The sequence below is a fragment of the Cuculus canorus genome, chromosome 8 (assembly GCF_017976375.1).
Source record: "Cuculus canorus isolate bCucCan1 chromosome 8, bCucCan1.pri, whole genome shotgun sequence".
Taxonomy (NCBI): domain Eukaryota; kingdom Metazoa; phylum Chordata; class Aves; order Cuculiformes; family Cuculidae; genus Cuculus; species Cuculus canorus.
Window position 1 is genome coordinate 6,629,774 of NC_071408.1, and position 52,752 is coordinate 6,682,525.

Below are 52,752 nucleotides of genomic sequence, written 5' to 3' on the forward strand. Positions count from 1 at the left end.
GACCCCCACATTCTGCCTGCACCCCTTCTCGCCCTCAAATCGGGGTCTCCGTCCCCCAAAACGACCCGATGAGCCGGGGGGGGGAGGCAGGTCGCGGGTGGGAGCGCGGGGCGAGCGCTGCGGAGCCGCCCCCGCTGTTTGAAGTGCGGGGAGAGGGGAGGAGCGGAGGGAGGCAGGGAAAGAGGGAGGCAGGGAAAGAGGGAAGGAGGGAAGGAGGGAAGGAGGGAGGGCAGCGGAGGCGGAGGGACGGGGCACACCCGCCCCAGCGGCCCCACAGCCACCCCGCGCCTCCCGGCCGGCGGCAGCTCCCGGCGCCCCGAGCCGGCCGCTTCTCCCCTCCGGCATGTTTTAAGCCCGTTCCCGCTTCGGGCATCCCGTCCCGCCGCCGTCGGGTCCCGTTTAACACCCCCCGCCCCGTTTCCCGGTCCTTGCGCATCCCCCCCTCGAAGCGGCTGGGGGGGAGCGGGGCCGGTGGGGGGCGAGGGCACGAAAGCCCCCGCTCGCCACCATGGCATCCGGCTATGCCCACGCCATGGAGAGGCAGGCGCTGCTGCCCGCCCGCCTCGACGGCCCCGCCGGGCTGGACAATTTACAAGCCAAGAAGAACTTCTCGGTGAGCCACCTGCTGGACCTGGAGGAGGCGGGCGACATGGTGGCGGCGCAGGCGGAGGAGGGCGGCGGGGAGCCCGGCCGCAGCTTGTTGGAGTCGCCCGGGCTGACCAGCGGCAGCGACACCCCTCAACAGGACAGTAAGTGCGGGGGGACCCCGGCCCGAGCGGCCCCGGGGCGAGGATGGGCCGCGCTCCCGGCACGGAGCGGCTCCCGGGACGCGCGTTCTCCCGACGGGACAAAGCGCTGGTTCTGCCCCCTCTGGCTTCGTGGAAAAGGGGGAGCGGCGAGGTGCCGAGTCCCTGCGGGAGAACCGGGAGAGAACAGCCCTGCGAGCCGGGGCGGGTGGGATCGGGCTGAGCCGCCGCTGCCGTCGCTGCCGGGACCGCGGCTGAGCCGCCCTCTGTCCGTCCGTCCATCCAGCCAGCCACCCATCCATCCATTTAATGATCTTGGAGGTCCTTCCCAACCCTGACGATGCTATGCGATGGTTCTATGATCTGCCCGTCCCTCTCTCCATCAGTCCATCTCTCCATCCATCTGATGATCTTGATGAACTTGGAGGTCATTCCCAACCCTGACGATGCTATGCTATGATCCTATGATCTGCCCACCCCTCTCTGCGTCCGTCCGTTTTTCCATCCATCTGATCACGATGATCTTAGAGATCTTTTCCAAACCTGACGATGCTATGCTATGATTCTATGACCTTTCTGCCTCTCCATCCGTCCGTCCATCTCTCCATCTATCTGATCTTGATGGTCTTAGAGGTCTTTCTAACCCTGACAGTGCTATGCTATGATTCTATGATCTGCCTGTCCCTCTCTCCTTCCATCCATCTCTCCATCCATCCATCCATCCATCCATCCATCCATCCAGTGATCTTGATGATCTTGGAAGTCTTTCCCAACCCTGACAATGCTATCCTTTGGTTGTATGATCTGCCCGCCCCTCTCTCCGTCTGTCCATCTCTCCATCCACCCATCCATCTGACGATCTTGACGATCTTAGAGGTCTTTTCCAAACCTAACGATGCTCTGCTGTGACTCTGGGAGCGGCGCCGCTGTTTGCGGGACACCGGGAGCTGCAGCCCAAAGACTCGCCCGCAGCATCGCTCCGAGCCCGAGGCAAAGCGGAGCCGCCGATCCCTGAGTCTGGTTTTTTCCCGGGGATCCAGGCTCGATGGGGAGGGCAGGGTGCAGACCTGCCTCCGAAATGCTTGTCCTAACGGTTTCTGACTGGGAAAAAGCAAACAGCCGTGAAACTACAGCGGGTGCGGGGGGGGGGAGGCATTTTCCAAGCGCCGTTGGCCGCTTTCGGGAAGGGCTTTTGGGGCAGCGCCGTCTGGAAGGGGGAGGTGGGTGTGCAGGGCCAGCAAACCCCTCCGGACCCTCTCTCTGCTTTCTGTTATAATTATATATATTTGCATCCCCCGCTGTGATTTTCGTGGTGTGCTCTGAGCATTCCATCCCGCTGCCCGGTGGTAAGCGGGAAGAAAAAGCGAAAAGCGAACGAAAAATTGCAATTTTCGTTCGCTTTTCGCTTTTTCTTCCCACTTGTCGCCGGTAGCCGCCTCCGAACCCTTTCCCCTGCGGATTCGAAGTGGCTTTCTCGGTATCCCGAAGGAAACCGGGCTGGGGAAGGGAATAGCCTTCCAAAAAGCAGCTTCTCCTTCCACCGCCGCCCGTGGCATCCCCGAGCCTTGCCCCGGTGAGGCATTTTCTCCGGGCGGGGAAGGGAGCGAGCAGTGCTTTAAAAATATCCCTTCCCAGGACCCGCAAAAATGCAATTTCTGACCCTAAGGGTGTGTATTTTAGCGGGGAAGGCAATCATCCACCCTATCCACCCCCTCCGTGTTCTGCTCCCTGCAATAATAACCAACAAATTACATAGACAACTCTTTATTTCCCGTCTATTTCTCCCCGGTTTCGTTTATCCAATTTAATTTGGACCCGATTTATTCCTGTTGCTGCCCCTTGCCAGCTGTTGAGCTCTCCGGAGCCTCCTCCGTCAGCCTGGAAAAGAGGGGCTGCATTTCCCTGGTGCCCACCCTGCTCTTGGAGCATGAGACACACCAAAAATCCCACTCCGAGGTTGTATTTCTCAGCCAGTATTGCCCAGTAAGGACCAGACTACAGCTTCATATAATTTAGAAGTTCTCTGAGTGCTGTAAATTTTTTAAAGCCGTTGCGGTGAGTTAGAAAGTTTTAGAAGTATGTGAAAGCAAGCAAAAAAATAAATACTAGAGGGACATTCTGCCCGGTTTATTGAGCAGAGCTGTCACCTGGGCTTTCTGGCTCTTCAAGCTTTCTGGCTCTTCTTTCTGGCTTTTAGTAGATCCCATAAAGTCTCCGTGCCTCAGTTTCCCCACCTACTGCATGTAGTTTGTGAAGCATTTTGCTATCCGTGCAGGGAAAGGACTGTGCTGGAGCCGGGCAGGGCAACAGAGGTAGGAGCGTTGTTCAGTGAAAAATGAGAGCTGTTTCAGTGAAAAAGCTGACATAGGGCTCGGTTATTCTCCATGTTACTAAGGGAAAGAAGATAAAAGCTGTTTGGAGAAATTATGAAATGTCTTAAGAATAGTAAAAATGTTCTTCCAACCTGGGGAAATTCAGCTCGGCTGTCACTGAGTTGTGGCCCAAACTGAAGTGAAAAGCCCTGTTATCGGGGCTCTTAGTGTAATACAAAATTAAGGGGAAAAGTTTCCCATAGAAATGACAAAAGGTTATATTTGGACATTTGAGATTGAAGGAGCTATTTCACTACTAGTTCATTTGAAAGGGGTTCATGAGAAAATGTTTCTCCTACTAAAAAGACAAAACCCGGCATCCCTGGGAGTAACTGTGATTGCAATATTTACAGGAAGAACTGTCAGTGTATTAAGAAGCTGATTTTTCAGTGGTGCTACAAAGCTGTCACTGTCATTCCCTTTGGTTCAACTTATAGCTCTGAAAACCGTACCCTAAAAGCTGACGGCATTCACAGCAAACCTCTCTGCCTCTGCCGCTCAGCCAGGGAGAGTTTGCAGTCTGAGTTCCTCTCCATTGCAAAACCACCTGTTAAGATAAAGCCAACTCTTGCTTTGGTACCAGGGCTTTTGCTAATTCCAGCTGAAACTGGGATGAAAATGTGGGTCCCAGCTCAGCAGAGGGGACCCCCTGAGCTTCCCAGCAAAGGCAAGCGGCTTCTATTGCTCCCGTGGCTGTTGGAGAAAGCCTAGTGGTGGCCTATGGGTTCCTGGAGCTTGTGGTGCTGAGCAAGGTTAGTTCTCCAAATCCAGAGCTGGTAAGCTGTTAGTTTGAGGGGTTTGGTGTTTCTTTTAGCATGCATTTTTTGATCTCTGCCTTTTTTTTGGTTGGTTTGTTTGAGTCTCGCTGTTGATGGCTTGTAAAATGATGCAGGGAAAGAATAAGCAGCAAAAGAAAAATTGTTATGCTCATATTTCTTTTGTGAGGAATGAATAAACCCTGCTTTCATCCAGTGCACGCACGAGTGCTGCTTATTGGAGTTATTACTGTCCTTTAATTACTCTTCTGTATAAAAGCGATGGCAGTTTTAGGGCTGCGCTTCTCCCCGGGCTGGCAGGTTACACCGGGCTGTCAGGGCTGGTTCGTGATTAAACTGGGGGCAGCTCCCCACCACTTCTTCTGTCTCGGTGGGCACTGTGACCCCTTGGCACCACTGCTCCTTCCCATGGAAGCAGAAATCCCGCCGGGGAGGCCGGGAGGAGGTGAGTTTCTTTGCTCAGGCAGAGCATCCGTACTGGCTTCAGCTCCCCTTTCAGCTGAGAGCACAAGGAAGGGCTTTTTCAGCTCGTGCGGTTTTGGGTGATGGATCTTGTTGCGGCAGCATTTTACAGAGGTCAGGAATAGAAAACACTTCAAGAAAGGACAAGACAAATTCCAGGAGGATTGAGGATGGTTCTTCACTGCAGCAGGGTTTGAAGGCAGAGTCTGAAAGGGTGAGCTGGGGCAGAGACTGCTCCTTTGCTGCCTCTGCCTCTGCTCTTATGGGCAGTCTGAGACGGGATCCTGAGCAGAAGGACCTTTGGTCTGCTCTGGCATGGCTTTTCTTTATGCTCTAATTGCCTCTTTTCAATCAGAACAAGTGAAGTTGCTGCAGGAGTCAAAGGGTTTGTGTAAATATTGAATCGTTTTTCTTTTTTCTTTTTTTTTTTCCCCTGGTCCTGTGGTTCTCTGCGGTCCCCACCCGTCACAAAATAAAGAAAAAAACATATGCCTTCATAAAAAGAGATGGGAAAGCTCTGCCGCTGCTTTGAAATGTGAAAAGTGTTTCTGGGCTGCTGAGGCGCGTGAAGAGGAAGCGCCAGGGACAACTGCAGGGTTTACTTTGCAAACCTCTTCTTTATCTTGAGGTACCAAGTGGCACTTTTGTTAGTAAAACACAGCCCTTGCGCCCAGAAGATGCTGAGACTGTCGACCAGGGATATATAAAAAACTAGACAGGAGGGGGTGAGCGGGAATGCAGGGCACATTGATTAAATCTAGCAGCTATTTTCTTCCTCTCCTGTCCCACAAAGGTGCTGGGAAAGCGGGGAGTCTGCAGGAAGCAGGGGCTGCTGATGCCCCCAGTGAGACAATATGAGCGAGGGGACCGTCCGGTGCCTTCAGCTGCGCTGAGCATACTTGCATGGTGCTGCCAAGAAAGACTTTCCAGAACTGATCCTCCTCTTCCTGGTGTGGAAAAATAGCAGATCGGATCAATATTATTTTTAAGGCACTTGGTGTTTATGTTATCTGTGTGAAAAATAAAACTGCTTGCTTTTTCTTGTGGGAGTAATCTTCACACGTGCCAGTCGTACTGTGCGTATCCTAGAGGCTTCTTGCAGAATCCTTCTTGCGTATCCTTCTGGGTTCTTGTTCATCAGAGTAAAGGCCGAATAACAAAATCAAAGCAGTTGTTGGAAGGTTAACTTCTTTCTACTTGTGTTCTTTGGGCGTATCTATTTAATTTCACTCTCAGACCAGCTAGTGTGCGGGTATTCTGTCAAGTGTCTCACAGCGCTGGCTCTTTTTCTTACACCCCTGAATTCTACGGTTTGGAGTAGAAAAACATTTTGTGTTTTTCGAATAAATTTCTAGAGCTTTTGGGTGCAGACAAAAGATGGGAATGTAATTGCATCATAAACCTGAAGGCTTAAAAAAATACAAATAAAAGCATCGAAAACCAAACAAAAATGGACAGCATACTGTCATTAACAACGGAAAAAGAGCAATACGAATTTGAAGGGGGGAGTTGATTCAGTTGCGAGCGCTGGCCACGCCACCCGCCTTTTGATGGGCGAAGCCAGACTTTTATTTGTTTGTGAATTTCACTTTTTTTGATCATAATCAGTTTTGCTTCCTGGTTCTCATGGTCTCATAATTTGCCGATTGTGTTTGTGTTTTCAATCTATCCACACAAGCTTCCAACTTTTTAATTTGAAAAAGATTTTGCTGAAGGTTTTCACTTCTTTTTCTTTTTTCCCTTCTCTCTTAATGTAGTGAAAATGTTTCCATGAAAATTAGATTTTGAAATATCTAGTAAAAAATTGAAGGTTTGATCTAAACTGCTAGAACCCTTCTAATGAACATCAGCTTTCTGCCATCTGCACCAAGTTTCCACTACTGTCCAGTCTATTTTCCATCTTTTTGATGATGTAGAAAGCAGTGATTGCATGGGAAAATATTATCTCAGGGTTAATTTGTGCAATCCTTACTCGCACGAGTCATTGCATGCAATTCAATGGACTGCTTATATGTATGCCAGTCAATGAGTATTAGTGTTTAAAGACTTGACCAGCAGCCTTGAGTCATGCAAAAAACCGATTTTTTTCCAGCCGTTGGAATATTTCAGCGCAGGCATGGAACAGTTGTGCTGTCAGCATTCAGGGACACAATCCTTTTGCCTTTCTGCAGAGGTGCAACCTACGTTAAAATGTGTGACATTAGAAAGGCTGAGAAGAGGAACAAGAGCAATAAGCAGCAGGGGCTGGGAGAGTCAAGCACTTGACAAGGCAGACACAGAATAGCAGAGTCCTAATTCCTTTGAGGTTGTATTCTTTTTTTTTTCCCCTGGTAAATGAATTTGCTCCTATGTGTTTTGACGTCACCAGAATGGCTTGATGGGATTATAGGTGTTTATTCCTGGTTGCAAGTTGTTTATGATATATTTAATCATTTTTGAAACCCATATTAAGTAGCCCTAAGGGAGCTGTGCTCCTGCTGGGCCTCCGTTGCATAATGAAGTACATCACGAGTATTTACCCAGTGTCACAATATTCCAGACTTGAGCCTCTGTTTCTGGGGAGGATGAATCACTGCATTGCTGGTTCCCCACCCTACTCGCCTTTCCTAAAGGAGGCTTGGATTTCGGGGTGGGTTACAGAAATGTGAAGTGAGACTCATCACAGCCTTGGCTGGAAGAGCTGTTGCCCAAGGCTCTGATCTGTCTTTCCATCTGAACTGTCCTCGCAGCTTTACGCACAGGGCACAGAAATATTTCAACTTGTGCATGAGTGGCGGAGGGCAGAGCATAGGTTTTTAGTCCGGTTCCCACAAGAAAAAAACAGTTGTATGCTCGTGCGTGGGAAATATCTTCTGAACCTGCTCTGGTGGGAGAGCAGACAGCTCGAAGCAGTGTGAAATCCCAAAGGCAAGTCCCTGGCAGTCCCATGGGGTGTGGAGAAGGATGCTAGCAGTGCCTCTCCCCGAGGCGGAGATGCAGCATAAATTCAGCCTCTTACTGGCCACTGGAGAGTCTCTATGGGGACTCTGCTTTATAGACTGTGCCAGCGGAAGCTCAGACATGCATAGATGTGGGTGCCACCAGCCCTACGGCACGGGTCTGTAGGGATTTGTTCTTTGTCACCCTCTGTTGGGATTGCAGTGCTCTTACAGCCAGGGACCCAAGGGGCCCTGCTCACGTTTATCATTCCCACATTGATTTGTAAACATGTGGTATGTACCAAACTTGCCCTTCCTTTTTCCTCTCCTGCACTCTTTCCGCTGGACCCGGCTGGTCTCTATCATGCAGCCCTAGAAGATGCTGTGAGGATGGGGATGGGACCTCAGCAGATGGTGACATAGTTTTGAGAGAATTTTCTTTCAAATGAGAACATCTGGAGGGTGCTGGTTGGGAAAGAGGAGTGGTGCCGGAGCTGTGGGCCTCCTCCTGCAATAGAAACACTGGTATCTGCAAGGATGAATCTTAAGAAGTCCAAAGCTGGAAAGAGAGGTTTGATGACCAAGCCAGTGAGCATCTATTTCAGTGCACATAGCTTTCTGGGCTCCTCTCTCACCTCCAGAGGCCGAGAAAAGGTTACACCAGTGTTTAAAGCACTGTCTCAGACAGTCTGGATTTGTTGTACCCATATGGAGTGAACTTTTTTTCTTGGAGTGGCAGTCCAGGACCTCCTAGTGCCTTGTGTTCCTGGAAGGGAAGGGTAGAAGAGAGGTGAGGGGGGCCAGCTGTGCTGTTAACGAGTCACTACATCCTATTGCAGCATCCAGTTCATATTCCACCCAATTTTTTCCCCCCATTTCTGGCTAGAGAAATTTTCCTACAGGAGTAACTCCAGCCAGTCAGCGAGACTGCTGGGCAGGGCAAACGTCCAAAGAGACGCTCAGTATCTGGCTAGGACCATCTCCACGTCTTGATGAGCTGCTCAGGCAGCAAAACTGCTTTTGCACCAAGAGCTGGTATTCATCAGGATCTTGGGGACGTTGCTTCCTGCTCTAAGCCCACTAGCAGATGTGGCCTCCTTGTCCAGAGTAAAACCAAAGTTATCTGTGGCCCTGTGCATCTGGGGACAAGAAAAAAATGCCACTGCCGGCAAAAGAGCTGCTGAGTGGGCAAAACTGGAGAAGGAAAATGGCATCCAGCTCTGAAGAGGATCAGCAGTCCAGCAGTCCCAGGAACACTGGGGAGAAAGCAGGGTACCTGAGGGTGATGGAGCAGGATGGGTCGCTACAGAAGGCAGCATCCAGATAGCTTCCAGCCTTCTCTTGTAGCCAACGTAGATGCTGGACCAGTCAAGGTTGGGTAGGTTTTGAACCCATGGGGACCTTTAGTAGACTGCTGTTTGCTATTGGGTTTGTGGTCTTTGTGGCTGCTGAATGAGTGGTGGGCGAGTCGGGCTGAGCTGCAGCCACTGAAGCCATGAAGACCTGCTCAGTGCTCTAGATATTGTCATCTGTTTTGGAAGTGTCACATATTTGGGAAAAAAATCATGCTAGCAGCTTTCAACAAGCCGTCATTTTTTTGTGTCAGCTCGGTGAAGTTGGGGCTCTGTGGGGGTGGATTGGACTTTATTTAATAGGGAAAAGTGCCTGAGCCGTAACAGTAAAAACAGAGTGTTAACGCTCTGGGCCTGGTGCTGCAGAAAGGGCTGCCCTTGCCGGTGGCTCTGCAGGCAGCTTCTGTTCCCATGAAGTCTGGGCTGGTTTCCTGTAAAGCTTTACTGCGTTTTCCCTACCCCGTGGCTGGAAGTGCCAGTAACACTTCATAGCTTTCTGCATCCCATGCAGCATTGCATTTTCCCCTGGGTGGAAGGTATGGAGTGGAGGTTCATGAACTGAGCACCAAGACCTTCCTTAGGATGGACGAGTCTGATGATGAGTCTGTGTCTCTTTCCTGAGCATGTTTGCTCCTATTTGACGCTGGGAAGGCTCTCTCTAGTCACTAGCTGGTGGCACAGCTTTGTTCGGTCTTGAGTACTGGAGGCTGTCAGACCAAATATGTTGTTGATTTTGCAGCTTTCGAGATGAATAGAGTATAGAGCCAATTTCTGCATCTTGTTGCCTTCACTCTGAATGTTGACAGGAGTCTGTACCTCTGTGTGGATCAGGGATGGAGAGCCAAGGTGGTGGTGGAAACATAGGTCTAGATTTTATGCGCACACACAAGACAGCCTGCTGGGGAGGGCATTTGCTCCCTGTTTCCCAGGCAGTGTGGGAGCACTCCGCTTGTGGGTGCTGCGGAACAGTGGTTTTGGGGCACGGCATTTGCCGGTGATGGGAGCAGCCTGCCCAGAAAAGGCCTGCATCCAAAATCTAAATTGAAACAATGGGTCTTTTTTCCCTCTGAACATCAGTCAAGATGGCCCAGTAGGATGACCCAGCCTGTCTTTTATTGTTCCAAAATCCTTCAGTGCCTTGGCCGCAGAGTCTTGAGGTCTTTTTTTCAGTATACTTGCTGCCATAACCCAGCCAAATTCACCTCACCATGCCTTAGTTTTACCACCCATATAACTCAGTACAGTCCTGGCCCTTAATTAGAGGCTTTGGAATCTACTGGATGTGTTTTATGTAACAACTTGGCTTTAAGAGCAATTTGGGAACATCCTCCTTCCTTTTCATTGCCCTCAGCAAATTGCTATTTCATCTGCCCCTGTCTCTGGATTCGACCACCTTCTGTGTTAATTAACTGATTATCATTGTGGAGATCCCCTTCCATGAACTGGAGCAACTTCCAGCAAGTTTGTTCCTGCAGGGAACCCACCTTCTGCTCAGGTGCACCTGAGTGCACCTCATGCCCTTGGGGCAAGTTGTATTTGCTGTGTGAATCCATCCATGGGGTGAAACAGTTTTCGGTGGCAGATTTTTGCCTACAGTCTTAGATCTCCTGAACTTCTTGAGATGCCTCAAGAAAGATGCCAAACCCAAAGGATGCGGAGAGCAGCACGTGCTGGTCAGCTGGAAGGTCCCTGGAGTGTTTGGAGGCAGGCACTGAAATTCCCAGCCGTTGGTTGGGACAGTCACGCTCTTTTTCTTGGCTATTGCCTGGTCATGAAGGTTTGGCCAAAAAGATCTTTACTTACAGTTTGTTTCATTTGGACAACTGCTGATATGTCTCATGGAAACTAGGGGGACTGCTCAGGAATAAGTTCTCAAGGCGCATTGCTTGTTTGTGATTTGTTTTTCATTGCTTCTCCTTTAAAAAAAAAAATAAATCAGCTAATCAGTAAAAAGAAACAATCACCTGTGATTTAGGAGAGGGATCTCTCATTGTAAATAATAAATTAGTGTCAGGAGACCAGGCAGACAGAATGGTTGATGAATATCCTGCAGGCTGAAAGTTGTTTATCAAGCTTGTTTGAAGACTTATGACTAACAAGCTCATTTACAGAGTTTGGAGTCTGTTCATGAACCATTCTCCAGCTGGGAGGATGTGGGAATCATCAGAAAATGTATTCACGAGTTACTCGATCATTTAAAAACATGATCAAACAAACAAAGACTGGTTTTTGGAAGGGAGCTGTAAATTCTTTCTCCCCCTCCATTGGGTTTTCTAAGGCATTCCCCTTAGGAAAATGAGGAGCCTGAAGAAGAATGAAGAACCCCACATTGCTTGCTAATAACCTATTTTGGTGCTAACCCTTCCTCTGAATGCCGTGCCACCAGCCAAGCAATCCAGCTGTGTGAGAGCTAGTCCTCCACGGGGTGTGCTCTGCAAGGCCCTGTCATGAGCGCCCTATGGGATGGATCCATCTTTTCTGCACCAGAGGTTCCCAGTGGCGAAACTGGGCTTGCTCAGGGAAGTGGCTGCTCTCACTCCCCTGATGAGCTTGCAGAGCTGATCGCTCCCACATCACAGCCCAGTTCGTTTCTGCGTGGTGTCCTGTAAAGGACGATGGCATGGGACCCACTGGTGTCAACTTGCTATCTAAATGGCAATGAATTTGGTGTAAGGAGCCTGTGCTGGAGCACTGTGGCTCCATGCCCTTTGCAAATCTGCTCACCTGGCCTTGAATCAACTCTCCTGCTTGATGCAAATGCTACATCTTTATGAGGAGAGGCAGATGTTTTCCACCCCCAGCATCTCCTGTAGTTTTGCCTCGTTTGTGGAGCAACCTCTCATTGTGCCCAGCCAAGCAGAGGGCTCCAGGTGGGCTCTGCTTGAGCATGTTGCGTGTCAAGGAAAAGGTGAACCAGGTAAAAAAGTCCAGAGAAGACAAGCAGTAAGAAGAGCTCCAACATCCAGTTTAGGAGGAAAGAAGAGGTGCTTGAGCTTAAGAAGAGGAGTGTATAAACCATTCTCCCTGCTCACTGACTTCTGTTGCAACAAGAGAGATGTAATTCAGGCTGTAGGGAAGCCCTGGAAGAGGTGATGTGAGGATACTGTGGAGAATCCAAGCACAGATACGATGGAGACAGACGTGTAAAGGAATAAACAGTGTAGAGCTGGTAGTACCTTGGGAAGGAAGTAAGAGGGGTCTCATGTCCTTTACCCAGGTTTCAGTGACTGCGTGACTTTAGTGGGAATGAGCCAGTGTGCTTATCCCTGCGTTGCATCTGTCCTGGCCAGAACAATGATGCTATCTTCAATTTTCCCTGACTTTACAAGCAGGCTGCTGTGCTTTGCTCAACTAGGGTGCCCATGGGGCAAGAGGGACCCAGCCAGCTGAGGGAAAGCATGTAGATGGGGAAAGGACACGGTCACTGAGGGTGACCCGCTGCTGGGAAACCAGGCAACAGATTTCCTAGATGTGCCTTTTGGCTTGGACATTGTGGGCTGGAAGTAGCTGGTGTGATTGAAAAGACAAACTAGTCTGTGATTAGCAAGAAAACCACCCCACAAAGCTGTCCATCAATCTGGGCAGGCTCATGTCTGCCTTTGTGAATGCTGTGTGTTCCTCCAGTGTCTGCAGGAGGTTTCAGCACGCAGGTGAAGAAGGTTCTCAGAGGGTTGGAGCACTCTGCGCAGGAGCCGAGTCCTGATTTTCTCTTTAGTGGTGGTGCTGGGCTCCCCATTCTCTCAGCCCCTGTTGCTACATCCATGGTGCTGCTCTCCAGCCTTCCCCAGAAGGGCTTTGCTCTCTGCTGTGCTTCCCTGGTCTTTGCTCCGAGCGGGAGCTGTTTTGCTCAAGTGACGTATTGCTATCCCTCACGGGACATGCAAAACCGTGAGTCATTCCAGTCATTTCTGTTGATAGATTTGAGTCCCTGTTTCCGTGACTCTCTAGGAAGAGGTCTTATTTTTTTTCCTCCTTTTTAATCTATCAGGCAAAGGTAGAGCAGGAGCCAGTGGCTGAGAGCAGAAGCCAGATGTGGATTCAAAGGAGGTTGAAAATGCGTTATTTAACTGTGAAATGCTATGTAATCACGAGAAAAAACTCTGAAGGAGAGCATTGGCAGAGTTCTTCATCCATAGATGTCTGGAAGCCCATTTGGAAGAGCTGCTTTTGTCACTCATGAGTTATTGGTCTCGCTAGCTGAGATAACTGGGTGAAATGCAATGGCTGTGTCTCACACAGAAACCGGCAAACTGAAGAGCTGGGCTTTGGCCATGGGACGGATGGACGCGCTGCAGCATTCCTGTGCAATTTGATGTCAGGAATATTCCTGCCAGGAAATTGGATCACACGACCAGATGGAGAATGCAGATCTACTCGGTGCGAGTCTGTTTACAGGTTTTAACCAAAACATAGTGAGAAACAAAAAAGAAAAGCAATGTCCTCATCTCTGATCATAATTCAGGCCCTTATGTGAACCAGCTGCCACACTCATTTATAGGACAATCTCCTCTCCGAAATCCCACTGTTAAGAATAACAGGCATAGAAAAACCTCTGCAGAGCTACAAAGGGTGAACATCAGACAGAGAAATAGCCCAACTTGCTCTAGTATTTCAGGACCTCTTCTGAATTTACTGTGGCTCTGAAGAAAACAGGCTGTTGCACGATATTTCTGATATTTCTGGCCAGGTTGGAGGGTCTGTGTGAACGGAGTCTCTTGTAATCACAGTACTGTTGGCTTCGGGTAAGATGAGGAAAACAGGGAGAGCTGCAAATCTAATCAGTGGTGGGAGGGGGTTAAAGTGCTTAGCATCCTCATGGGACGGAAGGGCTCCAAATCGATAGGGTGGGCCATGATGGTCAAAGCCATCTTTTGCCTCCCACATCTGCAATCCATTTTGTGTTCACTTGGAGCCTGCTGAAACCAGGCATGGCCAAAGAGCCACATAAAGGTCGCTCCCCCAGGAGCATTCATAGCACAAAGCCCTCGTGGCTGGCTCTCTGCTCCACTGCTAAGCCTGTGGGGACAGGAGCCTTCCTCTACTTCCCCAGGCTAGGCATTGCCCAGCACCAGTGCTCGGTGCTCCGGGCCTTGTGCTTATGCACACGCTGTTGGTCAAGGAGGATGGAGACACAGAGGTTTCCAAGCATGCTCCATTCCTAGAAGGGCTGTTGAGTAGAAAAATGTGCTGAAAAATAGTTTGGCAAATGGTTTGATTTGGAGCAATTATGTTTTGCTTCAGTATGGCTAACAATGGGGTTGGAGGTGAAAGATCAAAATAGTCAAACTCCTCTTAATACTTCGCTGGGCTGAGCCATGTTCAAAACAGTCCAGGTGTGAAAAGTCAGAAGGTCCCTGAGTTTGTCCCAGATTGACTCCAGTGAGTGTTCAAGCTTCTGAAAAAAATCCTGGTGCTGCAGTGAGCGCATTGAACCTCCCTCAGGCAGAGATGTGGCCATGGCTCTGGGCCGTTTGGCATCACTGCACAGTGCTTGGGTACAACCCATCACACTTCGCAGACAAGCCGGCGACTCACAGAGTCCTGTCTGCACTGCAGAGAACGTCCCTGGAGACCAGCATCATCTTCACCCAGGTCCTTCTGAAAACTACTGCCATGAGCAGGAGGTAGAACAAGGCATGAGTGTGAGTAAGGTCATCCAAAACTGACTGCGATGTGGCTGGTTTTGCTGCAGCTAAGTCCTGGCTGTTAATTCTGCTTCAGGGCAATTTCTCTGTAGAGAGGAAATATCTTGCATGCCCGATGTGTAAGAGAGAAGCAGGTACCTCCAGGGGGAAATGTCCAGCCTGACCCAAGCTCATCCCATTGCTTGTTTTGAGAGAGTTAAGAGGATGCTCAGCCCACCAAGGTCAAGGATGTTGTCATTAGCTGGTAGCAGAAGCTGCTTGGCGGAAAAGTACTAGAATTTCCTTTAAGAATGTTGACAGTCACGATGGCCAAAGAGAAGGGCACCTTTCTACCTAAAAATGTAGCCAGGGTGAACTTGTAGTTCACTTCTTGAGTGAACTACATGCATTCTGTTCAACTACAGCAGGAAGGAAATTTCTGTTGGTTCCAGCTGGAGGGGGGGGGAAACCTCCTGCAAATTAAAGTAATTATAGAGAATGCAGATGCTCTGGGTAAATACGTTGATTCTGGTTTTCATTTTAAAGCAGCATCGATGTCGCGGGGGAAGAAAAGATTTAATAAGCAAAACGGAAAGTAACGGCCCTGACATTTTTGTTCTCCTCTCTCTCCTGAATTTGTTTGCTAAAACTTTTCCAAGTCCCGTTACAGGTCATCTCCAAACGGGCTTTTAAAGTAGAGAGCCAAAGGCATCGGCTGCCCCCAGCGTCCTGGGGCGATGTTGCCGGAGGCTGTGGGGAGGGGGTGCGGGAGATGCAGAGGGCAGAACCCGAGGGGCTCTGCTGTTATTCTGGTGCCATCTACTGGTCTGAGCCCACGGGAAGGGCTGTGGCCGCGGGAAACGGCAGAGACACCTGGTTTGGTAGCTAAAAAGGCTGGCAGAGCCATTCTGGTCCTGCCCAATCTGAGCACTGGGCTTTTCCAGCTCTGGCCTCGCCAGGGAAGGAGAAGGGTGTGATGTGAAGGAGGCAGCTGCTGGCAATGATGCTCCTGCTGCCGTCACCTCCAAGCTGGGATGTCCACGGAGCGATCAAGGCTGAGCTCTGAAGGGCTTCCCTTCACTTTGTCAGAGCAGTGGTGAGCTCTAGTCTGGCTTCTCGAGTGTCTTGTAGGAACTGGGGCTCGCTCGTCTGGTTGGTCTCTAGCTGCCGGCATTAATAATGCCTCTTTTCTCTTACTGAGACACTGGGATTTCAAGAAAATGGAAGCGGCTGAGTTATCTTTGCAGATCCTGTTCAAATTGTTAAATTGTGTTCAAAATCGGTCAATGACTTTAAAACTGCCAGGGGGTTCAGAGGCAAAGAGCGTGTCGCGTTGTAAGCAATTTCTCCAGAAACCCAGTTGAAACCAGCTGGGGAAGCTGGGCTGCCCTTTGGAAGGCACTTCCAAGAGATTCAGTGCCCAAAGGAGCTCATCTGTGGAAACAGTCTCCTCTGTGGGTGCCCAACTCCCGCAGGAGGCTGATGCAAGCTCTGGCCGGCAGCTTCTCCTCCGTCACTGCCTCTTCCTTGCCGTACGTTGGATGGTGGCTTTGCTGTCCTGGTGGCTGGGCCAGCCCTGCACAGGTCCCTGGGGAGAGGATGTCCTCTCTGTCCTGGTTACTTCAAAGGGCTCGTCTTCAGCTTGCTTTGCTCCAACGTGGCAAGCCACAGCTCTGAGACACAGCCTGCCTTGAGCTCAGCTGGCAAAGGGAGCACGGATGAGGGAAAGCAGGGAGAGGAGAAGAGATCTTTGATAGGGTTTTATGAAAACCTTTCCCACTTTTTTTATTTTACAGTTTTAAGGCAGGACTCACAGCAGGAGACCTGATAGCTCGGCGGGAGTATCTGTGCCATGCAACCGTACTCTCTGCTCTAGCAAGCACAGGAGCTGTTACCCCTTTGGTTACTATTGGTAGCCACTTTTTAAAGTGCTCGGGTTTACACCCTTGAACTTTCCCAGGCTCACTTTTTCTCTAATGAGAAGCTTGAGAGAAGTTTAAGGCCCTTCTGTGTATCTTTGGTGACAGGCTGTACCAGAGAGCTGGAAAAGCTGGCACTCAGGCACCGGGGACTGCCGGGGGGGAGAGGGTACACCAGAGCTGGTGAGGCAGTTACAGGGTCCAGCACTGTTTTGGAGCAGCCTGACCTGTTTCAGCCAGTGCTGGTGGAGCTAATGGTGGAGCTACAGGACAGACTTGTGGTTGGGGTGGATGTGGGTTTCTGTCTCTCTGGACATGACTCCAAGTAAGTGCAGCCGGAGGTCTCCCAAGGCACACAGTAAGGATGGAACTCTTGACCATAGGCTGGCAGTTGACCAGAGAAAGATATAGCCTGCACCCGGGGGTGAAGAGTATTTTATTGCCTCTGTGCTTGGGTGATGGATCCAATAAAACTAACAGAGCAACTGCAAAGCCAATGCTTGAGCAACAGAAGACATTTGTGGGTGAAACCTGCATGTTGTATCGCAGCCCAGGCTTACTAAGCAAGAGGACTTGAAGTCATCTGTGTGTAAATGATAATCACTGGAAGCACTTTTCTCTCCTCTGTTCATGTAAGGTAGATCAGAGTGCTGTTAGCCAGAATGAAATAATTCATTTAGGAACCCACCAGCATTGAGGGGTTGAATTCTACAGCTTAAAAGGAGCTTTTTGTCTCCAGCTCCTGCAAACCTTCTAACACTGGGAACAGATTTAGTTGAGATATTATTTGGGATTTAATTTAAGGCTTGGGGGTTTCTTCCTCTTTCTTTTGATTCAGGAAAGCATCTCTTCACCAGGGGCACTTAAAACTATCTGTGAAGTAAAAGCAGCATCTAAGCTGGCAGTGGTCCCTGAGTCCACTGTGAATTCAGCAGGCACTTGCTGAGGGATGAGCCCATGGCAGCAGATGACATGTGGTTTGATACGCTTCTTCACGTCAGACATTGGGAAATAAACATGATTCCAATATAATTGTTTGATGACGTCGACTTGGTCTCCCTGTGAGTCTTTCTGCAAGGAGAATAAATTTAAAAGGCCTCTTTTTCCCTGACAAAAAGCTAGGAGAGAACTCCAGGGTCTACCCTGTCAGAAATGCTGTCTGGCTTCTGGAGATGGAAATGGCCAAGATTTTCCAGTGCAGTTGCCTCAAGTTGAGCATTTCAGCCTATAGTTAAGCCCTAACTGCAAGTGGCTTAGCATCAAAGGGCTCTGGGGATGGATTTAGCTGTTACTCTTTAGCTTCTAAAACTGGGCCAACTGGCTAACGATGGACTATCACTACCAGGATGCCAGCTTTTGCTTGGCTTCCTAGCAGAGCGCCCGAAGTCTGTCACTTACTGCATGAATGTGCTGTGCCAGTACAGCGGGACCAAAGTCCGGTCTCAGCATTGCTGTGACTCCTTGAAGGGTCGTGGCTCTTGATTCTTTTAAACTTATAGATTCTTAAACTCTAGAATCTGGGGTCGACTGCAAACCTGGGGTAAAGAAAAGTACATCTCTGGCAGAGCGTATAAGTTGGAAGGACGAGACTTCACCAGCTTTGAAGGTAAAGAAAAGCAGAGGGTGCACCGAGAGAAGGCACAGTCTGTCTGGAGCCTTTCTCTATGCTGACCTCCTACGGAGGCAACTGCAGATTCTGGGAGGGTCCAACTTATGGTCCATGGACATTTAGGTTGATCCTGTTTTGACTGCTGCTGCTGTGTATGAACAATGCTGGGTGACGCAGCCAAAACAAAGCCATCCGCTCTCCCTCAGCCCAGTGAATACTCACAGACACACTTAATTTCAAGCCAAGTGACAATTCCTGGGCTTGCAGGAGCAGGGGTTAACTCAAAGGCTGCAGGCATCTGAGTTTTGCAAGTTCTGGAGCAGAGCATGCTGTCGGGGGCAGGCTGCTTGCTGCAGGCTGCAGCTATGTGCAGTCTCCTTTTCCTCCTTTCATTTTTGTTGTTGCTGCACAAGTCCTGTGAGTGGTTAAATATGTTGCAGGGTAAGGTAAGAGAAGGGGCTTTGCCCCATAAGCCTCGGTCTTTGCAGGTCTGCTGTAGCTGTGTGCCTCTGACTCAGACTGGGGAAGGAAACGGTAAAGTTCTTGCAGAGCATTTTACAGCTCGCTGAGTGGGCTCTGGGTTTGTGGCAGGAAGACCTAGATCAGGCTGACATTTCTGGAGACCACTGTGAGAGCCGAGACAGAGATTGTTTCTGGACCAAGAATCTCTGTCTCTTTTTCAAGGTTAAAACACAGTGCTGGCGCAGGCACTGGATGAGGATCTTTTCCTTCCCCACACATACACTCTTTCTGCAGTACACCCTTGCACGGACATGGTGCTCATCCTGAGCAAACATTGCTCTGAGGTTTCCTTTCCTGGAGCACTCAGCAAGGCAGGGAGGAAAAAAGTTTGAAGGCCTGGGGAGTTTGCTGGCCGAGCTCTTTCCTCTTCTCAGGGAAGTAGGAATGATCCTGTGGGACAGGGGCAGCACAGCTGTCCCCCACCCTGGGATGTAGCCGAGATGATCAAGAGGGGATGGAGCTCCCAAGTCACCGCTTTGGGCACAGAGCCAGGTAACCTACCCGTCTGTCCATACCTTCCTGACCCATCCACGCTGTTGACTTCAGTCTGTTCCAGCTGGACGTCCAGCCCAGAGGAACGAGGCACTTCCCTCTCACTCCTCCTTAGCCCTGATGAGCTGTGGGGCTAACAGGCTTAGGGTATTTTGCTCCAAATGGAACAAGCTGCTGCCGTGGGGCTCGGAGGTTCTTTGCAGCCTACCTAAAGGCAGCACAAGCCATGCCCTGCCGGCTGCCCTTGACTCTGCAAAGCCCTTGCAGAAATCAGCTTGCCGTGTCTTGAGCCCTGTGGCTGAGCTTGGCAGGAACATGAGCTGGAGGGCTGGGGACAACGGTGTCACAGGTCCTAAAGCAGGCAGCAGCCTCCTGAGAAGGGGCAGGAAGCACAGAGTCTCCAATCTCCCCTGCTGAACCGGCAGCTCGTGCCGAGCATTGTAGCTGAGTGTGTTTGCAGCATTTTATGGGCATAATCTGTTGTCATCGAAGCCGATGGCAAATTCCGTACTTTCTGCAGCTGATGCTAAATAGGTCTTTTGAAGGCTGTAATTTCTCGTTTAACCGATGCCAGTTGCAAATACTTTGTGCTGAGGAATAACCCCTTAGCGCCAAATAAAATACAGTGGAAGTCTGTGGCATGTTTTTCAGCGTATTGTTAGTTACAGCCCCCCTGACAGAGCAATTCTATGCTGAAGACAAATGCTTGGGAACTTCTTGCCAATTTATGTCCGAAAGGGCTTTTCTTGGATGTCCTCTTCTCTGTGGAAAGTGCTTTTCTGTTTTTCCAGCAAACATTTAATGAGCTGTGCTTAAAAGAAAAGGAGGATCTATTTCAGGATCAGACCATCCTGCTTTAGTTCTCTCTGAGATGGTTTGGAGCTCTTTGCGTGCTCTGATCTTTGTTAGGTTGCACGGCAATGGTCTTTGCATAACAATTTGCATGTTCCAGGACCTGCCTGGGGGATGTTTCGGTCAATGCAGCACCAGTCTGTAGTGTCCCTTGTGCTTGGGATTGAAGGGTATTCCCAGTTGATCCAACTCAGAAAATCCAGGCTCCACCCAGGCTGCAGGTATAGTTGTTGGCATATGAGAATGCTCGATTTCTGCACTGGGATCTCAATCTTTCCATAAAACTAAATTTCTTTAACCAAGGGGGAACTTGAAGAGCTGACGTGAGCGGGCTGGGATGCAGGGACAGTTGGAGGATGTGGCTGCAGGTTTGCGGGCTAGCAGCAGCCCATGGCCAGGAGCTGTGTGTTGGCTGCTCACGGCTGCTCACTGGTCCCAGCTCAGCGTTTCTTCCACTGTGTGACTAGGACCTGGAGCTGGCAGGAGAGGGTGTTCAGCCTGAGCCATGGTGTTCACCCCTGGTCCCCCCTTCTGGGAGGTGTATGGAGAGATGAGTGAGGAGGAGGAGAGAGGAAGCCACCTCTGACAGGGAGTCGGGAGTCACCTGCACACTCTCTCTGTGACCAGAGAGGTTGGTGGAGATTTCCTAAGTGAAGTGGAAGGCTCTCAAGGTTCCTCTGAGCAGTCAGAGGCAGCTGAGTTTTCTTGCTTAGGGATGAGGTGATTTCAGAAGTCCCCTCAAAGGATGCTGTTCATGGAGCAGAGCGGGAAGTCCATCCCGTGGCCACTTCTGTCTAAATCGACTTTAACATCCATGCCCCAGGATAATGGTTCGGTAGGGTGATGAGGCTGAGAGAGCCGCTCCACTGCAGCAGTGGAGTGATCCGGGGCCCCGGGTGGGCAATGCTCTGTGCTCACCCACCATCACACAGCAATGACTGTGCTGACCCAGACAGGACTGAGCTTGAATCTCACAGGGACATGGTGGTGCCCATCAACTGTTGGGATGCTGTTAAGCCTTCCTGTGGAGCCCTGCTAACCTGAAATATGTCCTCTGCCATCATTTATGAATCAAAACCGACAGTTTTTCTGCAAAGGGATGAAAGCAGAGCCAGTATTGATGTGGAGGCTCACTGTTAGCACTGGTGATGGCTAGGAAATACGGTCTGCAATACTCACAAATGCACCATTTCATTTATTCAATGCATTCATTTATATAGGAAACTGAAATGAAATACGTGCTGTGTACCTTTACACCATAGACTGAAAATGTTTTAATTACTCGCTGTTTATTTATTATCTGTGCTGTAAAACTGAATGGCATGAATTGCAACATGAATGCAACCCACTTCTAGTTCACTTTGGAATTATTTCCTTTTTGTCTGCATCCTGTAAGTACAGGACTACTAGGTGTGTTATGAACAAAGAGAGTAGCGCAACACGTCCTCCAAGAGTGGGATGTCTAAACAAATGGGCAAAATGAAGCAAGGAGGGAAACGAAGCCACAAAGGCGCAGACTGGCTGGAGCCGGGGAGCTTCCCTCACTGCCAGATCCCACCCTGCTCTTCTCTCTGGTGTACCAAGCTTTGCTTTGGTGCAGGTTTTGTTGCCATCTCTGAGAGCTCTTCCTCCAAATACAACTTCACCAAGAGCTGAAGGCATGGGAGTCTGGCAGAGCACTGATGAACTGGTGTCAACAGTTCACCTTTCCCCCAGGGCAAGATCGAATTAGCACATGCTGTTGAACCTATGCCCATCCCCGCGCGTTCCTCTAGCTCATTTTAAGGTCCTCTGATGATGGAGAATAATAATAATGATGGAGAATAATAATAATGATGGAGACTAGTGTAATATTCACTAATGACCCCCATGAATTTGGATTTGGTGGAAGATCATTTATTGATTTCAGGAGGGCTTTGATCTGGAGCAAAAGCCCTTGCTCTGTGGTTTATCGGGAGAGGGACTCAAAAGCGATACTTTTAAACCTACACTTACTGTGCTGAATGTGGCCCTGAGATTCTAAATATCCTCAAACACCGTTATTTTTCTAATGATAAACATCACCTGGCTCCCATAGGTTTTGTTTAATAGTTTTTTATTATTTGAACAAAAGTTTTTTTTCACAGGTTTTGCATTGCAATTCATATTCAAATATTAGTGTTTTCTTGGTTTAAAAATACTTTGTCCTCAACTTATTTTATTTTTACTTTACTTATTAGTGAAAATGGATATAATGAAATAACTAGCAAATGATTTTGCCAGAGGCTTGATGAAAAAAAATCATAAGTTATTTTCCCTGGGAAATAAAAAAAAAGTTGTTTAAATATTTCGCATTTAACAGAATTGGCATTTCTGGAGATGACTGACATTAGGAAGTTTAAAAAAAAATGCCCGTGCTAACAGGCCAGGGGACAGGAATTTGCTGTGTTTGACAGGCTGTATACAAGAAGGATGCAGCACGGCAAACTCGGCAGCATGGCTTTGCCAATGTGTCTAGACAGCCCATCTCCACGGGGGAGAGAGAGGCTTATTTCTTGGACCTGCTCCATCTGTGGCTGCTCCGATGAGACCAGACCACTTAATGGTCTCCTTTATCGATGGCGACTTTGCAGCCAAGCCCTGGGGTTGTGCTGAGCTTGCTCAGCCCTTGTTGCGTGGTGACCAGTCGTCTGCATGAACTGATTTGGGTTCCAGCAGCTGATGGGAAGCAGCAGTTGGAGCAGGGGGACAGGATGCAGCACGGGCGAGTAGTTGTGTTTCTCCAACTGTGCTACCTTGGGTGAGCCATCAAATCTTCTGCTGGTTTGAGATATTCCTCTGTGGGGTAAGGATGTGCCTAGCCTGGTAGTGGATGTGATTCATTAGCGAGGGCCTTTAATGAGGTTTAAATTCTGTTAAGCTGTGCTAGTATGGCAGCGTTCATCAGCTAGCACTGCAGAAGACCAAAAGCAGTGCTTTGTGGCTGAGATATCCTGTGTCTTCCTAAGTTGTCTGATCCTCTAGGTTCGAGTATCTGACATTTCAGCCAGATTAAGAGCAGCAATAAGCAGATGTCGTATAATATATTCATCACCTGGAGGCAAAGATTATTACTCCATTTTAGGGATTGTCGTTTCCAACATATCCCTCATTTGCCCCAATTCACAGGAGCTCTAACAATAATTATTCTGCCTCCTCTGCTGGGAGTTGTGCTTTTCAAGCTGCAGTGAACTTTGTGGAAATACGGAGGTTTCTATTTTTCAGCCTTTTGATTTAAAATCTCTAGATGATTGTTCAAGTCTGGCAGGGAACCATTCAAAATACATTCCAAAATATTCATCATTCCAGCAGGCTAAGAAACATAAGATGTAGCAATTTATTAGCTAATGTGAAATGCATTCGCCATCCAGAAGAAGCTAAGGATGGAGGTGGGTCTGAGCCTTCACATCCTACAGAGCTGAGGCACAAAGTCTGGAGCCTGTGATCTATCCCATCCACTCTCCTGTTTTGCTGAATGCCCCTGTGTCCAGCAAAATGCCCCACAGCACAGCAGCAGCTTTGTCCTTCCTCCCTGTCCTGCAGCATTAGAAGAGCAGGTTTTCACCGGAAAGGAGAAAGAGTTGTTTTGAAATGGCCCTACATGTTTTAAACCCTTTGCCTCCTGTAGTGATGCAGGATGTGAAGATCCTTTATCCCCCACTCGAGGAACGTGTTCTCGGTCGGGATGCTTAACCCTTGGAGGAGGCAGGTGGGCTGGATGCTGACAGCGAGGCTCAGGTTCTGTTATTTCTGGATCTTGTATGCCATCATTTTTCCAATCATCATCAGGAAGGACCCATAAAATGCATTAGTGGTTGAAGTGAAGCTCTGCAACAGCTCCCATCCAGCTTGCTTGGATGCAGGCGTGATGGCAGTGGTGGTCTGATTTGGTTGAAGTACATTTATTCTTGGATGCTAATGAAAGGGGAACAGAGCCTTTGGAGAGCTGGTTTTGATGTTCTCGCTGGTGTTTGCACTTCCCCTTTTACCGACCCGTGGCGCCCCGTAGTCCCGGCAGGGTCGTTCTGTGCCATGCAGTTCGCATTTCATCAACGATAAACAGATGAACTATCCACTGAGAACAGCATTTCTGCCTACCAGTGGGGCCAGCTGGCATGTGCATCCCACTGGTCATTGTCTGTCTGCTTATGCAGGTCCTGCGTACCAAAAAACACACATCCAAGTGAATTTCCAGATCCAGTCGGGATGGGGCTGTTTAATAACGGCATTTCTGAGCAGTGCAGTGGGCCTCCGCGGGAACCTGAACAAGTGGAGACATTCATGAGGTCGGTCAGCTTGAGTCAGTCTTTCCTGGTGAGGGTGGGTGATTTTTGGGTAACATTCGCAGACTCTTGCGGCTGCTGCAGCTTTTGGAAAGAAGCCATTTGAAAAGCCCGAAATGCCAAGTGGTTTGTCTGCAATGTATATACAGTCTGAAAAAAATCACCCCCAAAAGCAACCCTTTTCTGTCTTGGAAAAACAATTTTTTTCTTCCTTTTTTTTTTTTTTTTTGACGTTTATCTGATTCTTGCAAAAAGTATCTCTAATTTTCCCCATTAGAATCTGAAGTTCATGAGGATTTTTTGCCACTTTTCTTAAATACAAGAGATTGTCCAGAGTTCAGGTGGGTGTGCAGTGGGAGGGGTACTGCAGGATCCCCACTTTGTGGCTTCTGGGCGATGGATCCTTCTATGTGAGTACTAACAGAGAGGCTCAGCCTTCTGCATCTGTGGCCATCAGAAGAAGGTGGAAGTGTTTTCTGTCTATTTTGGACTCAGGACTACTCTGAGAGCTGGAGAGAACTTGAAAAGACTGGGACATACCATCCCAAAGGGCTGGAGCTACAGCGTTGTTGGCCGTGTTCTCCTGGCTCCAGTACACCCCATCAGCCCCTGGCCCAATCAGCAGCACTACATCAGTTTTGCTTTCTCCCAAGGACTCCTTCCTGTGGAAGGAATCAAAATCCACCCCACGCTTGGTCCCTACAATGAGGGAATCTCCCTCTTGCATTCAGTACTATGTTGTTAAAGTCTTGTCTCAGCAGCTTGGCATCAAATGGCAAGTTGGTCTCTGAGACCTAAAGTGTTGGTGACACCTGTTTGTGACTTATATCTAGCTGGAAGTCTGTGGGTCACTTCTGTTCATAAAAAGAAAGGAGACACCAGGTAAATCCAACAGGAAAGCAGGAGGAAATAATACTGCATTCTTTTTGTATAATATGTAACCCTATGGAGCTCACCACAGGGAAATATGAGTGTGGACAATAGATTAATAACCTGTCCTTGCCTAATTGTAATGAAAGTTACTTGCCACTGCCTTTAAGGAAGCTGGTGGATCCAGGTGGACGTGGATACTGGCCTTCCTGGTACACCAGTCAGCTGCTGCATGGGAAGTTCTCATTACAGGGTCAAACTAAGAGCACTGGTGACTCTTAAGAAGAACAGCGTTGTGCCCGTTTGGATATACACCACATGCATGTTAAGGTTAATAGGTTAGACAATTCAGCTTTTCAAGTCTTTGCAGAAAGGACAAGAAAGGGTGCTGGAGAGGAGAAGGATGTTATCTGGAATGAACTAGGACAGGGAGGGGGCCAAGAGCACAGAAAGGCGTCTTTGGAAATGAGAAAATACCAATGGAGCAGGGCGGAGGTTGGGAAGTTTGATCTTGGCTGCATGAATGCCGTTGCTAAGATGAAACATCAGGACATATGGCATGGGAAGGGGAGCTGATGGGAAGAGGATGTGGGTGTTGGAAGTCATACCCCTGACCTTGCAAATCCGTGACTTTACACGTGTTCTGTGCTGCCAAACACACTGAACCCAGGTCTTACCCAAGAACGAGGAAGGGGCTGTGAAGGCTGAGGAGGTGCTCCAGCTCTCCAGGGAAGCTCTGATGGCCATATTAGCACCAGCGGATGGACGTCATTGCGGAGGAGCGCTGCGCTGGGAAGCATAGACTTGGTTTTAGATACGATACCTTTGGGTATGGTGGTGGGGGCTGGTTGGCGGAGCTGTGCAATTGCGTCTCTGCTCCCCTGCCATGGGCCCGATGCTTTTGCGGCATCCGTCTACCCTGATGAGGGACTTGGGGGGACCACAGCCCCCTTAGATCCTGTCACCTCCAAAGCCTGGTAAATCCACCCCACTGGATCACCGCCACAGTCTAGTGGTTTGGTCTTTTTGTCAGTTACAAAATGCAGTCTCACAGAACACGATTTGCCGCTGGCAGGCTTTTAAAATATGTGTTTGCTTTTGATTATATTTTTTTAAAGTTAATTTTCCAAGGATCAATGTGGTAATGCATATAAAAATTACAATATGTAAAACAAAGTATAAAAGCATACAAGGAATTCCAAACACATAACATACTGTGCCTTGGAGCTTATGAGATCCATACAGTGCTTATTGTATTATGGGAACACTCTGACCCCAAGACCCGGTAGAAAGGCTTGTTAGAAGAGCAGGACTAAGCCATGTGCCTTATGAGCTATAGGATGCCCAGAAGGAAAACCCTAGCGAATATAAAAACAGAGCTGTTACAGCAGAACGCAGACTGGTCTGTGGGATCTATGGAGACTTTCAATGGCTGTGTACCAATTTTTGAGGAAGGATGTATACTTTCACCCCGGCAAATATTGTTCTCCCAGTAATTAACACCTTTCCAGGGAGACTCTCTCGATTTCCATTGGATCATGATTACTTTTATTTTTTTCGAACATCATATTTTCTGTCATCTCTAGCAAGCAGGAACATTGACATGCTCAGGGAGGACACACATCTTAGCTGCTCTCACTGCCCATATGCTCTGCAGATGAGTGGCACAGCACCAGAGGAGAAAACACACTGAAAAGGAGTTCTGTCTTACGTTTGTCATAGGACAGGGGTCGTAGCTGTTTGGGAAGAGCTCATGCTGCCCTGTCCGTGGGCAAGAAGGGTTACAGTGGGACCTGATCTCCAGCTCTGCAGACCCACAAAACTGCAGAGCAGGATACAAGGGATGCCTCTGCACTCAGTTCCCTGCAGCACCTGGTAAGTCTGGGTGAAAACTGCATGCTAGAGGCTAGTCTTTAGGAGCTCAGAGGTATCTACAAGCTCTCTGCCAGGAAGATGACAACCCTAAGACCTTGTTCCTGGTGGGTGAGAGTAATTACTGGGCGCTGTGCCATGAAACCCACCCAAAAATATCCCTTTTGGCTATGGCGCAGGCAGGAGGTCCCTCTGCTCGAGCACCTGCCCTGGTGGAGGTCGATGAGGGTTTCATCATCGGTGCTTTACGGGACCTCAGCGAGTTCCCCTAGTCTGGCAGGCAGAGCCGAGTGCAACAGGAGACCGTAGGCATGCTATCCATGCAAAAGCTATTCACAGCTCTGTAATGATATGTAATTGTTTGTATGCGGTCAGCTAAAAATTATCCTGATAGGTTCCACATTGCAGACACTTCGGAGAGGAACTGCTGTAGTCCTGCGGGTAATGCTGAAAATACATTTTTCCGTTTAATATTAAAACTAGGTTTTGTAGGAAAAACTCAGGATTTTCTTTCTGAAGCCCCACTCTCTGTGCACAAAATAACTTCTTCTTTTTGCATAGAAAAATTGAACCTTATTAGTTTATGAGATAGTGAAGGCTTCTAAACGAAACGGTACATCTGTTTCTTTGTTTTCTTCTTTTTTTTTTTTTTTTTCCCCGTGTTCTTGGTGATGTTAACAAGACTGGAACTTCAGATACTTGCATCTTCTGTATAATTGAAATAATTCGAGATCTTGTGCGCAGATGGTGCAGAAAAAAAACCAAATAAACAGCGAAAGTTAGAAAAAAAAACCTCAGCCAGTGTTGTGTAATGGGAGGAAAATGATTGTTCAAAAATCTTTGTAGTCTGACCTATAATCACAAATATAAACCTGCTGTTATCGCGATTGTGCATCCGGGCTTCATATTGCTGCTCATCAGTGTGTGAGTTAATAGATGTTTCCCACCTTAACATATTTAGTTCTCTTTTAAGTGTCGCCTTTATTCTATATCACCTACATTTGTGATGTCTGGTGTAGGGTAATTATAACTTTTCCGTGTAGCACTTGTGAACCCTGAAGTTAAACATTATTTTCACTTGAAAATACTTCTCATGCATGAAAATACTTCTCATGCATGAAAATACGTATAAGCAAGAGTTTATTCTCTCCTGGGAGCGTTTAGAGCTATACCTCAGGCAGCTCTGAGCACAAAATCTTATCTGCGTGGGCCTTGCACCTGTTCTGTCGCTGCTCATGGCTGACAAGGACGATGGATGCTCCTGGGCGGTGGGTCCTGCTGCCCGGAGGAGGAGGCTCTTTCCAGGCGATTCTTAGGAAAGGAAGCTGCAAAACTAGCGATGGACCTGGCCATCCAGCCTGGTCAAAGACATGGAAAATAAGCAGAGGGAAAAGAGATGGGAGGGTTTTTTTCCCCTGTTTTCTGCCAAAGTGATGTTTTGGGGCTGGAAAGTGCCTTTTTTGGGTTGTAGTCACCTCGTTTAGGGTGAACCCTGCTCTGGGGAGGTTCAGTGCTGAGTGCTGTTAGTGTCCGATGGTGGTTTCTTGATGGGGTGTGATCCAGTCTTTACAGAAGCGGTGGAGATGAGAGCCCCTGTCCACAGGCAGCCCCGCTCTGGGGCAGCCGTCATCTCCAGTGTCCCACATGGGTGGAAGATCACTTCTGTGTTCCATCTCAAACCAGCTGGGATAGGGCTTTGTCATCAGGTGGATTTTCTGTATTGCCATTCCTGCTTCCTGCTTCACTTCCTGGTGCCTTGTTTTAGCTTTAATTAAACCTTTCTGGGCTTGGGTTTTGTTTCCTTTTTTGGTTTTGGTGGGGTTTTTTTTAGGATATAAATAAAAAAATATTTTTTTGATGATACAAAGCTGCCCAGCACCCAAAGATTTGCAGTATTTTGGAGGGATATAATGAATCGAAAGCAAAGCAGAGCAGGAATAAAACTGGAACGTGAGCCTGCAAAGTGCTGTAGCTGCCTGGATGGCTGATGTTAGGGACAGGAGTCTGCAGGAGACCTGCAGAAACATAGAAACATTTCTACTCAAGCTTCTTAAAATTTAACTTTAAACCAAATGAAAAAAATTTCTTCTCCCTTCTATTCTCTCTTTTCCTTTCTTTCCCCCACCACTCCAAATAAAACTTTCTCTTTCTTTTGGCTTGCAGGGCTTTTTCTTTCATTTGAAAGTGGTTTTAGTTGCTAGTTGTCTAGTCTCTAGATTTCTTTTCCCTGTGAAATAATTGGTTCGTTTCTTCTTTAATTAGTGCTCAGACTTTAGCAGTAACTTCTTATTTCAAAGGCTGTGATTATAGTGCAGTTCCTTATTCTCTTCCTGGAATCCGTTTTCAGTTTGCAGTTTATATAACTGAAGTGACAAATCTTTCCTGCCTTACCATGCATGATATTGTGGTTAAATGTCTCTGTCCCTCACTTAATTAAATTCAGTTACTTACTTTCAATTTGGATACAATTAATGTAGTATAAGAGCTGGTTCTGGACTTAATAGAACTGGTCAAAACTTTTCAAAGCTGCCCACACAATGTAAATCACATCTGGAAATTAAGGTTTTTTTCTGACCTGGAATAAAAACAAGTATGTACAAGCGTTCCTGCAAACTGGAAATGCAAAATATGTTGTGGTTGCAAGAACTGGTGGAAAAAAATCTGATCTTGTAATTTATATGTAGGCACTTAGTTCTCGGCTGTGTTTTTACGCATTAATGTATTGTATTTTCAATGTGGCATCCCAACAGGAGCCATCTGATGGTACTGCAGTGGTAGTCACAGACAGTGGAACAGACACTGTGCGATAAGGAGAATACATCAGGGTGTCTTCAAGCTTCAAGGCATGGATCTGCTTCACATGATGAGCAACGGAAAAAAAAACCAGGGCATTTCATACTGTGTCATTTAGGACCAATAAAAAAATGCTCTGGTGCATCCTAGAAGTGTGGTTATGTATGACACCAGGATTTGCGTGTCGTGGGTGAATGCAGAAATAACAGGAAAACACAAACAGGAAACTAAATCCCTCAGCCCAAAATGAAAGGCTGGGATTTTGAAATGAAATTCCCAGATTTTCCAGCATCAGGTTCCTGAGGGGAGAACGTGAGTTTCTGTCTCTCGGGGGGGCTGCATTTGAAAGCAACTCAGCTTTTGGGAACGCGGCTTGTAATAAAATATTTCTGATTAAAAGAATGTTGATTAAAGACTTCTGAACCATCCAAAAAGCTTCAGAGCCGTTTTCCTCTTCTTTCCATTTCTGCTGACTCCAGTCGCTAGTGCTGTCAACACTGTTTAGGAATTCCATTTTTCAGTGTTCAGCATTGTTTCCTGATAAAGAAATAATGGCAGAAAAAAAATACCCTGTTGACACGTTGAAGGCAGCCGGTGAGCACTGTGAGCGAGGTACATTTGCAGATACATGGGGGTTAGGTGTCCGCAATCCCTCGTTAGCAGTTTTTAATCAACACATGGCATGTCTGCGTGGCAAAATGCAAGGAGAGATCAACCCTGCAGTGCTCTAGGCTAATATGGCTATTACCGTTGGGTTTTTTTCCTGCTACCCAAGTAACTCCTGCAGGCACTTGGATCTAGCTGTGTTGTGCTGTTCCAGGGGGGCACTGAAACGAGATCTCAGATTCCCAACCCCCGTCACGGGTTGTGCCACATCCATCCAGCGACATCCTGGAAAAAGAAGGTGACTCACGTCCCTGCTCCACGCCAGCCAGTGCTGGAGGTGCGTTAGCCAACGGTGACCCGACAGTGAGTCACTGCAACGCGGCCACTGCCTGCAACTTTCCGTTGCTTGGCCCTGCTATTTTTGGGTCCGGTAATTATGAGGTGAGCTGTGAATCACCAGTGTCTCACTTTACACCGGGAGGAAACCAGGCAAATTACGTTAACGTGTTTGGCAGGAGAGATTCTTGTTCTCCGGTGTTTTTAGGGCTTTGGCTCTTCTTCTTGCTTCCTAGAGTGATGTGCTCGCCCTTTCTCATGTGTAACTGTCACACAGGATCTGAGCAATGGCCAGACAGCCTTTGGCTTGTGCTCCCTCCAGCCGGCTGTGCTCTTCTGTGCAGGAACTGCTGCTTCAAAGACCTGGAGGGGACTCCCAAGGGGTCTCAACAGCTTTTATTGATTTGTTCATCCAGTCCACATAATTAGGGTTTAGATTAGAAAAACTGGGAAGCCAGGCACCCCTGTTGACACTGGTCTCTGCGGCCGCTGCGCATGCAGTGTTTCTGCCATTTAGAGGGACGATAGTGCCCTGAAGCTTGTTATTCCCTGTTTGCTTGTTGTGTGGGGCACAGCTATGTCAAAGCTCGCCAGCAGAGCCGGGGAAATCGCTCACCCTTTCTGTAAAGGCTTTGATGATGAGTCAAGAGAGGAACCTGCAGGATTTCTCTGCTTCTTCATAAGGGACAGACCTTATGACAGTGCCCAGGGAGGTGGTCGAGTCGCCTTCCCTGGAGGTGTTTAAGGAACGGGTGGATGAAGTGCTTAGGGACATGGTTTAGGGAGTGTTAGGAATGGTTGGACTCGATGATCCAATGGGTCCTTTCCAACCTTGTGATTCTGTGATTCTAACCCCCCAGCAGGTAGAAACACGTGCATGGTGTTCAGCCCAAGGAGCAGTTAAATCCTACTGCTTTGCTTCCCACCACCTGAGCAGAATATTCACCTGTAGCCTGGATTTAATGCCTCAGATTCCTACGTGCGTTTGTTTTTCTTGCACATTCCTACCTCTGCCAGTCCCTTCCTCGCTCAGCTTTACGATTCACCATGTGTGTTAAAAACTGCTCTCCAAATGCTTCCTCTCAGATACAGGGAAACCAAGGGCATATTTTTGCACCCAGGAAATTTCCAGGCTGCAAAGGAGTCTGCTGGGGATGGTCAGGCTGCTGGAGAGGGGTTGGGGGTGGAGAAGCTGTAAACCCGCAGGAATTTGAAAAACCTACTTTAATTTAAGAGGAATGTCCTTTTGTTCCCAAATGGATGGGCCTTGCTCCAAAAGCATTCAGGTGCAGTAACTGTTACCAGATGGGCTGTGAAAAGCAACACAAACAGGTGGCGAGGACAACAACTGTAGACTTTAATTTCCTTGTCAGCTTCTCCCGGTACCTCAGATACCCCCTAGAGAGCGGAGGATGAGGAGAGCTGTTGTATTTGCATGACATAGATAGCAAAAGGAATGGCTGTCCAGGCTGTATACAGCACGTCAAGCCCTGGGACTCTCAGTGGTGGGACTGTCACCTCAGCCGCAGTGTGCAGTGATTCACTTGAAACAGAATTCACCTGCACATGCAGTTTTATAGATACGATGATCAATGTATTTTGGGTCATGATGATATGTATATAGGCTCAGATCCTCCCAGGTGGAACTACTGTTTTCCACGTGAGACAGTGGGACCACGCTGACGTTGCCCACTCGAGGCTTTGCCTGGTGCTCTTGGGACCAATGAAGGCTGGAGCTGCAGGAGCGTGAGAAGCCTTGGTGGTTTTGGTAGGAGCCCACACATACCGGAGCACTTGAAGAGGGATGAGTGCAAGGTGAGGTCATACCATTCCTACAGCCTGAATGGGGCTGTTTTATGGTGGCAGCAGTGGCCTTCTGCTCCTGCAGGCTGGTGCCTTGCCCTCTCCACTTACTTGACTGAGGCTCCCCACAGTAACTGAAGTGTTTGCTGTGCTGTGACTGGTGTGAGGAGTGAACAGACTTTGGTAGAGGTAGGGCGGAAGCAGAACTAGTGTCATAGCCTCCTGCTTGTCCTGATAAAGACAAACCCCTGGAGCCATCACTCACTGCATGCCAGTACCTGCGAGTGCTGGTGCATTGCTAGCTCCATCCCTGCTGCTACGCCGGCACATGCAATAGCGCTGGGAAAGGAGAGACAGCGCAGAGCAGATATTTGCTGAGAAAAGCCATCTCAGCACTGGTGTTGCTCTGGTGACCGTAGGCACAGGCAGTAGTGATAAGTGTGACTCCGTGTGTACTGATGTACCAATTTGTTGCTGAAGTAAATACAATCCAGGCACAAAGCAATATGTGCTTTTACGGGAGACATGGTTTGTTGCTCCCCACCTTGGTGGCCTGGGCAAGGCAAGGAGGATGTTGGACAGTGCACAACTGTTCTTCAGTTGACAGTATCCAACGTGCTTATGCTCAGTGTCTCTCTTACTGGATTTTTGTTTCCCAATTGCAGTGCTATCCGTGTCTGTCTGACTGTATTTCCACATGTTCAGCTTGCAGGCATACAGGCAAAACTAGTTTTTGTTCTTCTCTCTTGTTCAGACCCATATCAGCCACACTTCATTGCCACTGTCTGGCACCTCTTTGTTCACAGCTCCCCATCTCTGCCCAGATTGATGCCTCTTGGTCGGGATATGGGGAGGATAATAGAGTGCTGTCCTCATTTAAGACAAACGGAGCTGCATACAGAAAGTGGCGTTACCTTGGCTACACTCAAGCCCAGAGTAATAGCCATTTCCTTGCACTTTCCTTACACCTTCTCACCATCAGTAAGTGTTGTTGCAGAACTCCTGCTCACCCCAGTGGGCTACGTTATGTCCCTGTACGGGCAGTCCTGGGAAACTGGAAGCTGAAGGAACAGGATTTCATGATTCTTTTTGATTAGAAAAGATTTCTAGGATTATGAGGAACAGGGAGACATATTTTGGACTTCTGTTTCTTTTTCGATATAAGGAAGCTGAGGCATGGAATGTCTTTAGAGAGCTGGTAGAAGCCTTGCAGAGTTGAACTGGGAAATAAATGCGTGGGGTCAATGCATTTTCCACCTCCTTTTTTACCTCGGGACTAACACAGCATGGTTAAGGTGCTGCATTGAAATTACACAAACCCCTTCCTAAGCCCTTTCCATCTTGAAACCGTTTAGGTTATTCACCTTGTTGCTGTGGGCTCTTAGCTTTCTAGCTTTTTACATCTCCAATTGTCTCTCCTAGATGATCAGCTGAACTCAGAAGAGAAGAAGAAAAGAAAGCAGAGGAGGAACAGGACTACCTTCAACAGCAGCCAGCTCCAGGCATTAGAGAGAGTCTTTGAGAGGACGCACTACCCTGATGCCTTCGTACGGGAAGACCTTGCACGCAGAGTCAACCTCACTGAAGCAAGAGTTCAGGTAATCACCACAGCTTGTACCCAGACACACCTCACCTCGCAGCGGTCATCAGGCCACTCCAGTATGGCAGGAGAAATTCTCTAGGGTCACCAAGCTTCTGGGTCATGCTGTACGGCAGTCCCAAGTGTGGCATGCCTTGAGAAGGACTGCAGGCCTGATCTGCCACCTGCCCAGTCAGATGTCTTCAATACAGTTCCTCCAAGGCCAAGATATTGGATGTTATGTGCTCATGGTGCTCACGTTATCTTAAGCTGTGCAGCTCTTAGCTTGCAAACCTGCACCTTCTGAAGGTCAAAACCAACCATGGAACATGGCACTCCCAGGCCTTGCTGCCTGCAGCACAGGACAGGTGTGATCCCACAGGGACCTCGTTGACCCAGTTTCTTGTATGAGTTCTTTATTGGGGCAGACATAAGGATTGTCTTGTCATGAGAGTTTCCAGTGACAGGCAGCCTGCTTTTACTGAGTCCTGTGTTGCTCACCGTGGCAGAGGTGGTGAAGCGAAAGGGTGGCTGTCACAGCAGAGCTGGTAGTGATGATTGGTGGGTCGGTGTGCTTCCTACCTCAGGTGTGGTTCCAGAACCGGAGAGCCAAGTTTCGCCGGAATGAGAGGGCCATGCTGGCCAGCAAGAACGCCTCCCTGCTCAAATCCTACTCAGGGGATGTGACCGCCGTGGAGCAGCCCATAGTACCTCGCCCAGCTCCGAGACCCACCGATTATCTCTCCTGGGGTACTGCCTCACCTTACAGGTGAGTAAGTAACTCCTCTCGGGTTGACGGGTTTCTGGCGTAATATAGAGCAGCCCAAGAGTGGCCCTTGGACTGCTCTTATGGGCTGTTTATATTTACACAGGACATCTGGAGGATACAGCACTTTGACCACCTCACTGGTTTTCCTTACCTGTTCTCATCCCATCCCATCTCACTGCCAGGCTTGCAAAGTGTGCTTGCTTCAGCATCATCATGGCTCTCTGGAAGTTGGGTCCATGAGAGGTTGCAGCTTTTTTGGTGGCCTCTCTCTGCAATTCAGGAAGTTTCAAGAGAGGATCAGGGTCTGAAAATAGAAGGGGTTGCACCTGCCACCCTAGTGCATCCAGTTTAAAGCAAGGAGGAAACCTTGTCATGGAATATAGATCCAGGGAAGGCGATAAAGTGCACTTGGATGGGCTCAGCCACCACATAGTGTCCAGCAGAGGGAGTTCTGTGGCTGTCTCACTGGTTGGGATGCAAGGAAGGACTGGGAACACGCTCCAGCATGTTGCTCCTAACCCTCCCCTCAGTTGTCAGCATTTAACTGGTGAGAGATTTCTTTCTAGTTGGTCGAGCACAAATGTGTGTGTGAACAAACTGTGCTGTTGTGCAGTGCTGTGGTTTGCCGGCAGTGAGGACCCACTCTGGGTGGGAGACTGGTGTCAATGTCCATCTCCTCTGGTCAGTGCTGCTTAAGCAGTGCAGATGTGGTAGCACCAGTCTGCTTAACGGAGCTGGGATGTCCTTTCCTGTCACTGTCCTCCGTATCCTCCTCCATGCCTTCCAAAGTCCAGCAAGGACTGGGTGTGGTCATAAGATCCACAGGATGTGTTGGTTTGTGGGGAAACAGCTGGCTTATAGGCAATTAAAAATGAGATTGCTGTGTATTTTTTAGCACAGTGGCTTCGTTGTTAGTTAGGAACTTGGAGACTTTGGCTCCAGGATTTCTTCCAGTTCATGTGGCTTGGTTGCAGCCAGCTTCCCACTGGCTTCTAGGAGTCACACCAGGCCCAGGACCTCTCTTCCTTGGTCACCTTGACACCCCAAACATTACTTGCATAGTTAGGTCTGTGGCTTCCCTGGTAGTTTGCTGCTTCAGCGCCATGAGGTCCTCCTCATCCAACCTGTAGCTCCAGAAGAACAAGTTACATGTTCACCCACTCCAGATGCTGAATAGGATGCTTTTGATGACCACCAGTTTGGAATTAGAGATGGCCCTTATCCTTTGGATTTTATCTGAGCTTAGGGATGAAAAGTACAAGTCCTTCCCCACCCCAGTGAAATTGCCCTGGTCACAGTACCAGACGCCTGCTTGAACTCCCATGGCTTAGTTCTCACACTTTTAAAAATAGATTGTCCCTCCCAAGACGTTGTTTCAATGAGGGGCTTCATAATGGCTTCTAGGAGAAGACCCTGCAAAGGTGACTTCCAGGGGAACAATGGGAAGGGCTTTTTGGGGCCACTCTGGGCAATGAGAAACCCAAGGCACCTGGGACATGCAAACAAGGAGAGCAAAGGAGATGGGAAAGCCTTAGGGATGGTTTTCTGCCCCGAGATACAGACCGGGCTGTGCCTTTCCATGGTGTGAAGATGCATCCTCACTGTCCTGATGTCTTGCCCTTGTTTTAAGCCAAGATATTTCAGCAAAGACTTTTGCAGCTTACAGCTGTCACTTTAACTGACACTTCGAACCAGAACAGGCTGTCACCTTCCCGGTGCCCTGCAGAGGGGTAGGAGGCACTGACAGAGGAGCAGAGCAGCTGGTTTACACTATGTGGAGTGGTCAAGACTCTCAAACAATTTATGCTCCCAAGACCTTCTAATCCTACTGGTTATGTCTTAGCAATCGCATCCGTCTTACTGGGCACTTGCATGAGGTTGTCACAATCTCATTAAGGCTTTGAACTGAGTAAGGTTATTGAAGTGTTGGACACCTGGTGAAAAGCAGCCATGCAGAGTGTTTGCGTGGTTCTTTGCCCCCTCCCCACGTCCCTGACATTGCTGTAGCAGCCCCTGATTAACGGCTAGTCCAGGAGAGGGCTGAGAGCAGGGCTCAGAGCTGCACAGCCAATGTGGTTTTTACTCTTAGATCTGGGGAAGTTTTTCAATCAATGTGTTTATTCTCCAAATACACTCAGCCACAGGTCAACCAAAGCTATTTGCAGATCTGTGTTGCATAGATAGCTGAGTAGGTGCTATTATTTTTTTGAAGTTGAAATGTTTTGCTTAGACATTTTTTAGCATAGGTTCCTAAGAAAACAAGACTAGCAGTCGTGCTGTCAGCCCACACTTCCCACTCTAACAGCCTTTGACTCCACGAGCCATTGAAAAACACATTTGTAAAGATTTTAGACCTCAGAAACATGATGTTCCTCTATGTTTTGTGAAAGCAGGCAGCTGAGTAGAGGAAGGAGACTTTTTCTGCCTGAATGGGGCAGAGGGAGGGGGCAACAGGGTGACTTCAACCCTTATTAGATTCTAGAGAGTCTCTGAATCAGCTCTTCAAGTCATACTGACATTTGGAGACAGCTGCCTTGGGTACTGATCCTTGTGGAATAACTTGCTAAAAGAGTGCATTTCTGTAGATTTTTGGTTTAGCAGAGACTTCACTGGGCAGCAGGAATTTTCCCCACACCTCTAGAGAGCAGAGAGCAGGAGCTCCCTGGAGTATTGGACCCAACTTGGGCAGCAGTTACAATTGAGTTTTGAGTGGGGACAATTTACACCCAAGTCCTAAAATTCCTATTTTAGCTAAGCTAGAGTATTCTTGAGGCTCTTTTTATTTTTTTTCGAGCACAAAAATCATGGGGGAGATGCACCTTGTGGAAATCGGTGGGAATGGGTGCTTTAGTGGCCATCAGCTATAGACCTTGCGAAACTTTGTGATGCCTCTGCAGTCAGCACCCGACTTCTCACTTTGCTGCTGACTTAAAGTGGCAAGGGTGAAGTGACCAACCCAATGTCAGCCACAGAGAGGGAGCTGAGGGGGTGCACGGCTGGCTGGGTGTAGCTCCAGGCACACTGATCCATCGTGTTCTTGACTCCATTGAAATGCAGCCCGTATACCCTGAGCTGGGCAGAATCAAACTGCTCCTGAGCCCCAGGAGTGCATGGGAAAGCTCCACAGCTCTCCCCACCAGCTCCTCCACTCAGGGCTGCCGCGGCCGTGGGAGGTCTTCTCTCTTTTGAAACGTGTAGGATTCTTCTGCTAAGAAAGAATAAGCCTGTATTTTTTAAGGTTATACCTGAATTTTTATGTGTGTATTTTAATGTCCACCTGCCATGTCCTTCCAGTAGCTATTAGAGACTCTCAAAGTGCCCTGAATGTGTGCTCTCCTGGGGAGAGTTTTCGATGCTTTTCCCTGGGTGAGTGTGAGCAGCTGTGGTGTGTAAACTGTTTTATTTCCACATTTTCCTGATGTAAAGGTGACAGTTCCTGCCTGAAGAAGTTCTTTTCCCTGATTTTAAAATGAGAAATAGGAGTCATTTGGTCTGGGATGGAACCTCCTGGTATTACCTGGTCTGGATCTCCTGGAAGTTGAGGATTCAGACAGCACTGGATTATTGCATTTAAACTCCTGAAGGTCAGCTCTGCTGAAGTGAAGTCAGAGATACCACCAGCACGAGCATGCATGCCCATGGCCTGGATCTGTTTGCACAACAAATGCCAGCTTCCCTCAAGGAAGGTTTGCTATTGCAAAGTCTCTTCCAATCATGGAGGTCAGTGCTGGAAGAATTTAAAAAAATAATAAAATAGAGAGAAAGGAAAAGGAAAAAGGGAAAAACAAGCTATCTTCTTTCTTGGGCTGTAGATGGAAGAGACATTTCCCAGAGCCTCAGACATGAGCCATGAGGGCAGGCAGATGGAAAGGGTCAGCACCAGACGTGAGATTGTTTCCGGAGCATTTGTGTTTTCCTCTTGAACTTGCTGCCTATGTTAAATGGGCATCTAGTTCACTCGATGTTTTCCAGCTGGTTTTGAGCTGTAGACCCATTTACAGGACTTGCAACACATCAGGAAGGTGCACCAAGGGAGGTTTAAGTTGGATATTAGGAAAAGGTTCTTCTGGGTTTTGGGGTAGGGGGGCTTCTTTTTGCAGAAACCTGGGGCACGTGGGTTAAACAAATTGTCTGGTGGTCTGGAAAGCAGATTTAAAACTTTTAGTAGGGTAAGAAAGGAGTCAGAGTTTGTTTAGCCTCCACTGCCAAAAGTAATGTTTTTCATTAATAAAGTCTTGATTTGAAGGGAGGAAAAATGCTGTGGGTATTTTTTCACCCCTCAGTCTTTAAGGCAAGCTCTTTAGGATCAGAGGAAGTTTTGAGGGAAAAAATGTGGAAATTTTCATTCCAAAAGCCTGAAACCAGAATGCATCACAATTGTTGAAATGGGGTTTTCCCAGCGTGTTTCTTTAATGTACCATGTGTTTCAGCAGTGACGTGATTTCACAAGCAATAAAACCAGCAATTACTCTCATCAAAAAGACATTGATTCCAGTGGGAATACTTTTAAGGACAATAGTCAAACTGGCAGGCTGGGCACCCTGACCTCATTGTAAACATTTTGGGTTAGGAAATAGGAAATGGAAATTTTCCTATTGACTTCAACCAACTTTGGCGCTGGCTACCCCTGGGTAAGTGAACCGCGCTGGAGAGATTTATAGGGGTGTAGAATAAAAAGTAGTGATAATTCCCTGCTCACATAAGAAACATGTCCCACGGATATGGAGACCTCAGAGTTTAACTTTGCTGCAGTGCGTGTCTGCTCTCTGCATGGCGTGAAGACCACAACTGACATGACATTTCTTTCTTTCCACCCCACAGTGCCATGGCCACCTACTCTGCCACGTGTACCAACACCAGCCCGGCGCAGGGAATGAATATGGCCAACAGTATTGCCAACCTGAGACTGAAGGCAAAGGAATATAGTTTACAGAGGAATCAAGTGCCCACAGTCAATTAACGACTGGAGGCAGCTGTCTTACAGAAGGAGAAAATACAACAGCACCCGTCCTGCTTCGCAACTTGTTTGTGCTGAAAGAAAAGCAAACAAAAATACCCCCAAAAAAACACAAACAAAAAAAAAACACAAAAAAAAAAAGAAAAAAAATATAATTAAAAAAGCCAACCCTAACCCAGAACTGAATGCAGGGACCAAACTGGGAGCAAACTGAACCGCTCATGAGTGACAAGGTTCCTCCTTCCTTTTGGGATAATGCCACCATTTTTTTTTTTCTTGTTATTGTCAGGTTTATTGCTTCTGCTCAATATACTATGAGCTTCTTCAGTAAAGGACAGTCTCACCCTTGTTGTTTTCCATTTTTATATGGGACTGCAAAAAGAAACCTCTGCCGATCTCAGCTGGTGGATGTGTCCCACCTACTATCATGCTGAGATGCAAAGCCTGCTCCTCTCCTCCCTGCCCCACCTCACCCTAGAAGAAGAAGTTGTTTTGGCTGCCGCTTTCTGTTATATCCACTTAATCCTTCATCCCCCCCAGTCCCTTGTGCCACAGAGGCAACGTCGATACCATTAGTCTACGAGAAGCCTGTTAGTGCAACAAGATGGGGTTGTCCTGCCTGGGTTGCCTGGACCAGTCTGAGATGTAAGGAAGACTTCCTTGGGCTTCGCAGTGCCTCGTTGCTTTCTTCGGTATTTCCAGCCAGCACTGCTGCCTCAAAAAGCCAAAGAAGAGAGAAAAGCCAATATGGGTGTGTGAGCAGGGGGGGCTGTAGTGGGGGGAGCGCTCTGTAGTGCCAAGAATAGGACTGTTAGGACACTCCTTTCTATGCCTTACAGTTTGCGCCACAAGGAAAGGTGTTGTCCAGATGCATTTGTTTTATATATACTGTATATATTTATATATATAAGATATACATGCAAGCTTGGTTGGTGTTTTTTATTAAACAAAATAAAATCCATTGAAAATGTTTAGGATGTTTGTGCTGCATCCAGGTTCCTGGAGCTGTGCATTGAAATTCCAGCCACATCCTTGTCTGAGCTCTTCCCGGTAGCCCCGGCACCGCTTGAATTGACCAATTCACATCTTCCCATGAGAAAGCCCAGAGAAGTGATGCTTGGAGGGAGCCACGCTCCTTCTTACCTTTTTCCTGTGGGTATTTGCAACTTGATAGAATAAGATGATGATCTTTTTCCCAGTCAGACAGATTCGTGTGGCTGTAGGGGACACGCAAGGACATACTCATGTCTCAAGTCTCTGCCAGCCTCTCTGAGGACAGGTAATGTCTCAGCAGGGAGCATCCCACATGGCGTTCCCATAACACTGCCCAATGAGACTTGTCCTGTAGCCTTAACCACCCTTTGCTTTCCCCACCTGCTGTCCTCCCTCTTGGGTCTGGAGAGCTAATTAGAACCTCATTTTCTTTTCTCCATGAAGAGCAGAGGAGATGCAACCCAAAAGATGTTTCTTCCATGCAAGCATCCTGAGGAAATGAGGCTCGCTCTTGTTGCTGGTGATGCCTGCCTCCTTCAAATCTGGGAGGAGAAAGGGGCTTATTTAGGGCAAATAGTGCTTGTGCAGGAGACCTGCCTGAACCGAGTGGGGCTTTGCGATGGAATGGTCCCGCTGAAGGTAGCAGAGCTACACCATGGTCCAAGCTGGACCATAAGGGAAGGAGAATGAAGATCAGTCATGAGGGATACTTCTGGCAGAGCAGTTTAGGTCTCCGTCTTGGTGTTTGCTGCAGACGCACTGGGCATATGTAGATGTCTGACAGTGTTCTTAGATAGTCTAAAACAGCACGTTGAAGGAAATGAGAAATAAATCTCCTCAAAGTAAAGGTGAAAATTAAATTGGCAGAGAGTGAATGGAAATCCAGCCAAAGCATTTGAGCCAACACTGGGAAAAAAGCCCCAAATCCAAAGTGGTGTAAGTTGTGTTCATGATTTTGCGTGTTGCTGCTGGATTTTTTTTCCTCCCTGCATGGATATTTTTGAGGGGAAAAAAAGAAAAAAATCTAATTGTGATCAGGACAAAAAGCTAGAAGTTGTGGATTGCACTGGCAGACAATACCAGCCAAGGAAGCAAAACTGGAACAACACTCTTTTAAGAAATCCATGATGTTCAGTTTGATTCTTTTTTTTTTTTTTTGGCCTTTCCTTCTGTAGTCCAGAGAAGCTAACATCTCTAAACTGAAATATTTCTATCACGAGTAGTGTGGTTCCAGCTCCTAGAGCCAAGTGATCATGTTGGAAATCTCACCCTTCACTTAGAAACTCACTCTTGGTTCCTGTGCTTAGACAAACACGGAAACTATTGAAGAATGTGTCCTGCAAATCAGAATGAAAAAGGACACAGTGCCATGTAACATTGCTCAGAGGGTGAACCAGCCATTGAGTGCCTTAGCCTGGTGTTCTCCCTGTTCTCCTTGTCTGCTGCCCTCTGCGATCCACCAACATCCCAGCAGTGACAACAGCCTGAATGTACTCCCCTGAGGCTGCCCAAATGTCTGTTTTGGAGGTTTCATCCGCTTCCTTCAGCATCTTGGTGGTCTGTGGTTTTCCCGATGTCTTTGCTCACCTTTTTTTTGCAGTGGAAAAATCACCTCAAACAGCTTTCTTTGGTGTCTATGTATGGGAACCCATTACTGAAGCTATCGAGGAGACAGTTTAGAGAGCGTGAAGCTTCTGGTACACTGTTATCCATCTGTGGACCAAGATATCCATCCCGACGCCCACACCGTGGTGTTTATGAAGGAGCTCACATAAATGCCTATGCAAACTCTTGTTCACCCTCCTCACTGTCTTCATGCAAGGAATTGCATTGACTTCCACGGGGCTGCTGTTATGGGAAGCTTGTGTCTTTAGCCCGGAGAAGAGGAGGCTGAGGAGAGACCTCATTGCTCTCTACAACTACCTAAAAGGAGGTTACAGAGAGGTGGGTGTTGGTCTCTTCTCCCAAGTGACAGGGGACAGGGCAAGAGGGAATGTGTCAGGGGAAGTTTAGATCGGACATTAGGAAAAATTTCTTCACAGAAAGCAGAGGCTGCCCAGGGAGGTGGTTGAGACACCATCCCTGGAGGTGTTTAAAAGGCAGGTAGATGAGGTACTTGAGGACATGATTTAGTAGTAGATAGGTGAGGTCTGAGCTGATGATCTCTACAGTCTTTTCCAACCTAATAATTCTATGAGTCTTTTTGCACTTCCAGTTTTGGTCGGGTCTTGCTTTAGGTTGGGCTGCTTGGTTGAGGGTGACATCGCAGCTGCCTGGGCTGTTTCCAGTCCAAATGAGACCTTGACATCACCTTTGAGCTTAGCAACATCAAGATGTAAACCAGAACATCCAAGACAATATTGCTTTATTTACATGGATTTGCTAAACAGAGTCCAGCTGGATGAAAGGATGGATTTTGCTGTTTGTTTCTTAATTACTGATGACCTCAGCCAACAGGCAGTGTCTAGTTGTCTTATCAAGCCAAACTGAAATTTTATGACTGTGTATGTTTAATCTGTATTTTATTGAATCATATAAATTTATGTGCAAATTAAGGGCCTTATCCTGAAAGCATGGATTTCTCCGAGGTTTAGTAGACTTTCAGCCACAGCTCTGGGAAGTTGCCATAGTTACCCCGGTTGTCACTAAGTTTGGGTGCCATTAAGGGGAGAAAATGGTCACAAGGCACACTCCTCTCACCTGCTCAACGCCAACACCGTTCTCTCAGGCCCCCCTTTCTCAACACAGAAACAGGTGGCTGATTCCCCCTGAGTGGGGGTTTTGAGCATGACAGGGATGGGTGATTGATGAGGCTGATGGAGCTCTATGTGTGAAGCCACAGGAGGGATTCTCAGACAGAAATGTATCCTGTAAATTATCTCTTGCTTTGTGATGTAAAATGTACAGTGTTTGCACTAGAATAGAAATGATCTTTTTCAATAAAAGGGGGAAAAGACTTCCCAATCCTTTCTATAAGCTGCCATATATGTTGCGTGTTGCTGCCCCGAGGTGTCCTACAGTGTTGGCTGGGGCTGGGAACGTGGCCTGGGGATGCTGAGCAGCCAGCTGGGGGACACAGAGGTCCCAGTGGAGGTGGGGAGTCCTCTGCAGCGTGTGCTGTGTGAGCCAGCCAGCGAGTCAGGCAGAGACAGACGCTGTGTCCAGACCTCAGCCTGAACCACTGCATCCTTTCAGCAACATAGGCAAACAAGTGCAAACGAGTTCAGCAGGAGCACAAAGCAGGAAGCATCCATCTTCTAAAAGAGATGGTTTTCAGGAGGAGATGAGGTGTACCCATGGCTTTGCCTCCAGCTCCCTCCCCCCCACTGGGCCAGCAAGACATCAGTTTAGGGGCTGAAAGTGGAGCAGAAGCAGTGCACAGGGGTCTCCCTTCAAAGAGGAGAGAGGAAGGAGTACTGGGCATCCGTACGTGGGTGCTGGGAGACGGTGATCAGCAAGGAGTGGTGGGAGGAGGGAAACCCACCAATTAGTAGAAGATAAGGGTTGAGTGTAGGGAGCAAAAAGAGATGGGTTCAGGAGAGAGAATGCTCCACTGCACAGCAAGGGACATGGTCAGAAGGAGCACAGAGGCTAATGAGGGCTAATTAGTGCAGTCTATTAAAGTAAGGGTGGGGAAGGCGCCATGTGAATATTCCAAGCTAGGCTGGAGTTTGTGAGCTGTGCTTCAGAGAGCAGGCCTGTACTGGTGAGCTGTTGTTGCAGGGGTGGGGGGAGAATGGGGGTCTGAGGCTGTTAGTTTTCTACAACTTCCTTTCTTGGTCTCCAAATGATTAATTCAGATTTCAGTCCAATGTTGGGAATCCTGAGCATGTCTGTGTTGGCCTCCTGTTTCCCTGCTGATTTGGCTTTTGACCCTCCATGGACAGTGCATGCTAGGATTGTTAACTAGGCTGAACGCAAGGGGCAGGTGATGCTCTCCAGACAATGGAGAGACCCTGTTAAGGGGAGAAGAGTATCTCTGCAAAGCTCTCAGCAGTCAGCCAAGCTTGCATTCCTTGCAAAGCTGATTATTCAGCTCTCTGAAGCTAAAATAATAATAATATCAGCTTCTTACTTATTGTTTTCTGGTTGCCAAAAGAAGTAGATTGTAAATAGTATAGCTTCCAAGTTGATTTGGAGACTGGAGTAGTTTGGACTAAGTTGAAACAAGCCTCAGATATCCATCCAGACCTGCAGCTGGATCGTCTGAGCTCCGTTTGGATATATGTCCATTTCTCCACCTGGCAGTTCTGTGCTCTGGCTCCTCAGCTGTTGGCTGCCAGTCACCAATGCACTAGGAGTCACCACTCCACGGAGCTCCAGCTCCCAGTTTGGCCTGGATTTCCCAGCAGGATCAATAAAAGCTGTGGCAGAAGATGTATGTGGCAGTCTCCTAACACACAGCCACAGCTGCTTGCAGGGAGGCTGCCACAAGCTGCTTCTGCAGGTATCTCCTGAACATCTGACCATACATTACATCCACATAATATTTCTATCCCTCCCTCCGTGGGAGTAGATTCCTAATTCACTTCGGCTTCATTTTTTTTTTTAAGAAAGCCATATCTCCTTCCTACCACTTGCTGACAAGGAGTGACACTGCTTATTTTCATCACAAACTCTATTAGTGGTGAGGAGTAGAATCAGGCCCTCTTACTCTGATCCTAACAGGTGTCCGATTAGTTTTCAGCTCGGAAGTCTTAATGTCAAACATGGATGCAGAGGCTTCTTGACTGAGGTTTCCTTCCAGTGAGAACCCAAGTGCTGTGGAAATACTGAAAAAAAGACACTTGCATTACGGTGAGTCCTCAGTCCTGTCCTGGGGACGGCTTTCTTTCTGCTCAGGGAGCCTGAACTCCAGCAGCTGGGGTGATGCTGAGGGAGAGGTGCCAGTCTCACATCGCATCATGCCTCTGGAAATCTTCCTCTCAGCAGCATGGCCTGCGCCTTCTAGGTTGAGCTTTCTGAGTGGTGGCTGCTGCTTGCACCCATGTGGGTGAGCTCTCCCAGACACCCAGGAGCTAAAGTCCTGGCAGCACTGCTTCTCTAGCCATACCCAGCACAGAGCCTCTCCCAAGAGCCTGTATCAAGCAATACATATGCCTGGATTGCATCTTTTCCCAAACTTTGCCATGGCTTCAAGCTTGCTCCTTGCAGTATGTCAGAAGGATCTGGGGCCACCAGGTGAAGCCCTGGAGGCCCTTCGCCTTCTTGGCTTTCTTTGCAGCATACTATGTTGCTTCCAGGAATATTTCAAAGCAGTACAGCTTATCCCTGTGGCTGTCTACCAGACTCCCCATCCATCTTGGAGAGACATCCCTGCTATTCCCGTAGAGGGCTTTCTTCTTGATCCCGTTAGGGAAGGAGAGGCTGGTGTTGGCTCAGAGATAACAGAGACCTGCAAAGCAAATAGAGCTGTACCCAGACGCTCTGGATACTTACCAAAGATCCCTGCCCAAAGGTGACCATAAACTTTAATTTGTGATCTCCATACACCTGAAGCTTTGGAGCAAAGTTTTTCAATGGAGCTTGAATTACTTGGACCTCTGTAGTTCAAAAGTCATCCGTGGAAATATCTCTATTACTCTTAAAACTCACCTCTGGCTGCTAAAGCACCACAGTGTGTTGGGCAGCTGCTGCCTCTTGTCCACATTGCCTTGTTTGTGTGGAAAGCCCTTCAGTGTCTCCATGTCTGGGGCAGTTTGCTCACGTGGGCTTTCCTGCTCCCTCTTTCCTGCTTCTGTGCCCTTGTAGTGAGTTCCCAGGTGACTGGGAGCAGCTGCCCAGCACATAGATTGGATCTTGCAGCCTGAATTTGGGGCTTAGCACCAAAAGTTTCCCTCTCAGACAAGCAGGGCTCAGCTGGGTTATTCTATGTGATTCTAGAGATAAGATGAGATGATGATTCTAGAAATGAGATGAAATCACATGAAACTGTACAATTCAGCAGAATAAAGGGAGTGGGGAAAACACCAGCTCCTTTCACAAGCCTGGAGCACCTGTGTTTCCTACCAGCAGGTAGTTAAGGCACGTGGTGTGCACCTGGGGTCATTCAGAAGTTAGGTCTACCAAAAAAAGAGTCTCTGGGAGGTAAAGAAGGTAGGCCAGCCACCACTTTTGGGGGTTGGCAAGGACCCTATGCAGTGCCAAAACCTTCTTCCACACCCCTTGTAGCTGCTGAGGAGCAGGAGCACACCTATGAGGCAGCTGGGACCAGAGTGCCCTGAGTGGGGGAAGCTTGGTGGGACTGTTGCATCATCTAAGAGCCAGGTGTTGATTTTTAAATGAAGTTGAAAAGTAAAGGATTGTCCCCTATCAAGGTGAGGCCAGGACATAGCTGGACCCTGCCCTGTAGCCTCCCCGCTGGGGTCCTGGGGGCAGTGCTGGGATGGGGCCACGAGATCTCTGGCTGTGAAGATGAAACTCAAATTACTTTGGCGGGACTGGGAGATTAACATCACCACGTCATGACAAGTAGAGGTGTGGTGGGAGTTAAAGGCAGGCTGAAAGATTGCAAATGGTGACTGGCATCTTCCACATCATCGTTTTTCTTAATAACTTTTTAAAGATTAGAGTTACTCTTTCCAGTGTCTTGGCCAAATTCTGCTCTCTGTCTAGCTGGAGTCCCTCAGCAGCCTTTTTTCCTTTGCTTCCTGCCTCTGCCTGTCCAAGCAATGCCAGATGTTGTCTCACAGCTGCTCTTTTCCAGCCCAGAGATGGTTTCAGCACAGGGCTGGGTGGAGCGCTCCTTGCAAATGAGAGGTGCTAAAATTAGCCACTCTATAAACACATTGTGGGACATCACAAAGCACCCCATTTTGGTGGCCAGGCTGCCCTGGGGCTGGGTGGCAAGACTGGTCCCATCTGCTCAAAAAGCAGCTATATGTGAAAGAGATGAACATTCCTCCATGGCCAACCCCAATGAGCAGAGGAGGTGGAGAGCTTTCCCAGAGGTCAGCAATGGGATGTGTGGGTTTCTCAGAGCTCCATTCTCCCCCTACAGGGCTAACCTGGTGGGTGTTCTCAGCAAAGCCTGTGCATGGAGAGGAAAGGTCACATCATGCTTCTGAGGTGGGTCATCATAACATTGCTGAGCTAATGCAGTGGCTCTCCCTCCAGCAAGCGTGTGAATTTGGGACTGGTCGGATAACACATGTTGACTATGGTCAAATTAGAGACAAAGGCAGAATTAATCTAATGGGATGTAGCTCTGTGAAAGCTTGTGGTTAGTGGAAAAAAAAAATGCAGCTCCAGAGTGTACTTCATCTCCAGTTATGAGGGTGTGAAGACAGCTAAGGATGTCCTCCTCCTCTGCAGAAGAATGAACTCAAGTGAAAAGCCATCCTGTCCGGGAAGCACTGCTCAATGTGGACCAGAAAGGCATGTGTTTGACCAGGAGGACAAACTAGTTCCATGCCACAGCAGCAGGAATTGCTGAAGAGGGGACTCTCATGGCAAGTGCTTTGCCTGTGGGACTGCACCCCACAAACCCACACTGGCTGTTGTAGTGGTGCAGACAGAAACAGTTTCAGGAGAAGCTACACTGGAGGGTCTTCAGTGGATGTGGGTTGATGTGGCTGAGATGAGGCTGGTCCTTCTGTAGAGCTGGGAACAGAGGTCCTTCCAAGCCAGCCCCATAGTTTCCTTCCCTGCCACAGCAACAAGGTGTAAGTCTTGTAGATATAGGACCCCTGGGGAACAGGGCTGGCTTGGAGGAGAGCTGACGAACAGAGAGGTAGCGGAGCTGTCTGCTCCTCTGACTCAGGAGGGCTGGACGGGAAAGGGAGCCAGGGAGTTCTGCCACGTGCCCTTTCCTGCCGTTGCCTCCCATCAGAGAGGCAGCCTCTTGTGCAAAGCTTCAGCCCATCCTTAGAGGGTTGGGACAGCAGCACCTCTCTGGGCTGGCCGAGGGACAAAGGCTTTTTAGTCCAAGTTGGGTCCTTATCTGGGAGGCAAGTGCAGCTCTGCAGGCTGGCAGAAAACATCAGCACGGCTGAAGGCTGTATCTAAAGCAACTTGAAAAATTGAGCTTCTTTTCCTGTGGCAGCTTCCAAGATTTTGCATATTTGACTTCATCCCAAATCAGACTAGGGAGTGGAAATCTCTAAAAATACTGTAAGGAAAACGCAAATGTGTACAAGCATGGCAGGAGCACTGACACAATAGATTTTCCAGCCTCACTGAGGTGGAACAAGTTGAGCCTTTGGAAAACAAACTCCAAGAAAACTGTTGTGTTTCTGCAAAGCCTGTCTTTACGGCCCAAGTGAAATGTCTGAGCGGGAAACTTCAGTCCTGAGCTTGGCAAAAGTAAGCTGTTGCCTCTAGCATCTCTGCTGTGGGCTGGTTCTAGGTGTCTCCTCCAACTGTGTAACGAGCCCTGTGGTCAGCCTGAGTGGCTGGAGCTTGTCCGTCATGTCTACAATAATTGCACACAAACAAAACCGCCTTGCAGCTTCAGGGGAAGACCTGGGTGCCTGCTTCTTCCCCATCAGCCATGAGGACCACACAGTGCCATCCAGGTTGAAATACAGAGGGGGAAGAGCAGAAACCCAGAAAAACAGAATGCCTAAGACCCTGGGGACCGAGAGTTACGGTGATGCACTTACTGGTTATTTTGGCAGTGCCTGATACTTGATTTTTTTCCCTTTGCAAGCTGTGTGTCAAGGTGAGGTTTCGCTGATGGAATGTAAATATTCAAGAAGGTTTTCCAAGATAAATAGAGGAAATTCTTCCAATACAATTACTTGCCTAGTGCTTGAGAAGAAAGTTGAATGTCCTAGAGGTGTTGAGCATGTGCAGCAGTAACACATACTTTACACTGCGAGGTGACTTCTCCCACCTTGACCAACATCTGCTGTAGCCACCCCCACATTACCAAGGAGATCTTGGTGGCCAAACATGGCAGCTTTGAATAATAAATAGTAATAATCTGTCTTTAATTTCCCCTCCCTCTTTTTGGTGATGAATGGCCCCCATGGCAGCGTGTGGAGAAGAAGCAGCTGTTGACGGGGAGCAGGGTGGTTTCTCCAGGGTTTATTGTTTTAATCATGGCCTGAGTGAAAGTGACAGCCTGAAGATGAAATATCTGCTGAAAGGAAATCATAACTCTTGGTGACTCCACTTAGCTCCACAACTATTAAGAACGTATTTTTGTTGGACATGAAGGAACATGATTTCAATCAACTACGTGCTTTAACGCTGCTTCTGTCTGCCTTAATGCTGTTGGGTTTGCAGTGTCTTGAGTGCCCTGTTTGAGACCTGTTAGACCTACCCGGAGCATCATGTTGGAGCCTCTCTACCTTCGGCAGGCCTGTTTTTTCAGCGAACATGTGCTGCACTAAGGAATGGAAGCCATGACGCTGAACAAGGCTTCAGAGGTAGGAAAGACAGAAAGAATGCTCCCTGCTCAAGGGAAAGGATTGTCCCTTGAGTCCTTTCCCCCAGCGGGGGCAGAAGAATGCCAAGAAAGAGGGAATACATTGGATGACACCTGGGGAACTTGGACTTGCCTGCTGACCATCTTCACTGGCCAACTCTTCTTCTGCCCTGGCTCTCATGTCACTCTTTGGATGGCTTGCAGTGCTTGGCACAACCAGACCCTGCTCTCACCCCACTGCTGGCCCAGAGACAGGACCAAAAAGGTGCATTTTTGGGGCTAGATGTCTGTGCAGAGTGTGCCATGTCTCATCCTGATGGCAATAGTCTCAGTGTTGGGTGCTGTAAAGCTGTAGATGGATGGACAGCGAAGAAACCAGCCTACAAGGAGCATGGTCATCCCATCGCCTAGACACCAGTCTGGGAGTTCCGCACACCCCTCTTCGTGGTATGGATGGAGTTAAGTGGTACACATTGCTGCAATGTGTTTAAACTGGCGCATCTTTCCTCCAAGCACCATAAATATGGAGAACAGTTAAAAATAACATCTTCCATGTTCTGAAAAAATTTTCTCATGTGCTGTGTTGGCTGTAGCCACTGTTATGAAACAAAATACTTCCCATCAACAGTCATTAGCCTTTGAGTCTGGGCTACGATGCTGTTTATTACAATAAGAGCTGTTACTGGGAATGAAACGGGATTAGTATAGAAAAGTCACCAAAGTTATTATTTTCCTAATTAAAAAAACACATCATAGACCACTAATGGTGCCGGGACATTTGCTGTCCTTCCATTGGATGGAAGCCCTGGCAGCATTTTCATGGCTGTGGACAATCTTCAGCCCCCGCTGTTCCAGCACTGGGGGCCGAGGTGGCACAAGGAGGATATAAGCACGACTGCAGCTGCATGCACACATGTGTATAACCCTCCTCCCCCAAATACACTTCAAGGAAGCTGTGCATGCAAAGCTGGGTCCCATTTAACAGATTTCATTTGAGGAGATGATATTGCTGCATGTGCGTAACCTCAAGCTAGTTGTTGCATGCATTGTCTTTATTGCAACCATCAAGGAGATGCATGTGCTGAATAGCAACAGGCAGGTGTTTGTGCCCAAAAATATGTATTTGGAGAATGTGTGGCATATACAGTACATACGTAATGAATGTTTGCACATGGTGCACTAATGCCCACAGATATTTTCTTGAGTTACAGTTGTAGGTGCAAGAGTCAGGCCAGCAGTGCTGAGATCCTATTTGTTTGGTTTGGTTTGCATATCCTCTCTCCTCGACACCCTTATCCCGCTTGGAGGAGCCCCAGTGGGACCTTGTTTAAGGACACCAGCTGGTGTGGGCATCCCTCAGTAGTACATTTACAGCAGAGCACGGGCACGCCACGCTCCTCCTGTTGCTGCGTGGGGGAGTGTTAGCACATGGACCCACAAAGCAGCTGTGACGTTGCCTCAACTCAAACCTCACAGCACTGCTACACCTGTGGTTGCCCTCTGAGGGCCCAGGCTCTGCCTTCCCATCTGGCCACTCTTCGTGCCCTCTTCTTCACCAAATGCTGCATTGGGGCAGCAAGAGGAAGAAGGAAAAGAAAGGGATGGAGAGGAGGTAGGTACCGAGGAGGGATGGATTAAGTCTGAGCAGAGCCTGGGGCAAGGGTCTGCTGTGCATTGGGGCTGAAACCATGAAAGTTCTGGAGGACTCCTCCGGAGACAGTTGGGATGAACCCTTCCATCCCTGCACCTGGCTGGTGCAATGGGGGCTTTTGTTCCAAATGGTCACTTCCTGGAAGGGTGAGTTTGTGTTAGTGTGGCTGGAAAGCTGCTTTCTCTTTGGTTTTTGTTCAACTTTTTTTTTTTTTAAATACCTTAGGAAAGAGTTGGAGGGACTTGCTCAAAAAGGAAAATAAAACTGTTTTTCCTGGCCAAAAAGTACATTGAACAAACAAATCCAGAATCTTTCAAGAGAACACTGACAATGTGAAAACCCCCTCCAAAACTCTTATGTACTTGAACGTCACTGTTTTAATGAAATCTAACATTCGTGGTTTATTTGACACTGGGTGACTCTGATTGTTTTTCCTGGGACACCTTCAAGGTATGGGTCATTAACCAAACAGTGCTTGAAGAAGCTAGCGTGCTGGCTGGGATGGCAGCTCGGTCATCCATGTCTCATTACAAATGAGTAACAGAGACATATACGCTTGGTGATTAATAGCAATTCCCATGTTAATGACAAAGGAGCCGCGTTTCAAAGTGTGTTGTACTGGCTTGCTAACGCAGGGAGAACCATCTTCTTCCGGTGCCAGAGCCTGCTCAGAGCAGTTGATCAAAAATTGGCCTGTGAGGAAGGAGATTCTTATATTTTTTTCTACCCTTTCAATTTTTTTGGTCATTCCTAGGAAGTGTAAGATGCTTTACTCCATTTCTCAGCATATCAGGCTTGGATGCATCCATCCTGATGTTGTATGGATGTATCCAACCATGCAACAGGTTTCTTTCCGGCCCCCTGAGGTCTGGCAGCTCTGTGGAGGGTCTGGTTGAAGGATACCTGGACGTTTGGACAATTCTGCGATTAGTAGGTTCTACCCTCAAGCCAAAGCTCTGCTGAATGGAGCAGCCAAAGCACATCCTGGTCTCCTCTTGTTGAGGCTGAATAAGTCATGGTACAGCCAGACACAGCTTCAGGACAGGGAATTCAGTGCCACTCTTTGCAGAAGTAAAGACCAAACTTGTCCTAATGACTGCCAGGAGTGAAACAACATCTGAATTTAGTTTGATTCTCATCAAACCTGACCTGTTTTATTCTGTCACCGTGAGAGCTGGAAAGCGAAGATAACCAAGCTCCCAGCA

General features: G+C 48.2%; 1 protein-coding gene across 1 annotated transcript; it reads left to right on the plus strand.

The window, feature by feature from the left end:
* Positions 1-229: 229 nt before the first annotated feature.
* On the plus strand, positions 230-41,636 carry PRRX1 (paired related homeobox 1). Its single transcript, XM_054073619.1, has 4 exons — positions 230-749; positions 33,648-33,823; positions 34,392-34,573; positions 39,395-41,636. Exons 1-4 carry the CDS (start codon positions 509-511, stop codon positions 39,531-39,533), a joined length of 738 nt encoding a protein of 245 aa, XP_053929594.1. The 5' UTR covers positions 230-508; the 3' UTR covers positions 39,534-41,636.
* The last annotated feature ends 11,116 nt before the right edge of the window (positions 41,637-52,752 follow it).

Coding starts and splice junctions, on each gene's coding strand:
- PRRX1 (XM_054073619.1), top strand. CDS start 509: ATGGCATCCGGCTATGCCCACGCCATGGAGAGGCAGGCGCTGCTGCCC. Junction 750..33,647: donor CGACACCCCTCAACAGGACA/GTAAGTGCGGGG, acceptor TGTCTCTCCTAG/ATGATCAGCTGAACTCAGAA. Junction 34,574..39,394: donor GGTACTGCCTCACCTTACAG/GTGAGTAAGTAA, acceptor TCCACCCCACAG/TGCCATGGCCACCTACTCTG.